The sequence below is a fragment of the Lactuca serriola genome, chromosome 7 (genome assembly GCF_051521515.1).
Source record: "Lactuca serriola cultivar US96UC23 chromosome 7, Lser_US96UC23_V15, whole genome shotgun sequence".
In the NCBI taxonomy this organism is placed as follows: Eukaryota; Viridiplantae; Streptophyta; class Magnoliopsida; order Asterales; family Asteraceae; genus Lactuca; species Lactuca serriola.
In genome coordinates, this window is record NC_136414.1 from 10,681,996 (window position 1) to 10,754,084 (window position 72,089).

General features: G+C 36.4%; 2 protein-coding genes and 1 long non-coding RNA gene across 4 annotated transcripts; 1 reads left to right on the forward strand and 2 right to left on the reverse strand.

The window, feature by feature from the left end:
• The first annotated feature begins 40,615 nt into the window (after nucleotides 1-40,615).
• Nucleotides 40,616-44,678, forward strand: AFO (Plant-specific transcription factor YABBY family protein). Of its 2 annotated transcripts, none has more exons than XM_079008773.1 (7): nucleotides 40,616-40,704; nucleotides 41,227-41,409; nucleotides 41,979-42,090; nucleotides 42,929-42,977; nucleotides 43,943-44,018; nucleotides 44,118-44,192; nucleotides 44,446-44,678. In XM_079008773.1, the coding sequence occupies exons 2-7, from the start codon at nucleotides 41,305-41,307 to the stop codon at nucleotides 44,512-44,514; spliced, it is 486 nt and encodes a 161-aa protein (XP_078864899.1). In that variant the 5' UTR covers nucleotides 40,616-40,704; nucleotides 41,227-41,304; the 3' UTR covers nucleotides 44,515-44,678. The 2 variants fall into 2 exon arrangements, with proteins under 2 accessions (XP_078864899.1, XP_078864900.1); XM_079008774.1 differs by having other exon boundaries at nucleotides 40,645-40,939.
• A 3,914-nt stretch (nucleotides 44,679-48,592) lies between these two features.
• On the reverse strand, nucleotides 48,593-49,681 carry LOC145063431 (uncharacterized). Its single transcript, XR_013687948.1, has 5 exons — nucleotides 49,558-49,681; nucleotides 49,388-49,454; nucleotides 49,112-49,307; nucleotides 48,879-49,043; nucleotides 48,593-48,794 (listed from the first exon to the last, which is right to left on the reverse strand). It is a non-coding gene; the product is annotated as an uncharacterized LOC145063431 (long non-coding RNA).
• An 85-nt stretch (nucleotides 49,682-49,766) lies between these two features.
• On the reverse strand, nucleotides 49,767-50,739 carry LOC145063595 (UTP--glucose-1-phosphate uridylyltransferase 3, chloroplastic-like). The gene is made up of 4 exons (XM_079011189.1): nucleotides 50,630-50,739; nucleotides 50,438-50,533; nucleotides 50,286-50,360; nucleotides 49,767-50,198 (listed from the first exon to the last, which is right to left on the reverse strand). Exons 1-4 carry the CDS (start codon nucleotides 50,717-50,719, stop codon nucleotides 50,121-50,123), a joined length of 339 nt encoding a protein of 112 aa, XP_078867315.1. The 5' UTR covers nucleotides 50,720-50,739; the 3' UTR covers nucleotides 49,767-50,120.
• Between the last annotated feature and the right edge of the window lie 21,350 nt (nucleotides 50,740-72,089).

Genomic DNA, 72,089 nt, shown 5'->3' on the forward strand with positions numbered 1-72,089 from the left:
ACAATGTTTATGTGATAAGTGCTTATTATTTTACATGTTTTAACAATTATCTATATATGATTGATAAGTGATTAGAAATACTTTATCAAAATCTTTTAATGAATTGAAATGCAAGAGCAATAAAGAATGCATCCACAGTAACATTATTGGAGAAAAAAATAGATTTAAGGGTCAAGAAGGCATCATTGATTTGTTAATTTGATAGTTTGGATATATATATATATATATATATATATATATATATATATATATATATATATATATATATATATAAGTGATTAGAAATGTTTTATCAAAATCCTCTAATGAATTGAAATGCAAGAGCAATAAAGAATGCATCCACAGTAACATTATTGGAGAAAAAAAAACAGATTTAAGGGTCATGAATGCATCATTGATTTGTTAATTTGATAGTTTGGATAAGTGATTAGAAATGTTTTATCAAAATCCCTTAATGAATTGAAATGCAAGAGCAATAAAGAATGCATCCACAGTAACATTATTGGAGAAAAAAAAACAGATTGAAGGGTCAGGAATGCATCATTGATTTGTTAATTTCATAGTTTGGATATATATATATATATATATATATATATATATATATATATATATATATATATATATATATATATATGAGGGCTGGTCCAAGACTATTTGAGGGGCGGGGCAAAATAAAAATGGGGCCTTTTAGATTATTTTTATGAAAGACGATTGAGCACCTCAAAAAAAAATTATTTATTAAAAAAAATTCAATACAATTGCACGCGGGGGATTCCCAGCCTAAAGTGAAAAAATGACTCTGGGACAGTCTCCGAGGGTCAAACAACCTAACAACTATTTATACAAAACAAAAAAATAAACTAACAACTATGTATACAAAACAAAAACAAATAAATAAACATGCACTGAACCCTAATACATAAACATATCACAGAAAAACTAAAAAATTTACATTTACTAGCTCTTTTGATTCAAAAATCAAAATCGTCAACTCCTGTATTTTTCGGCTTTTCACTTCTAAACATACATTTTCTGGGAAACATATCAAACAACAATAAGTAAAACCATATTAACAGTTGAAAATAAGATATTAACAACATATATATATATATATATATATATATATATATATATATATATATATATATATATATATATATGGAGACAAGGAGACTACCTGTAGTATGGATGATTCTGGTATTGACTGTTATAAAAAACTCTAAGCAGTTGTAAAAGGGCCTAATACAGCTGCACATCATGATTCATGAAGTATAGAAAACTCGAAATTAGGAAGATTAACAGTAATTGAATTTAAGAAAATAAAGTTCAAGAAATGTCTCTAATCTACTCAGATTAAAACAATAAAACACGATTTCTCCACTAACTTGCACAACTTCATAAAAAGTCGAATTTCACAAACAAAAGGAGATTTCAAAAAAGCTAGAACTTATACATATTCATAATCAGATTATCAGAAGTCGATTTTGTCTCTGGACCTCAATTTCGAATGACAGCAACTTGAAATTTCCATTAATTGGGAAAGAAATAAAAGTGACACTATGACTGTAACTCTCGATTCTAGTCTCTAAAAGGTTTGTGAATTAAAATATAAATCAAATAATTTCCCATTCATTCATAGATTCACTGGTGCTATTTCAGAAAAAGGAAACAAAAATAAGATGGAAAAGATCAAGTTTCACTTTTGTGAAATCGTGAAAATAAGGAGAAGTATGAGACTATCGATTAATTTAGATCTTTAATAAGATATAGAAGAAGATATAATCATTGGCTTCTAGAGAAGTGGACTATGTCATTTGCATTCTCCATGAAAATTGATTTTGAAGAGTTATGAAGCCTTGGAAATTGGAACTCGGATGCACGCTTGCTTGCACATGCTCCCGCTCCCAGATTACAACTGATTAGAGTATTGGACTTTAAAAAACCAATCCACCATGCTTAAATTTAATGGGCTATTTTATAATCCATATTCTAAGTCCAAAATAGGGGCCCTTTTGCTTTTGGGGGTCCGGGGCGGTCATCCAACTTTCCTAGGCCCTTGGGTCGGCCCTTATATATTGGTAATTGGTAGTTTGCTTATCATTTGTCAATTGTTATTTTAGTTTATGTTAATAGTTTAAATTAGAAGTTTATATGTTGTTAATTATTATGTAGTTGAAGAATCTTCGATCAATGTTCAACGATTCGACGTGTACAATGGAACTTCGAGGAGGGAACGAGGGTGGTGGGGATGATGACACAACGGATTAGATATTTTATTAGACATTGTAGAAGATAAATTTATAAGACTTTTGTTATTTAATTTATGTATGTATGGTATTATAAAACTTGGATGTTATGTAATCGTTTTTCTAAATTTAACGTATCGATTTTTCTGCATTTAACGTATCGGTTTTTTGCATTTAACGTTATTATGTATCGGTTTTTGGACACCTGGAAATTGCTCATTTAGAAACTACAAACAAAAATAAAAAAATAGCGATGACATCAAGCAATAGCGGTGAAATGAGCATTAGCGGCAACATTCAGCATTAACGGCGATTTTTTGAGCAATAGCCACAGAACAGCAGCGGCGACTAGGCCTGGCAATCGTGTCGTGTTTGGGTTGGCATGTCGTGGGTTTGCGGGTTCGCGGGTCAAAATATGTCAACCCAAGCACGACCCATTTAAATATACAGGTCACGGGTTGGCGAGTCACAGGTTGGCGGGTTTGGAACATAAACTCATATATGACCCGCCAACCCATTTATTTATACGGGTTCACAGGTTGGCAGGTTCGTGGGTCAGATTTGGGTTCGTGGGTCTGAATTTTAGACATTTAAGTCTTAAAAATCCAAATGAAAATTAAAAACATTCATAGAAACATGTTACATACTTAGCTTTATAGGTTACGACTTACGACCTTAGACCATCTACCACGAGTCAAAGGGTCAAAACAGTCAAATGGTCTATGAATCAATGGTATATATTATATAATACTTATTAAATATTAATACTTGATATATAAATACATTTAAAAATAAAATAATTTTTTTATTAAGAATATAAACGGGTTGGCGGGTCAACCCGTTTATTTTTTTAGAAACCCATATATGACACGTTTAATAAACGGGTTGACGGGTTGGCGGGTTAAAAAACTCAACCCAAACCCATTTATTTCGTGTCGTGCGTGTCGTGTCGAGAATTGTCAGGCCTAGCGGCGACCCAATAGTGGCGACTTGTTGTTGGTAAAGATATAAGCCGCGACATTGGTGAGCTATAGCATGGATTTTTGTCGCCGATAATACACTTATTTCTTGTAGTGGAAGGCAAAAGTGTGTTGTACACACATCAACAATTTATGATTTGAGATTTTGCGATGTTTTATTTATAACTCTGAGTTTGGATTTCGGTTTAATAACATATGGTATTATCTTGATTACAACATTATGAAATTGAGTATTTATCTATATTTAAAAAAATTATTATGAAAATTAGGAATTTACACTCCCTAATTTTCGGATAAATCCCGCTCCTCTAATCGAGATAAAGTAGATTCTAAATCATTCTTGTAGAAATTGGCACTACAAGAAATGTGGGCATTAGCGGCGACGCCTGTCGCCCCAAAAGATAGGGGATGTCACCGCTAAAGGTATTAGCGGCAACTTGCGCTGCAAATACGTCGTCACTAATGCTTTGTCGCTAATGCCCTCTTAGCCGTCGCTAATATAAACATGTCACCACTATTCACTTGTCGCCGCTAATACTTCACTTTGGCCGCTAAAAACTCATTGCCGCTAATACATATCTGTCACCGCTAAAGGCGTAGCCACAAAAATTGTTTTCATTTTTTTTATTTAATATTAAAGTTATAAAAAACAATATAAAATTTATAAAATCTGTTACAATTTTATAAAATATTAATCCATAATTTTATAAAAATCTATTACAAATTTATAAAATTTGTTACATTTAATCCATACACAACCAAAAACAATATAACTTTAATAAAATATTGATCCACAATCCAAAATATTAATCCATACAACTTAAAGTATTCTTCTAAACAAATATTTCATAAAATCCTAAATTCCTACACGTCGTCATCACTCTCATCATTTCCTTCATTATTTGATGGTGGCAATGAACGAAACCACTCTTCCAATACCGCAGAACATGTCGGGTCCTTCAGTACCGTTTGCAGCATTTCCAACTACAAAGAAAACAAAATATATTACCAGCATATCATAATAGTATTATACTTTTCAAAAATCACCAAAAAATACCAACATATCTATAACCAGCATAACATTATAGCATTCTACTTTCCAAAACCTACCAAACTACAAAATATCAACATATCAAACCATAACCAACATACCATTATAGCATTCTACTTTCCAAAAATTACCAAACTACAAAATATAAACATATCAAACCATAACCAACATATCATTACAGCGTTCTACTTTCCAAAACTTACCGAACTACAAAATATCAACATATCATTATAACATTCTACTTTCCAAAAATTACCAAACTACAAAATATCAACATATCAAATCATAACCAACATATCATTATAGCATTCTAATTTCCAAAAATTAACAAACTACAAAATATCAACATATCAAAAATAACCAACATATCATTATAGCATTCTACTTTCCATTATAGCATTGTACTATATACTAAACAAACAATTACCAACATATCATTATAGCATCCTACTTTTTTTCGTTTTTCCATTATAGCATTATACTTTTCAACTTAAACAAACAATTACATCTGATTGTGGCGGTTCTTGTGTCATTGGTTGTTCCTGATCGTTCATAGACACAACGGTAGGAGGTTTACGCCCAATGCCTCTGATATGTCCGCGTTGAACAACCAATATTTTTTAAAAACATTTCTTCTATCACTTGGCGTAGACCGCTTGCTGAAGAAGAAGCTTGGGTTTGGTAATTAATCTCCTGAAGTAAAAGCATTCTGTATTTTCAAAAAATGATAAACATCATAAAATTATATTACTAAATACCCTTGACGATATAAACAGTTATATGAAAATACAAATTAACCACTTATGTAGTGTTGCTCGACTGCAGGACTATAAAATACCCCTTAGCGATTGGAATTAGCCTTACAAAATCCTTCGATTCGAATGATATCGTATTTAACATTAAAAATTAGATTAATTATACTTTAAATAAGCATTTAAACACCAAACGCCTTGAAAATTCGGGAGATTGAAAATGTTCGACTGCCTTCGCTCAATTTTCAGGTGACATACCAAGGGGGGTGTGTTTAGTGCCATTGGGATATCTGTAGCCCCCCCCCCCCCCCCCCCCCGATTTGCTTAAAATAAGAATGGGCTTTACTTTTTCGGCCTCTGTAAACTTTTGCAAGACTCGAATCAATGCTCCACAACAATTGTGCACGCTCTGAATCAAAGTTAACCTTATCCAAATCAAACTTATTCTGCAAACACAAACAAGTTAGTTAATTAAATGACAATCTCAACTAAACTTAAAATATTATCCAAGTTACCTTTAGATGCACAACTGTCGCATTCCTTAATGCGGGGGAAACATTGTCCCAACTAGATACATTGAAAGGAACGTGGTTCCACAAATACCTCCCAATTTCATGTGTGAACCAATTGGTAGGCTTCCCGACAGGGGAATATGTGATCTCCCTGTCGAAATCCAAATCCACAGGCTTTCCCTTGTTTGCCTGTATCCACTTTCCTAGATCTATATTCTTTGACAAGCCCCTTCTTTTCTTTGGAAGCTCGACTGAAAAAATACAATTAAAAATATTAGTCATGATAACTTGTAATAAATTAATGAAAATAGCTAATAAATATATCATAATAAAACTTACCATCCTGTTCATGCTGCCCGCGACCATAGCCTCGAGGTGGTGGATCCCCAGCTCCATCACCTCCGTGACCAAGGCCCATAACATCGGCCATCATAATAAAGAATATTGCCCAAGGAAACCTCATTTGTAGCCTGTAAAATTATAAGAGGTACAATATAGAAATACAATATGAATAAAAGTTAGTTACCCTACAAAATTATAAGATATGCAATATAGACAAACAACATAAGTATAAGTTAAACAAAAAATATGAATAAAAGATCGACTTCAAATAAAGTTTCTATTACAAAAAAAAATGCATTATATTTTTTTAATCAGAATCTCCATCATATACTTCAATTTCTTCTTCATCAGTATCATAATCAGAATCGTCATCATCATAATCAGTCTCTTCATCGGAAACATTATCGACGCTACCAGTTGGCGGAGGTACTTCAGTATCGTCCTCATCATCATAATCAGCATTGTTTTGAGCTACATTAACATTGTTTTGAAAGTATTATGAGAAGTCGATAAAAAGTATAGCTTCAAATGAAGAGTTGTGTTGAACTACCTCATGTATTCGAGGTTCCTTCATCGATGTTGGTATCATTTTCTCTCGACTCCCACATAACATCGTCAATAAACATCAGCCATCTCGTTACTTGGCGACACGACATCTACAATCGGAGGAATTAAAGGTTCACCGTGATCTATCCACGTTTCGTATGACCGACTAAAACCATATATATGAATATGACGTCTCATTGCTTTCAGATCCATGAAGTAACGATTATCACACTGCTCACATGGACATCTGGTTTCACCTTTAAAATCTAGGTGTAACATGGATCTCTGGAACAAAGAGTCACGTCCTAGCTGGAATTGGGGAGATTAACGATGTGGATTAGTAGTCCAGCTTTTATCAATAGACATGATACAACTGAAACATAGTTTAGTGTTTAAGGGTTACTTTACGGGAAGCAAAAATCAAGTAGAGTATTCATGAAGTCGATGATTCAAAAAGTATTCAAACACTGGAGTTATTTATAGCATGATTTTTGTTAGTAGTCCAGCTTTTATTAATATTTTCTTTTTACTGATTTTTGTTAATTATAACATCATAATTTGATTTTACAATTAACTTAATATTTTCTTTTTATTGATTTTTTAAAAATTAATTTAATTTTATTCTATATTTACATTAAAATTACTAGAAGGACGTTGCTATTAATAACCTAATTAAGCTAAAGTTGTAATGACCAACATTATGTCACTAACAAAATTAATCACTTTGATTTTAAAATTAACTAAATTTTATTTTATAATTAATTTAATATTTTCTTTTTGTTACTAGTTTTTTTTTTAAATTAATTTAATTTGATTTTATAATTAATTTATTTTATTTTTATATTACTATTAATTTGATTTTATAATTAATTTAATTTGATTCTAAAGGAAATTTATTTTGATTTTCTAATTAATTTAATATTTTATTTTTTGTTATTAGTTTATTTTTAAACTAATTTTATTTTATTTTAATATTAATATTAATATTAACTTGATTTTAAAACTAGTTTAATTTGATTTTACAATTAATTTATTATTTTTTATTGATTTTTTTAAAACTAATTTTATTTTATTCTATAATTAAATTAAAATTACTAGAAGTGCGTTGCTATTAATAACCTAATTAAGTGAAAGTTGTAATGACCAACATTAAGTGACTAACAAAATTAAGCACTTTGATTTTAAAATTAATTTAATTTTATTTTATAATTAATTTAATATTTTATTTTTTGTTATTAGTTTTTTTAACATTAATTTAAATTCATTTTATAATAACAGCCGGTTAAAAGACAACGTTTTTATTTATATATTAATTATATATATTTATATATATAATAATTAATAATAATTAAAATTTTAGGCCAGCTTGACAAGCTACCCTTCCTCTTGATCTGAGGATTAATATTAATTTTATTTTATAATTAATTTAATATTTTGATTTTCTAATTAATTTAATATTTTATTTTCTGTTATTAGTTTAATTTATTAAACTAATTTTATTTTATTTTAATATTAATATTAACTTGATTTTAAAACTAAATTAGTTTGATTTTACAATTAATTTATTATCTTTTTATTGATTTTTTAAAATTAATTTAATTTTATTCTATAATTAAATTAAAATTACTAGAAGTATGTTGCTATTAATAATCTAATTAAGCAAAATTATAATGACCAACATTAAGGTGCTGTTTGTTTTTACTGAGGCAAAATGTCTGCAGTCTGCGGACCACATCTGTAGACCTCTGCAGTAGAAGAGGTAACCAAACGTCTGCAGTCTGAAAAAAAGAAGACTGTTTGTTTTTTTAACATCTGTGGGCTACTAAAATAAACTGAAATCTAAATAAACTGATTTTTTTAACTTCAAAGTGATTTTTTAATATTTTTATGACTTTGTTATAAATAATTAACGAATCCAGATCAACTTTTATGTATTATTGTATAAAAATAAAAATAAAAATGGTATGAATTAACGTATATATTTGATAAAAACCAACAACTTTGGTTGCAAAGTTATAACTAAATATTATAATTAGTGATCAAAGAATTTGATACATAAATGGATGAAAATAAACTTAGATTTTTTCAATTAAATCCATTAAAAACGTACCATAAATATTTTCTCGAGAAATTGGCGATATTGTATTAAATAATGTTTTACAAAATTTGGCAAAAAATATAAGAATATATTATGAATTTTTTTTTTCATATTTATATAAACAACTTCAACGACAATAATTTTAATAAATCTTTATTTATAAATTTGTCAAAAATATCATGTTTGTATCGTCAAATGTTTTTTTTAAGTTTTGTATTTTTTTTTTCAAATTGTTTATCATTAATAAAAGTTGGAAAAAATATAAATTAAAAAAAAATTAAAAAAAAAAAACAAAGATATATATGTTTTTTTAGGCTAGAAGATGTTTGAAGATGTTAGAAGACTCTGGTCCACATCTGCGCCAAGAAGAGGGCGCGCAGACATTTTTAGGTCTGCAGTATTCAAAAAAAAACAAACAGTCTACGAATGCTAATGTCTGCGCGTGGTCTGCGAGGCACAGACAGAAGAGGCCACGCAGATCTGCAGACAAAAAACTAACACTACCTAAGTCACTAACAAATAAGCACTTTAATTTTAAAATTAACTTAATTTTATTTTAAAATTAATTTAATATTTTATTTTTTGTTATTAGCTTTTTAACATTAATTTAATTTCATTTTATAATTAGTTTATTTTATTTTAATATTAATCTTAATTTGATTTTATAATTAATTTAATTTGATTTTATAATTAATTATATTTGATTCTAAAGGTAACTTATTTTGATTTTCTAATTAATTTAATATTTTCTTTTTTGTTATTATTTTAATTTTTTGAACTAATTTTATTTTATTTTAATATTAATATTAACTTGATTTTAAAACTAATTTAAATTGATTTTACAATTAATGTCTTATTTTTTATTGCTTTTTTTAAAATAAAAACTATTAATATCTTAATTAAGCTAAAGTTGTAATGACCAATATTAAGTCACTAACAAAATTAAGCACTTTAAAACCATATACAATACATTACTATAAGTAAGTTGCTATTAATAACCTAATTAAGCCAAAGGATTAATCCTAAATATCACATAATCATACATGTATACAATACATTCAATTCCAATTTTCATTTCATTTAGATATACAATATAACTTGCATATTTCAATTTCATACAATTAAACATACAATTTCAAAAAAAATATATACATCCAATTTCAATTTCATATAAATGTACACATCTAAATTTCAAAATCAAACAAATGTATATATACATCCAATTTCAATTTCATGCCAAATTTCATTTTTAAGCCAATGTGGTATAAACATAAATAAAAAAACATATACAAAATGCATAAACACTTCCCACAAATATGAAAAAATATATAATCCCACAAAATACATAAACACTTCCATATCCATCAATCCAAAGATAATCACACAACAAAATTGGAGAATACTACCAATTTACCACCCAAATTAGCACCAAAACAAAAAAATAATGGAAAATAGGGAGGAATTTGACCTTCAATGTCAAAAATTCAGAATTGGAGCTATGGGTCGCCGATAATGGAGGTGGTTGGCGGTGTGGCATTCTTGTAGTGGCAGGAGCGGTGGTGGTCGGTAGTTGCTTGCGTCGCCGGTCCTCAAAGTTCATCGCCGGTTTTATGTGAGAGATGCAGAAAGGAACGACACAGAATGAGAAAAGGAAGCTGATGGGGGGGTATCTGTAAAGGCCTTTAGCGGCGATGCCTTGGTATTAGCAGCGACAGAAGACTATTAGCGGCGACACCCTGGAGGGAAAAGTCAACACGTATTTTCGTTCCTCTACGACCCTTGGATTGAATAATAGGGGTACAACAGACTCCAAATACACTGCTTTAATGCACTAAAGAGTAGTACAAGGCAAGCAGGGTCGAACCACAGAGACACGGGATAAAAGTATATACCTCTTTGCGCAAGGTACTTTGGTCACAAAGGGGGACTTGTTTGCCAAAGTCAAATAATGAAAATAACAATCTATTTTCAAAACATGCACAAAATGAAATAGATTGGTAAACAAGTTGTAAAAGTGTTCCCAGTTCTAGTTCTTAATGTTGTTGTTCAACTTGATTTTGACTTGATGTAATTCAAGATTGTTATTCTAAGTTGGTACTGAAAGATATTAACACGCTCTAATACCTCTCGCTTGCCAAATTATCTAACCAAAACACGCTCTGTGACTAGACCTAGATTTACTAATTCAACCTAAACATGCTCTTAGATTGTATTGAAAAACTGCATTAAGTTTTGTACAAGCTTCCCAACAATGTTCATTTCTTCTCATACGCTTGGAAGTGTGAAAACATGTGATATATGTTTTACAAGAAGAAAACTTATTGCTTGTTACCAATTATTAACTTAATAGAACGATTAGGTGCCCTAAAAGTTAATTAACTGCATAAAAATTCAATTCATGAAAGTGGCCAATCAAACACAAATCAAATTTAAGGTTTTTAGTTTAAACAAAAACATAATCAATAGGATAGAATCACAAATAAAACACCAAATCATATGCTTCAAGTCAAGCAATCAACATGTTTTGAACAAGAACTAGAAACTAGGATTTCTTAGCCACGCATGGCTATGAACAAATCAAACAAGAATAAAGATGAAATTGAAATGTTTAATGCTTACTAAAATGAAATGAAAAGTGTTTGCAATGATTAGATCTTCTCAAAAGCTCCCAAAATTCTCCTAGAATCACCCAAGATCGCCCAAAACTGCTCCAAAAACCGTCTGCCTTCAAATTACGTCTTTTCCTGTTTTAATTAAAGTTCACGTGACTTGCCATAAGGCCATGCGATTTTAGCATGGTCATGCCTTTTGCCCATGCGTTTTTGGAATGGCCATTTATCTTGACCATGTGTTTTTGGCATGACCCATGCATTTTGCTAAAAATCAAACAAGTCTTCACCGTTGGCTCCATCTTCAGTCTAGCTTTACCACAAGTCAGGTTGCTCAAATATGAGATGATAAAGGACAAACACGACGTGTCGGTGTAACATGAGCCATGCTTCAAACATAGTCCTTTGCTATGATAATAATGCACAATGACTCGGGTTCCATCTTCTCTTCATGATCCAAAGCTTCAAGCATCCAAACTCCATGCTTTCATGCATCCATGCTCCACGTTCCAAGCTCCATAATGCCTGCAAAATAAATAAAAAATGGTGAAGTACCAGGCATTCTTAATGAAATATTCAATTGCCACATAATTAACTAAATTCCAGAAATATGAAATAAAATGCTATGAAATGACAGAAATAACATGCAAAATAGGTGCATAAAATGCACCTATCAGACCTCTCCAAGCTTAAACCTTTTTGTCCTCAAGAAAGAACAAAATCGAGAATCACCCTAGAGAAGACGATAGGTGACTAAAAAGAAACTAAGAAGAAAAATAATAGAAGGAACGAAAAGAACTAAATGAAATGAAGAGTGAATGCATGCAATAAAAGGAAAAAAAATAATGAAAAAAACATATGTACGAAAAATATGCTTAAGAAAAAATGAACCAAAGAAAAATTCAAAAGCACAAATAATATTTTATTGTGTGTGTGTGTGTGTGTATATATATATATATATATATATATATATATTACAATCAGACTTTACATCGATGGGGCTCCAATCACTAATAATTAGGCGACCATCCTGCTACCTTTCATGTATCACAGACTCCCAAAGTGAGGAAGACCACGAAACGATGTAACCCAATAATCCAACCATAGTTTTATTTAAACTTTATACCTTAATTAGCTTTGTGAGCAAAAATAACATAGTTCGGGATCTCATGTCCTTAAGACTAGATAGTCAAGAATCAAAATCGACGTATCCTTAAGAACCCGTCATGGCAAATCAGCTTTCGCTGAAATAGTGAGCCCACCCGAAGGGGCCCAGCTCCTACGCTTTCACTTTTTCGAGAGCCACAAGTATCATATCACACAGTTCTTCATTCGCCAGATTTGACTTTGATATGGCTTCTGGTTTGATTGAACTTGGATTTGTATCTTCGTTTTGAGCTTGAGTTCTTCAATCAACTTTTTTTTTCCGATTGAGCGCTTGAAATTCTGATTTGGGTACCGGATATGACGGTTGTACCCTTTCTTCATTCTTGACTGTGTGGATCTGATACTTAAGCTCTTTGTTACCGCGAGGGTAATGCGTGTCAGCAAATAGGTTCGTGTTCTGTGGGTCCAGATTTGTCGATAGAGATTCTTTTTAAACATTCAAAAGCAAATCATCCTAAAGTTGTTATTACTGCCCACAAAAATGTTTTAGTATGCCATTTTTTTATTATCTAAGGCTAGGGTCTCGAATTACGGTGTTTGGGTCCCCTAGTTATGAAAGCTAATTCTACAATTCCGGTAACTATCCGGTCGCTTCGGTATTTTTTTCATTTTGATTTCTCGTTTTTCCACTTCATGGAGCTATCGAATGTAAAGATTGTCCTCATCTCGTATTATTTGTTTTTTTTATTTTAACAATCCAAAATGCAAAGAAATTGAGAAAAAAGAAAAAAAATGAAAATAACTTTTTTTGAATGCTTTGAAATGAATGCATGGAAAAAAAAATAAGAAAAGTAAAAATCTTTTTGGATTTTTTTTTTGATGAAATGCATGTAGAAACTAGAACCTAGTGTACAAAAGACCCCTCCTCAAGCTTACAATTTAGCATCGTCCTCGATGCTCGGAGAGGTTAGGGCAACCTACTAATCTCGGGGGGGCCAACGCTTCATGAACTGCATAGCTTGTTGTACCGTTTGTGTCAATTGCTGAATAGAGGCGTTGGTTGCAGACAAATCAGTGCGAATGTCTGCAACGGCTCGATCAAGGTGATAAAAAAACCTCATGTATGTGTCATGGTACTGAGTCGCCCGCCGTGTGTAGAAGTGACGCGTGGTCTCTACCGAGGTGACAAAATTTGATCCCCCTATAGTGGGAGCAGTGGAGTGAGCGGGAGGAGTAGGGATGTCGTCTTCGTGGTCAACGACCGGCCGCTCAGGAGCTCTCGGGATGGGTATGGGAGCGCATGGAATGGAATCTGTAGAAGTATTCTTTGGTAAACACCACCGAGTCTTAGTGATGTCCTTCGGGAGCTAGAGGGAACTGAAATCCCCAGCAGGAACTCGAAAATGTGGCTCACCCTGTACCAATCATGTGATACTACCATCACCTTCTCTACGGAAGAAAGATGAGGCTACAAGGACATTGGATGTGATGGTATTAGATCCTTGTGTGATTTTCTCGAGATCCAAGCGCTTGCTCTTAAAAAGCTCGGCACAAGCAAGGCAGGTGGCAAGATAGGAGATAATCCTGCCACAAAGGATAGGGTTGGAATCACTGGTAGAGACCTTGAGAAGTTTGGAAGCAAGGAAGGTGCCAAAATGTGGTCTCTTCAAGCCGGTGACCATGCATCAAAGAATTTCTAACTCCATCTTACCGGCTCTGCTAACGTCTTCTTGGGGGAAGACAATGTTAGCAATAATTCGGAGAGCCACCCTTAAGACCGGATGGATGATATGGGATGCTTTGGCGGATCGAGCCTCATAGACATCAAGTCCCGTGATTTCCTTCCAAAAGGCTTTGGCCTGGGCTTTAAAAGGATTATTTTTCTCTCGCATGTAGCCTAATTTGGGACCATAAGTATTGAATTTAGAAGGGTTTAGGTCAATTTTGGTCACTTAACTTTTGGTTTTGTGCTCATTTGGTCACTTAACTCTTTTTAAGTTTTAAAATGTCATCAAACTTTTGGCTTTGTGCTCATTTAGTCACTTAACTTTTGTTTTGGTCACATTTAGTCACCTAACTTTTAAAATTATGCTCATTTAGTCACTAAACTTTTAAATCTTTTTAAAAGTTTAGTGACTAAATGAGCACAATTTTAAAAGTTAGGTGACTAAATGAGCACATATCTAAAAGTTAAGTGACCAAACCAAAAGTTAAGTGACTAAATGAGCACAAAGTCAAAAGTTTGATGACCTTTTAAAACTTAAAAATAATTAAGTGACCAAATGAGCACAAAACCAAAAGTTAAGTGACCAAAAATGACCTAAACCCAATTTAGAAATCTCAACAAACCCACTAAGATCGTCTAGACTCGGTTTAAATTGCAAACACATGAGACGGAATGAGAGACATTTGGCATTGTCATTGAGGTGAAGGAATCGCACACGGTGCTCAAGAGAATTGTGAATAATGGTGGTGACACCATATTTGGATTCCAATTTTTCTTTTGGTTGTGGGTTTTTACGTTTTGGCATGATGACAAACCGGATTTATGACATACAGGTGGTGCCCAAAGATGATAACACAACTAGACAAGAACGAATGAACAATTATATGAAGCACAAGAACGAATTCACAACTATTCTAACCAAACAAACTTAAATTCAATGCGTAAAACTTGAGATATGGAAGGAATGTACCATTCAAACGCTTGAATTTGTGGTGTTGGTTTGTATTGTTCACTTCATCTTCAACCTCAAGAAAGCTTGAACTCTTCAATGGTGGAATGCACAATTGGAGATAAAAGCTTCCAAATTTCTTCCAAGAGCACCCCCCCAAGCTTGTTCTTCAAACCCTATACAAGAATTTTGAAACCAATTACAAGAATTCATTCAAACTTTTCAAATCAAGAACTAGGGTTTATGAAGAAAAATCCAATTATTTTACCCTTGAATGATGAATTCGACCTAGATGATGAATGAAGTGAAGTTAGAAACCCATAATAACATACCTTTGTGCCTCGATCTAGGATTAATTGAAGAAAAATTCGAACCCTAGACTAGGGTTTGTGGTATCGGCCGAGAATGGTGAGGAGATGGGGGACGATCATGAGAAAAAAAACGAAAAGAAAAGAAAAACGCACGGTTGGATGAAGATTGTTAGGCAAACCCAAGTCGATCGATCGATCGTGCTTTCACCCATGAAGTGTGTCCATGAGTTAGAGTGCTTAGGGGTTGTGCGTGTTTTTGTGATTACCAGGAGTGAAGACTAAGCACGGGACATGCGTTTTTGGACCATGGCCGTGAGTTTTTTTTCTTTGACGATTGGATTGCGACATGGACGCACGGTCTAGCCTTAGGCCGTGCGTTTTATTCTGCCTCCCCGTGCGATTTGAAGCTAGCCTGTGCACAATTTTTTTTCCTTTGTAATACTCGATGACACGTACGGCTAGATCTTAGGCCGTGAGTTTTGGAGCTTTTACCCATGTGATTTTTCACAAAGCCCATGCCAAAGAATTTTTTCTCTTAAAAACCTCGATCCGGACGCATGGGCAAAAAATATGACCATGCGTTTTAGCATCAGCCCATGTGTTTTTGGCCAACCCAGTGCGTTTTCTTTCTGTTAAAATCAAATTCACAATTTTTTTTTTCAAAACCAAATTTTCTTTGACCATTAGATAGGAAAGTTATTTGTGCGAAACCCTTGAAAAGACGCAAAAACATTGCAACACGGATGAAATAAATCAAAATAAAGAAAATAGAAAGATATACTCTCGGGTTGCCTCTTGGTTAGCTGCCCTTATTTCAAGTCTTTGGCTCGACTTTGCCCTTTAGATTCACTCAATGTAGTCCGGGCGTTCCAAGAAACCTTCATAGAAGACCTTTAACCTGTGACCATTAACTTTGAATACTTTTCCAGTGTTGTTACTCTTAATCTCAACTGCACCATGATCAAATATATTAGTAACAATGAACGGTCCCACCTACCGGGACCGTAACTTACCGGAAAACCATTTAAGTCGAAAGTCATAAAGTAATACCTTTTGACCAATCTCAAAGGTCTTACGGGAGAGGTACTTATCATGGAATGATTTGGTTTTGTCTTTGTAGATGCGTGAACTCTCGAATGCTTCATTTCTTATCTCCTCCAACTCTTGGATCTCTAACTTTCGATGAACACCTGCTTCATCAATCTTCATGTTTAGCTTTTTGATAGCCCAGAAAGTTTTGTGTTCCAGTTCAACAGGGAGGTGACAAGCTTTGCCAAACACAAGTCTATAAGGTGACATCCCAATTGGAGTTTTATATGCAGTTCGGTATGCCCAAAGAGCATCTTCTAATCTCAAACTCCATTCTTTGCGGTTTGTGTTCACTGTTTTCTCAAGTATGGACTTAATTTCTCTGTTTGACACTTCAGCATGTCTATTTTTTTGCAGGTGATAAGCTATGGACACCCGATGTTGGACTCCATACTTCTTGAGAACTAATCCAAGAGTTTTGTAGCAGAAGTGTGTGCCTTTGTCACTGACCAAGGCTTTTGGAGTTCCAAACCTACATAAAATGTTAGCCTTGACAAAATCTACAACAACTTTAGCATCATCAGTTCTTGTTGCCTTTGCCTCTACCCATTTGGAAACATAGTCAACTGCCAAAAGGATGTATAAATTCCCAAAGGATGAAGGAAAAGGACCCATAAAATCAATACCCGATATGTCAAATATTTCACAAACCAAGATGGGGATCAAAGGCATTTGGTTTCGAGAACTCAAAGAACAGTCATTTGACATCTCTCACAACTTTTACAAAAAGTGTAAGAGTCATGAAAGAGTCGAGGCCAATAAAATCCACAGTCTAAAATTTTCCTGGCAGTTCTTTGAGGACCAAAATGCCCTCCATAAGCATAACTATGACAAAAGTTGAGGATAGATTGTACCTCATGTTCTTCAACACATCTTCCTATTACCTGATCTGCACAATGTTTCCAAAGGTACGGTTCATACCAAATGTACCTTCTCGCATCTTTCTTGATCTTATCTCTTTGTGACCTCATGAGATCGGGTGGGAACTTTCCCGTGACCATGAAGTTGCATATATCCGCATACCAAGGTGGTGTTTGGATAGCAAACAAGTGCTCGTCTGGGAATGTGTCATGGATGGGAGTCGCATCTTCGGGTTTGACTATTCAGCTCAAATGATCGGCGACTAGGTTCTCTTTCCCGCTTTTATCTTTGATCTCAATATCGAACTCTTGAAAAAGCAGCATCCACCATATTAACCTCGGCTTCGAATCTTTCTTTGTAAGTAAGTGCTTTATGGCTACATGGTCCGAATATATGATCACTTTAGTTCCAAGGAGGTATTGCCGAAACTTCTCTAGTGCAAACACAATAGCAAGCAACTCTTTTTCTGTTGTGGTGTAGCTGCTTTGTGCACTATCAAGGGTCTTTGATGCATAGTAGATGACATGATGTGCTCGATCCACCTTTTGACCCAATACCGCCCCAACAACCGTGTTGCTTGCGTCACACATAATCTCAAACAGGAGCTCCCAATTAGGTGGTTGGATGATTGGAGCGGAGGTGAGTAAATCCTTTAAACGATCAAAGGCATCCTTGTATGGCTAAGTAAACTCAAAATCAACATCTTTTTGGAGTAGTTGACACATCGGCACTGTGATATTTGAAAAATCTTTGATGAACCGCCGATAGAAACTTGCATGGCCAAGAAACGAACGAACTTCCCGAACATATGTCAGGTAAGGAAGACTCTTGATAACATCTACCTTGGCTTTCTCAACTTCCAACCCTTTTTGGGACACAATATGACCTAAAATCAATCCTTTGTCCACCATAACTTTGGCATTTTTCATAGTTAAGCATAAGGTCTATGTCAATGCACCTTTGCAAAAATTTTGTTAGATTGCTTAAACATTCATCAAAGGAGTTTCTATAGACTGTGAAATCATCCATGAAAACTTTAATGACGTTTTCAACATATTCGGAAAAAATGCTCACCATGCATCTCTGAAATGTCGCGGGTGCATTGCATAGACCAAAAGACATACGCCTATAAGCAAATGTGCCAAAGGGACAAGTGAAGGTGGTTTTCTCTTGGTCTTCCAGGGCTACCAGAATTTGATGGAAACCCGAGAAACCATCCAAGCAACAGTAATGAGATTTACCCGCCAATCTCTCTAGCATTTTGTCAATAAATGGAAATGGAAAATGGTATTTTCTCGTTGAGGCATTCAACTTTCTATAATCAATACAGACCCTCCACCCATTTTGCACACGGGTTGGCACCAAATCTCCCTCGGAACTCTTGACAACTGCGACGCCGGCTTTTTTCGGGACTACCTGAATGGGGCTCACCCATTTACTATCTGAGATAGGGTAGATCATACCTGCATCCAAAAGCTTCATGATTTCTTTCTTTACCACCTCCATCATGGGTGGATTCAATCTTCTCTGTGCCTCTCGAGTTGGTTTGAAGTCTTCCTCCATGAGAATCTTATGCATGCACAAGGAAGGGCTCAACCCTTTTATGTCAACAATTGTCCACCCAATAGCTTTCTTATACTTTTTCAGCAAAGTCACCAACTCATTTTCTTCTGCAATGGACAGCTTGTTGGAGATAATGATAGGCAAAGTCTTCTCTTCTCCAAGGTATGCATACTTCAAATGATTTGGAAGAGTCTTCAATTCTAGCTTAGGTGTCTGCACAACGGAAGGAAGAAGTTTTGTGTTAGAAATGGGCAAGTTCACATTGCTATTATTATACCTCATTTTCTTCCTTTCTTCTATGATCTCCACAACTTCCAGCAACTCTTCATCTAACTTGAAATTTTCTACAATCTCTTTGACTGGATTCTTATCAAAATTCCTGATCAAAACTAACTCCAACAAATCATGGTTAGTCAACTTAAAACACTTTTCAGTCAAACGTTGGATTATATCAACAATATTTATGCAATAAACAACACTTGGGTACCGCATTGCTTCATAGATATTAAAGTTGATGATTTCCCCATCAAATTTCATAGACAATGTACCATTGTAGACATCAATTTTTGTTCTTGCTGTTTTTTAAGAATGGTTTACCTAAAAGTATGGAACTCGAGGTTGGGTGGTCATCATCTCCCATATCAAGCACATAAAAATCTATAGGAAAGACAAGCTCATTAGCTTGCACTAAAACATCATGTAATACACCTTTTTGGCGTACTATAGAACGATCTGCAAGTTAGACGATCACCCCGGTTTTTGTTAAAGTGACTATGTCAATAGATTTATAAACAAAATATGGTAAAACATTAAATAAAGCTCCTAAATCTAGCATAGCACGGGGGACATATAGGTTTCCCAATTTGCAAGGTACAGTGAAAACACCCGGATCCTTGCACTTTGGGGGCATCCTTTTATGCAAAACTATAGAAACATTGTCACTTACTTTCACTGTCTCATTACCTCGCATCTTCTCTTTAGATGTGCAAAGTTTCTTAAGGAACTTAGCATATCTAGGTACCTGTTTGATCGCATCTAAGAGGGGAATGTTGACTTCAACTTTCAGGAACATTGCCATGATCGCACAATCTTCTCTCTCTTTTTGTTGCTTCTCAATCTTGATGGAAAAGGTGGTGGTGTGATCTTTGCTTCTTTCTATTTTGGCTTCTTTTTCTCCACCATTTTTTCTTTCTTTTCATCATTATTTGGTGGTTCTTCTATCATCAACTCCTTTTCTTCTTCAGGCATCTTCGGGCCATCATATTTCTTTCCACTCCTCAAGCTAATTGCACAAGCATTTTGTTTTGGGTTCTTTTCAATTTAAGGAGGTAGCTTTCCTTGATTCTCCATTTTGCTCACCGGTTGAGCAAGTTGTGCCATTTGTTGCTCAAGATTCTTGATGCTTGCCTTGGTCTCTTGCTGAAAACTTTGGGTGCTAGTGGCAAGGCTTTTGACTATGTCTTCTAAGGACATACTTGAGGACCTTTCTTGTTGAGGATGAGGTTGTGGTTGCTTTGGTTGGTAATTTTGTTGTGGGAATGGAGGCCTTTGTTGCTGTTGAGGAAATGGTGGTCTTTGTTGATAACCTCCATGTTGATTACCTCCTCAACCTTGATTGTTGTTCTATCTTTGATCACCCCTTGGCTGCTCAAATCCCCTTTGATTTGACCCCGAATACCCTCCTAAAGCATTGGCTTCCGCATAGTCCTCATCTTGAAGTTGAGGGCACATGTCGGTTGGGTGCCCTACTTGAGTGCAAATACCACAAGGGCGGGGTGTGAGTTGCACACCCTTTTCTTTAGCCATCATCATTACAACTTTCGTAAGCTCGAACAATTGAGCTTCAATTTGAGGAGTTTGGACCTCTTTTACATTTCGGGGTGCATGCGTGTACCATTCTTCATTATGGCTTGCATGCTTAGAATCTTCAGCCATATTCTTGATTAAGTTGCAGATTTCGGTTAGAGTCTTATCGGGTAAAGATCCGTCACTCGAAGCATTAAGAAGCCTTCTTTCCATTGGGGTCATTCATTCAATGAAATATTGAAGGAGTTGGTACTCGGTAATTCCATGCTTGTGACAACGAGCACAAAGCTTTTTAAACCTCTCCCAATATGTATGAAAGGCTTCTCTCTTGTGTTGTTTGATCCCAATTATCTCTCTTCTTAGGGATGACGCTTTCATTTCTGTGAAGTATTTGTCTAAGAATAGGCGTTCAAGATCTACCTATGTGTTGACCGTCCCCGGTGGGAGGTCATAAACCCAATCTTTTGTCGAGTCTTGCACTACAAAGGGGAATTCCCTAAGCTTAATTTGGTCCTCCGTGACATTGTGTGGTTTCATTCCAACACACAACATGAAACTCTGTGAGGAACTTGTACGGATCTTCATTTTCTAAGCCTATAAAGGTTGGGAGGAGGTGGATAAGACCGGATTTTAGTTTAAGGTTTGTGGCTGTTGGATAGGTGATACAAAGAGGTTGTTGAGTAACCTCTTGCCTCGCCCATTGGCAAAGGGTTTGTTCGGGTGGTGGGTTTGGAGGTGGATTCCCTCCATGTTTATCTCCTATGGTATGAGTAGGAGTTGAGGTTTTTGTGGGAGTAGTGTTTGGGATAGTGTGAGTAGGCGAAGAGAGTAGAGTGGTATTTATGGGTGAGGATGGTTGAGATGATGATGAGGGGTTTTCTGTTTCAATTTCTGACACACTTGATAGGGGTATATCCTCCCAAATGTTGGTGACCGGAGGGGTAGATGATGAAAAAGTTTCGGAAACCGGTTGCCTCTTACGAAGCTTGGCTTGCTTTCGTAGCTTCTTTGCAGTCTTCTCTATCTCCGAGTCAACTGGAAGTGGTGTACCTGTACGAAACGATCTAGGCATAAACAATTAGTAACATCGTGTCCCTGACAACGACGCCAATTTGTTAGGCGTGTCAAACCCAACAAATAATAAGTGTGACAACCTGAAATTTCCATTCTGAACAAACCATATCAAGCCAATAGAAGTTAGAATAGTTTCAGCAAAATTCCAAACTTTGGGTATAAGTTTGAGTTTTTCACGATTTACACTTAAGGAGATATCAGGAGAGTGGATGCACTAGGGTTTTGTGCAACACTATTATTCCAACACTTGGTTATATTAGAAATCATTTCGGGAATAAAAATATTTTCTACCCAAAATATCTCAAGACTATAAATAGAATTCTGAACCAAATTATGTCATTAGTTACATTTCCAACTAGAGAAAAGCCATTTTCTCTCTCACGGATCTTCGGGTTTTATCCCAAATCGTGAGTACACTTCTCTAGTTGTCTTATAATGCTTATAATGTGCTTAATAACGTAGATTACATAGCAAATCTGTGAGATTCGGGAGTTTACCGCCCAAGAACGTTCTTGGAGAGTAAACTCCTATATGTGGCTTAAATGCTACCTAGTCTTTTCCCCATGTTAGGTAACTACCTTAGGCTTGTATGCTAGTGTGTATATGACTAGAAAACATCAAAATCGGATCAAGACCCCAAGATTTGGGAGTTTACCGCCCAAGAACACGCGGAGAGTAAACTCCATTTTAAGGGCTAAAAGTGTCCCAAAGTCCCTCAAAGCCTTAGAACTCAAACTAGAAGCCTTCATTACATATTTAGAACACCAAAAACAATTAGAAACAAGGATGAAAAGTGAGTTCACGGCCAAGGGTTTTCTTGGGCCGTGAACTCCATGTTTAAATGCCAAAATGCCCTTAAAACCTTCCTTAAGCCAAGAGACTAATTTGGGCATGTACCTAAATGAGTTTGGGACTAGCTAACACACATAGAACACCAAGAGTAAGGTGTTCACGGCCCAAAAGGTTCTAGGGCCGTGAACACCATAAAATGGTGCCAAATGGTGTCATAAACTCTTCTTAAGCCTTATACAAAAGCCTAGTTTAGTTCCTACTTAATTTAGGGACTTGAAAACACCATAAACATCCTCCCAAGGGAGATTACGGCTATAATCTCGAAGGGAATATGGTCCCAGGGCCGTAAACTCCTAAAAGGAGTTATATTATGCCCTAAACTCTTCCATAGACCAAGCCATTAAGTAGAAATGCTTATTAGGGCCTTATAGAGCATCAAACTTCAAATAGACACATAGGTATGAGTTCACGGCCGTAAACTCATGAGTTTATGACCGTAAACTCATTTGGTAGTGTTATTAGGGCCGTGAACTTCATGGTGGAGTTTTCCTTGAGCCCTACACACAATGGCTTCCCCTACAGACACTTAGATGCAATCCTAGAGGCTAATAACACTTGATAAAGGTGTTTAGCATGTCCTAGGGTGTCTTGACTTGTTTGTTAGTTGTTTATAGACTAATTTGTTACATATATGTGAATTTATATGTTAACTAGGATCGTAAGTGTGTTCAAGACTTCACTTGACACCTAGCAGTCCTACCTCTTCAGTTCATCCGTATCACCCACAACAGGTGAGTTCATACCCCTAATCAATGTTTAAATGATTTTAAATGCTTTAATGGGGGGGGGGGGGGAATACAAGTAGAAAACAGCATGTTGTTAAGTCATCTATATGTATTTTATAACTGTGTTTTCATTCAACAGATTTCACATACTACAAAATGTGATGCATGAAATGGTTTTCTAGCTTTAAAATACTTTGTTATCAAATGTATTACTTTTGAAATTTTTATCAAAATGACATCAAGTCACTTTTATATTTGTTCAAAACCCTTAGATGTCTTACAAAACCATTTTACATTCTTGAACTAAACTATGCATATACACTTATATTCTTATATATGTATTGATGATATAGTTTACAGCTTTCATTTAGTTTCTCACACCCTTGAGTAGTAAGAGTGTATAAACCTACTTGAACAACCAATTACCTTTCAGTAAATTATCATAGGGATAATTTGAAGATATCAAACATTATTCCTATTACAAGGAATCACACAAGAGTCAGTTCATTCGTGAGTCTATACCAGTACATTACCTAATACATGAGTACGTTTACCTATGCTTACATGATACATGAATATGCTTACATGAACACATTACATGAGTACCTTGACGTAGATACACTTACCTGTGTATATTAACATGAATACTTGTATCTCGAATTGCGAGGATGATTTATTAGTACCTTTTGTGTAAATCTTCCTGCATATCCCTAGTACCTCGGGATATCTAGACAGGACCCTATCCCTAGTACCTCGGGATATCTAGACGGGACTCTATCCCTAGTACCTCGGGATATATGGACGGGACTAACCATTCTGGAACCCATCTATTAGCAACAGTGGGTGATGAACATCTACGGATGTCTAAGGTTATTACTTATATTAGGAGTCAATTACGGGACTAGCCCTTCCTCCGCCCTGCTGCTGCTACAGAGGACAATTGGACAATCTTCGGATGTTCATTAGGTTATATATGTCGTGTTAGCCCTAGTACCTCGGGATAACATTTATATACGTCGTGTTAGCCCTAGTACCTCGGGATAACATTTACATACGTCGTGTTAGCCCTAGTACCTCAGGATAACACTTACTCTAGTATATTTTCCTATTTACTTTATTTTGTGATAGGTTATACGTTTCGCTTTACGCGATGGTGTGTTAGCCCTAGTACCTCGGGATAACACTTACATTAGTACTTTTTCCTGTTTACTTTATTTTGTGATACTTTCACCTAAACAAAGAGTTACACTAAGTACTTTTAGTACTAGTCAATAGAAAGGAAAAACTATCATTTTACTTACAAAACATTCGGGTCTTGGTAGAAGACTACATTATCATAACAAAACATTTGGGTCTTGTTAGAAGACTACATTATCATAACAAAACATTCGGGTCTTGGTAGAAGACTACATTATCATAACAAAACATTCGGGTCTTGGTAGAAGACTACATTATCATAACAAAACATTCGGGTCTTGGTACAAGACTACATTGTCATAACAAAACATTCGGGTCTTGGTAAAAGACTACATTGTCATAACAAAACATTCGGGTCTTGGTAGAAGACTATATCTCAAACTAATAGAAAATAAGGGATTTTCTAGGGTTTTTCATACTTACATCAACATTTTCATTTAAAGGTTTACATTACTTTTAAAGCAGCTTTTAATAAGCAAGACAATGACACTTAAATACTTATGAATTCACCAGCTTTAAAGCTGATACTCGCTTTCAAAATAACTTGTATTCTCAGGTCATCAGTTAGACAGGTGCGATGGCCAGGGTTTTTAGAAGATGGAGCACAGACAAGACTCGCCTTATTTTGATTATTCATTTTATTGTTGTACATTATGAAAGAACACACATGTATTAAAACTTTACTTTTAATGCAATGGATGATGTTGTTGCTTGTTTACTACTTTACACTGTTATGATACTTCACATGACGTCCTCTACCCCGGAACGTTTCCACCGTTCTTGGTTTTGGGGTGTGACAGATTGGTATCAAAGCATTGTTTATAGTGAATTAAGTATATCAACCCATAAAAGATATACTAACTATAAACACATTGGGATTAGAACACTGTGTCTAAGAGTTTATACTTTTAAATAATAATACATTTAACAAAGTATACGTGCCTGCATTCATACTAAAATCAGTGTCACAATGACAAAAACAAAAGTATTACGATTGTTGAATATCACAAGTAAGCCTGGGGATGTATGGTCAGTCTTAGTAGTGGCATAGCCTGATCAACTATGCTGTTCCGAGGAGTGATTAGCACATGCCCAAGAATGGTTGTGATATGGCAACAAATCTAAAAACTTACCAACATTACCACAATGAGAACATTATAACAGAACCTAAGTCTAAAATACCATAGGGGTGTTTTGTGTTACTATAATTACTATATACTTGAGAACTAAAATGGAATCTTCATTCCTAAGTTGATAATTGATAAGTGGATACGCTAAAATTATATGTAACTATGATGTTATAGACTTAGAATCAGTGAAATTTTTGCTTTACCCATATTCCTTGTGAATTTGGAGTTGAGGTCACTTATTCGAAGGCCTATCCTGTGTTTATTACGTATAACTGGTATTCACTTTACAAATAGCGATGGAACTAATGAAGATTTCCTAAATAATTATCTAGATAATTCGTCTAATAATTATTTTCTTACCCCAAATTCTCGCGTAGATAACATGGCCTGGATTCCATCCCCACGAGAATCTGTTCCTTTCGAACGAGGTTATTGCTGGATGGTTTGGAGAAGAACCAGATAATGATCATCCAATCCCTCTGAATGATCACCATGCTGAAGACCTTTCAGACGATGCCATATCCGAACCCGAGGTTGAGGACCTACCCCAGGCAGCTCCCTTTCCAATTCCTAACCCTCGTCCGACTTTTCATGGCCCGACGCTTGAATGGGTGGAATGTTTGGAAACATGGAGCCAAGGACAAGATCAGCCCATGCCATTTAATGGTGACCGAAGCTTCTATGACCTGAGTAATGGGGGCTCAGCAGACAGAATCATGCCAATTCTGATCCGAAGAGTTGCCCAAAACGAAATTCAGGGCAAGACAGCTCTACAACGTATCGCAGAAGTTGATACAAATGGAGGAATGCATATGCTTCGCACCAGTGGCCTTGAACATTCTCGTGAAGGGTCTGAGAGAGACCATGCAACCCTGCTGCAAGCACTGGATGAATCACGAGCCGATGTCATAGAACTTTGAGTACGCCAGAGAGTGTACGAAAGGCACCTACTTGATGTGGAACGCCAACTGGCTGAACTGAGAGTTCACCAAAAGGATGACCATCGCTAGTAGTAGATACTTTACTTTATATTTCTTGTTAGAAAGGAATTGTGTTTTATCTATGCCCGATGTGGCATTTTCTATGAAACTATCTTGTACTGTAAGTACTTTTGGTTAGGTCTTTATGCTGTCAGGAACTATCTTCTCTGGATATGATGTAAGACCTTGTTACAAGGTCATTTTCCCGAACTTGTACGTCATGAATATCAAAGGTATTGACAGTAGGCTAACTTCTGTGTCATTCTTTATTCAAAAACTCTTATCATACTTTCATTAGAGTCTATTTGAAACATGCTCTAGTCAAGTCATTGGACTATAGCAATTTAACTCCAGACACATCTCCAAGTCTCTTTCAATGGTTGGATCACGTTATTCGCCAACCAATGATACCTCGGCTCGAACAACAAACATCTTGATACCATTGCATGAACTTACTTCCGATCTTTGCTAGGACTGCATCATAGGGATGTAGGTCAAACCTTCATGAACATACTTCCATTCTGTACTAGGACTGCATCATAGGGATGTAGGTCAAACCTTAGGGAACATACTTCTATTCTTTACATGAGCGATCGAACTACGTCTAGGTTCAACCATTCTCACTCACAAATTCATTTTCTTTCGGTGTAACAAAATCATGTCACCCAAGAAAAACGATCAGCCCATCAACCAAACACCAACTCTCCATATTGATGCAGCTACCTTTCAAGCTGCAGTCTCGGCTGTCGTGTCAGCTATTCTGACCCACCTAAACGCTAACAACGCAAGTGTTAGCGGGATTGTTAACAATCATTCTGTTAGATGCATTTTGTGCACCCTTTTTGCACAACTTTTAGCCCTTTTTATTTATGTTTTTAGCATAATTGTTCTTTACTTTTATTTCATTTCATCATATCTAGGTTAACTTCGTGAACAACCTTATTTGCACCATTTTCATGCCCTTTTCAGGTGAACCGGAGGTTGGAGCGCGCTTTGGGAAGTGTCGGGAAGCATTGGCGAAGATTTCAGGATGATCGGGCGAAGAACGAAAAAGTTGGAAAAATCAAGTTTGGAATTGGAGTCAGAGAGGTACACGGGGTGTGTTGAATTTACACTAAAAAGTGGGCACGGGGCGTGTTTGACCAAAATGGGAGCTGTTGACCATGCTGAACACGGGGCGTGTCAGTTTAGTGCAAATCAACACGGGGCGTGTTGCTGAACACGACCCATGTCAGTTTAGTGCAAATCAACACGGGGCGTGTTGCTGAACACGACCCGTGTCAGTTTAGCCTATTTTAACACGGGCCGTGTTCGACCCAAAAACCAACTTTTGACAGTTTTTCCTATCTTTCATATTACGGGTTAAGAGCCATTTTTACACACACAACATATCAGAGCACCATTGGAGAGGAGAATTCGAAGGTTTTTGCAAGGGTTTGCCCGTCAATCATTTGGAAACATTAATTCTTGTTTTTGTAAGCTGTAATTACACTTAATTTCATCTTTTAGACTTGTGATCTTGTTCTAGCCATGTGTGGCTAGAACCCTAATTTCTCCAACTCATGTTTTGACTTTCTAGTTGTGAATCTAATCATATGACTTGATGTTTGTTCTTAATTTCTATCTAATGAATTTGATTTTGCTTCAATCGAATGTTTGATTCTAATTGTGATTCTTATTGGCCATTTGAATTGGGGTTAGGTCATTCAAGTTATCTCTTTTACAAAATCCATAATTGTTTTGTGAAATTGAACAAGTAACAAGCATTAAATTGATCTCTATCGAATGAATTTAGTGTAAATCTTATTCATACACTTTTACACTCCCGAGCTTATGAGGAGTATTGCATGTTGTTGGGAACATTCACATAAAGCTTCATGCAATTTTATAATCTAATTCTAAGAGCTTGTTTAGATTAGGTTATTAAGGTCAGGGTTAATCAAAGAGCTTGTTTTGGTTAATTAATGTGGTGAATGGGAAGTGTTAGAGCTTGTTAACACTTTCAAGTACCAACTTAGATAGAATTAAACAAATATCATGTTATTTTGGAATCACATTGCTAAGTTGTCATACATGAGGTTGGAGTCCTTACCTTTTCTAGATTTAATTCACCTTTTTAGTTGATTACTTGTGTTTTTTAGTGTTTGTTTTAATTATTATATTCTAACCCCCCCCCCCCCCCCTCTTTACTGTTGCTGACCATAGTACCTTGCGCAAAGAGGTATAGACTAATTATCCCGTGTCTCTGTGGATCGACCCTGCTTGCCTTGTACTACCTTTTAGTGCAATATAGTGGGATTATTTTGGAGTATATCGTACCCCTTTATTTGTTGGGTTTGACACCCTTAACAAATTGGCGTCGTTGCCGGGGACACGGTGTTACTAATTGTTTGTGCCAAGCATTTTGTGAGCAGGTGCTTTCAAAAAAAATTAGGTAGAAGATAAGTTTTCAATTGAAGGAAGTGGCGAGAAGGTTAATGTGTTGTAAAGGCCCACCTACTTAGAACAAAGCACATTCAGTGGCCAAGTCGAGCCAACGACTTAAAACAAGGGCAGCTAACCAGGAGGCAACCCGGGGTTATTTGTTTCCTTTCTTTTAAAACTTTTTAGTCTTTGGTAAATTTCATTTTTTTATGTCCCAAATGGTTTTAACTTATTTTTATGCCTAGAAAATGAATCTCCGGCTCCAAAAATACTTCACGGATAGCTTGGGGAGGATGAAGAGGAGGTTCCCACCAACTACAAGGCTCCAAGAACGATTCGGTAAATTCTTTCCATATCTTTAATCGTTCATATTTTGCTTTAAAATTCAATGTGTGCACTTGTGACTGTTTTAGACTCTTACCCAACTCGACTACCATCCCTCACCACCTTCCAGTGATTAGATAGGTTGTTCCGCCCTCTCCAAGCATCGGGGACGATGCTTATATTCAAGCTTGGGGAGGGGTAGAGTTGTACACTAGGTTCATTCATGTTCATTCATGCATTTTCAAAAAAAAAAAGTTTATATTTCAAGTTTTTGCATTTTACCAATTTTTTCATTTCATATTCATGCATGCATTTTCAAAAAAAAAAAACAAAAAAACAAAAAAACAAAAAAATAAAAAAACAAAAAAAAACAAAAAAACAAACAAACAAAAAAATGTACGGGATGATGACACTCTTTACATACAAGTGCTCCTTAAAGTGGAAAAACGAAAAATCAAAATGAAAAAAAAAATACTGAAGCGACCAGATTGTTACCGGAAGCATAGAATCAGCTGTCATAACTAGGGGACCCAAACATCGTAATTCGAGACCCTAGCCTTAGATAATAAAAAGAATTTATATTGAAACGTTTTTTGGGCGGTAATAACAGCTTTAGGATGATTTGCTTTTGAATGTTTAAAAAAAATCTTTATCGGCAACTCTGAACCCACAGAACACGGACCTATTTGTTGACACGCGTTACCCTCGCCGTAACATAGAGCTTAAGTATCAGACCCACACAGTCAAGAAAGAAGGAAGGGTACAACTGTCATATCTAGTACCCTAAGCAGATTCTCAAATGTGAAAACGAAGAAATCTAAAGAAATTCCAAAAATGAAGATTGAAGAATCCAAGTTCAAAACGAAGTACAAATCAAAGTTCAATCAACTCAAAAGCCAATTCAAGTCAAATCCGGTGAATGAAGAACTGTGTGATATGATACTTGTGGCTCTCGAAAAAGTGAAAGCATAGGAGCTGGGCCTCTTCGGGTGGGCTCACTGTTTCAGCGAAAGCTGATTCGCCGTGACGGGTTCTTAAGGATGCGTCGATTCTGATTCTTGGCCATCTAGTCTTAAGGACATGAGATCCGAACTCTGTTATTTTCGCCCATAAAGCTTAGTAAGGTATAAAGATTAAATAAAACTTTGGTTGGATTATTGGGTTACACCGTTTCGGGTCTTCTTCACATTGAGAGTTTGTGATATGTGGAAGGAAACAGGATGGTTGCCAAGGTATCAATGATCGAAGCCTTATTCATGTAAAGTCTGATCGTACCTTTATTTAGTTACAAAAGTACATATTTTGTGTTTGTTCTTAATCTTCTTTTCTTTTGCTTCATTTTGTTTCTCAAGTGCATTTTGTACATACCTTAAATTTTCATGGCATTACATTGCATGCATTCATTCTTAACCTTTAGGATCCTTTCCGTCCCTTTTTGTTCTAAGTTTCTTTTTGTCATCTAGAAATCGTCCTGTTTTGTCTGTTTCTTGTTTTTTCTTGAGGACAAGAAAGGTCTAAGCTTGGGGAGATTTGTTAGATGCATTTTGTGCACCCTTTTTGCACAACTTTTAGCCCTTTTTATTTATGTTTTTAGCATAATTGTTCTTTACTTTTATTGCATTTCATCATATCTATGTTAACTTCGTGAACAACCTTATTTGCACCATTTTCATGCCCTTTTCAGGTGAACCGGAGGTTGGAGCGCGCTTTGGGAAGTGTCGAGAAGCATTGGCGAAGATTTCAGGATGATCGGGCGAAGAACGAAAAAGTTGGAAAAATCAAGTTTGGAATTGGATTTAGAGAGGTACACGGGGTGTGTTGAATTTACACTAAAAAGTGGGCACGGGGCGTGTTTGACCAAAATGGGAGCTGTTGACCATGCTGAACACGGGGCGTGTCAGTTTAGTGCAAATCAACACGGGGCGTGTTACTGAACACGACCCATGTCAGTTTAGTGCAAATCAACACGGGGCGTGTTGCTGAACACGACCCGTGTCAGTTTAGCCTATTTTAACACGGGCCGTGTTCGACCCAAAAACCAACTTTTGACAGTTTTTCCTATCTTTTGTATTACGGGTTAAGAGCCATTTTTACACACACACAACATATCAGAGCACCATTGGAGAGGAGAATTCGAAGGTTTTTGCAAGGGTTTGCCCGTCAATCATTTGGAAACATTAATTCTTGTTTTTGTAAGCTGTAATTACACTTAATTTCATCTTTTAGACTTGTGATCTTGTTCTAGCCATGTGTGGCTAGAACCCTAATTTCTCCAACTCATGTTTTGACTTTCTAGTTGTGAATCTAATCATATGACTTGATGTTTGTTCTTAATTTCTATCTAATGAATTTGATTTTGCTTCAATCGAATGTTTGATTCTAATTGTGATTCTTATTGGCCATTTGAATTAGGGTTAGGTCATTCAAGTTATCTCTTTTACAAAATCCATAATTGTTTTGTGAAATTGAACAAGTAACAAGCATTAAATTGATCTCTATTGAATGAATTTAGTGTAAATCTTATTCATACACTTTTACACTCCCGAGCTTATGAGGAGTATTGCATGTTGTTGGGAACATTCACATAAAGCTTCATGCAATTTTATAATCTAATTCTAAGAGCTTGTTTAGATTAGGTTATTAAGGTTAGGGTTAATCAAAGAGCTTGTTTTGGTTAATTAATGTGGTGAATGGGAAGTGTTAGAGCTTGTTAACACTTTCAAGTACCAACTTAGATAGAATTAAACAAATATCATGTTATTTTGGAATCACATTGCTAAGTTGTCATACATGAGGTTGGAGTCCTTACCTTTTCTAGATTTAATTCACCTTTTTAGTTGATTACTTGTGTTTTTTAGTGTTTGTTTTAATTATTTTATTCTAAACCCCCCCCCCCCTCTTTACTGTTGGTGACCATAGTACCTTGCGCAAAGAGGTATAGACTAATTATCCCATGTCTCTGTGGATCGACCCTGCTTGCCTTGTACTACCTTTTAGTGCAATATAATGGGATTATTTTGGAGTATATCGTACCCCTTTATTTGTTGGGTTTGACACCCCTAACACATTCCAATCCAAGTAACAAACGGAAGTCTTGGAATAAACCTAAGGACAAGTCGCTTCGAAGGGCGAACAGGAAACAACCACCAGTAACAACCTTCACAGCCACAACATCAGCACCTCCAACTACCATCCCTTCGGGCATCCCAATGGTCCCTAAACCAGCCAGGCTTTATGATGGAAATCTCCCAAAATGCATTAAATGCAGTTTTCACCACCATGGACCTTGTAGGGAGATGCAGTGCTCACACTGCAACAGGAAGGGGCATACAGCCCGTTACTGCAAGACTCCAACAGCTCAGCCTGCCCAAGTGCCAAACACCAGTGTGAACCAAACTTGCTACGGTTGTGGCAAGGTAGGTCATTACAAAAGGAACTGCCCAGAGGCAGCAAATGCTGGCACACACGGCAGTATGCTACCCGACCACCACCGCAGGAGAGTCTACTCCGGACCCACGTTAATGTAATTTAGGCATTTCGTTGTAACAGACTTATGAACCGTCCCCAAGACTAGTGCAACCAGAGTCTTATCTTTTGCGGGATCCCGTCCGTTTAGGGATGCTCGTGCTACGTATACTTGTCTTTTGTAGTATACCTTGTTCGCAGCAATAGTCTTGTAGTAAATCCTAAGTACAGTAACTCTGTTAATGGTTGCACTGTTGTGTTTTGTATGTAACACCTTATGTTCAAAAATCTAATGTCTTTAGTTTCCATACGATTCCGACTTTATCATGTGACTCGAGTAAATTCGATCCTCGCAATACCAGCTTCATAAGTACATCTCTTTCTCAGAAATCGTCTTTTAGCGAAGCCGTCATATCAGAACACGAAGTACTCATACAAGGAGTACCTTATAGTTCTTTTCCTTTCCGAAGGAATCCCCACAGTATTACTCGTGCAGTACGTCAAGTTCAATTCTAGGATTCATACGGTTGATCTATCACTGAAGCATGTATACATGAGAGTGATATATAATCAATGTTCTACAGGTTTAGAATTGATGATTCCACTTTAACTTCTTTTCCCTCGATGGGATGTGAGATTAAGGAAGAATCAGTTATTCGACTACCTTTTCAGTCTTAATTATATACGACTCGTATACACGAAATTGTGATCATTGAATCACGTATGAATTCTAATATGAACTTCAGGACGGAGACTGTCCAGGAGTACGAGTAATTGCATTGGCATAAGAACAAACTTAGAACCCGGTATGACTCTTATAACCAGATCGCCTTCAGTCTAAACACCTACGGAAGATACAAGAACAGCCCGGAAAACACAACGAACTACTCAAAAATAGAATTAGAAGACCAAGCTTCTCACCCTTGAGAGCTCCGGTCTTATTATTACCAGAAGTCGATGAAGTGCATCTTATGTACCTCGACGACCGGAGACTTCATTAAGATTTCCTTTAGAAATCGTTGTCTCTACCTCGCATAGACGAACTGATTGAGCAACCACAGGGAAAGTATTACTTTCAGAAATGGACCTGAGATCCGAATATCACCGGTTCGAGTGTTAGGGAAGGATGTCCTAAAGATTACCCTCCGAACTCGATACGGACACTTCGAGTCCGTAGTGATACCCCTCGGATAGGACCAATACGCCCATAGTATTCATGAGCTAAATGAGTGGAGCACGCCTTTCTTACTGGGATCAGTTCATCATTTCTCCATGTAATGACTTACTTATCTACCCTCGTAGTAAGAAAGAACCCATAGAAACATTACCCTCGGAGATACTTTTCGCAAAGTTCTCTAATCAAGAGTTTTGGAATTTAGAGTCAAATTTCCTAAGACACACTATTAGTGTTGTGGAAATTCTTGAGTACTCTGTCAAATTATCCAAAACCGTTGGGAATTTGTCGGCACCGTATTCACCGACGGAAAATTCGCCAAATTCTAGGTCTTACAGACCTACTATCATAGTCCATTCGGAACTCCCCACAAATTTCAGAAACCCTTTCGACTTTAACCCAGCAAGGGATGGCCCTTGACTGGGAAATAAGAGAGAGAAAGAACCTTTGGAATTCCAAGTGAGAGACCAAATTCTTTAGGAAATCTCACTCTGGGAACGGATTAATACGCTTCGTAAAGCGTGGAAAGCTAAAATCCAATACAGTTAGGACCTCCGAGATTCTTACCAGAATTGGTCCTACATTTCACAAACTAGACCTACTCCGCGAACTCAGTAACGTACATTTTCCCCTTCGCGTCTCGAACTTGAAACAGTATCTTTCCGTTAGGACTTTCGTAAGCCCTCTCAACGAGATCGAGATTTACGAGATCCTTGCCTTCGTATTAGAACTGTAGTGACCCTCGACCGAGTGGTCAAGCGGACGAAGCAACGTCGTCGCCCATTAGTGAAGGTTTGTTGGAATACCAACCGAGAACCCGATTTCACTTGGGAGCCCGAGAACCAATTGATTAGGAAGTTTTCACCTAACGACTCGATCACTTTTACCTACTTCCTTGCCTAAATTCTAATTTCGGGACGAAATTCCCTTTAACAGGGGGATGATGTGACAACCTGAAATTTCCATTCTGAACAAACCATATCAAGCCAATAGAAGTTAGAACAGTTTCAGCAAAATTCCAAACTTTGGGTATAAGCTTGAGTTTTTCACGATTTACACTTAAGGAGATATCAGGAGAGTGGATGCACTAGGGTTTTGTGCAACACTGTTATTCCAACACTCGGTCATATTAGAAATCATTTCGGGAATAAAAATATTTCCTGCCAAAAATATCTCAAGACTATAAATAGAATTCTGAACCAAATTATGTCATTAGTTACATTTCCAACTAGAGAAAAGTCATTTTCTCTCTCACGGATCTTCAGGTTTTTATCCCAAATCGTGAGTACACTTCTCTAATTGTCTTATAATGCTTATAATGTGCTTAATAACGTAGATTACATAGCAAATCTGTGAGATTCGGGAGTTTACCGCCCAAGAACGTTCTTGGAGAGTAAACTCCTATATGTGGCTTAAATGCTACCTAGTCTTTTCCCCATGTTAGGTAACTACCTTAGGCTTGTATGCTAGTGTGTATATAACTAGAAAACATCAAAATCAGATCAAGACCCCAAGATTTGGGAGTTTACCGCCCAAGAACACGCGGAGAGTAAACTCCATTTTAAGGGCTAAAAGTGTCCAAAGTCCCTCAAAGACTTAGAACTCAAACTAGAAGCCTTCATTACATATTTAGGACACCAAAATCAATTAGAAACAAGGGTGAAAAGTGAGTTCACGACCAAGGGTGTTCTTGGGCCGTGAACTCCATGTTTAAGTGCCAAAATGCCCTTAAAACCTTCCTTAAGCCAAGAGACTAATTTGGGCATGTACCTAAATGAGTTTGGGACTAGCTAACACACTTAGAACACCAACAGTAAAGTGTTCACGGCCCAAAAGGTTCTAGGGCCGTGAACACCATAAAATGGTGCCAAATGGTGCCATAAACTCTTCTTAAGCCTTGTACAAAAGCCTAGTTTAGTTCCTACTTAATTTAGGGACTTGAAAACACCATAAACATCCTCCCAAGGGAGATTACGGCTGTAATCTACAAGGGAATATGGTCCCAGGGCCGTAAACTCCTAAAAGGAGTTATATTATGCCCTAAACTCTTCCATAGACCAAGCCATTAAGTAGAAATGCTTATTAGGGCCTTATAGAGCATCAAACTTCAAATATACACATAGGTATGAGTTCACGGCTGTAAACTCATGAGTTTACAACCGTAAACTCATTTGGTAGTGTTATTAGGGCCGTAAACTTCATGGTGGAGTTTTCCTTGAGCCCTACACACAATTGCTTCCCCTACAAACACTTAGATGCAATCCTAGAGGCTAATAACACTTGATAAAGGTGTTTTAGCATGTCCTAGGGTGTCTTGACTTGTTTATTAGTTGTTTATAGACTAATTTGTTACATATATGTGAATTTATATGTTAACTAGGATCGTAAGTGTGTTCAAGACTTCACTTGACACCTAGCAGTCCTACCTCTTCAGTTCATCCGTATCACCCACAACAGGTGAGTTCATACCCCTAATCAATGTTTAAATGATTTTAAATGCTTTAATGGGGGGGGAATACAAGTAGAAAACAGCATGTTGTTAAGTCATCTATATGTATTTTATAACTGTGTTTTCATTCAACAGATTTCACATACTACGAAATGTGATGCATGAAATGGTTTTCTAGCTTTAAAATACTTTGTTATCAAATGTATTACTTTTGAAATGTTTATCAAAATGACATCAAGTCACTTTTGTATTTGTTCAAAACCCTTAGATGTCTTACAAAACCATTTTACATTCTTGAACTAAACTATGCATATACACTTATATTCTTATATATGTATTGATGATATAGTTTACAGCTTTCATTTAGTTTCTCACACCCTTGAGTAGTAAGAGTGTATAAACCTACTTGAACAACCAATTACCTTTTAGTAAATTATCATAGGGATAATTTGACGATATCAAACATTATTCCTATTACAAGGAATCACACAAGAGTCAGTTCATTCATGAGTCTATACCAGTACATTACCTGATACATGAGTACGCTTACCTATGCTTACATGATACATGAATACGCTTACATGAACACATTACATGAGTACCTTGACGTAGATACACTTACCTGTGTATATTAACATGAATACTTGTATCTCGAATTGCAAGGATGATTTATTAGTACCTTCTGTGTAAATCTTCCTGCATATCCCTAGTACCTCGGGATATCTAGACAGGACCCTATCCCTAGTACCTCGGGATATCTAGACGGGACTCTATCCCTAGTACCTCGGGATATATGGACGGGACTAACCATTCCGGAACCCATCTGTTAGCAACAGTGGGTGATGAACATCTACGGATGTCTAAGGTTATTACTTATATTAGGAGTCAATTACGGGACTAACCCTTCCTCCGCCCTGCTGCTGCTACAGAGGACAATTGGACAATCTTCGGATGTTCATTAGGTTATATATGTCGTGTTAGCCCTAGTACCTCGGGATAACATTTATATACGTCGTGTTAGCCCTAGTACCTCGGGATAACATTTACATACGTCGTGTTAGCCCTAGTACCTCGGGATAACACTTACTTTAGTATATTTTCCTATTTACTTTATTTTGTGATAGGTTATACGTTTCGCTTTACGCGATGGCGTGTTAGCCCTAGTACCTCGGGATAACACTTACATTAGTACTTTTTCCTATTTACTTTATTTTGTGATACTTTCACCTAAACAAAGAGTTACACTAAGTACTTTTAGTACTAGTCAATAGAAAGGAAAAACTATCATTTTACTTACAAAACATTCGGGTCTTGGTAGAAGACTACATTATCATAACAAAACATTCGGGTCTTGGTAGAAGAATACATTATCATAACAAAACATTCGGGTCTTGGTAGAAGACTACATTATCATAACAAAACATTCGGGTCTTGGTAGAAGACTACATTGTCATAAAAAAACATTCGGGTCTTGGTAAAAGACTACATTGTCATAACAAAGCATTCGGGTCTTGGTAGAAGACTACATCTAAAACTAATAGAAAATAAGGGATTTTCTAGGGTTTTTCATAATTACATCAACATTTTCATTTAAAGGTTTACATGACTTTTAAAACAGCTTTTAGTAAGCAAGACAATGAAACTTAAATACTTATGAATTCACCAGCTTTAAAGCTGATACTCGCTTTCAAAATAACTTGTATTCTCAGGTCATCAGTTAGACAGGTGTGATGGCCAGGTTTTTGAGAAGATGGAGCACAGACAAGACTCGCCTTATTTTGATTATTCATTTTATTGTTGTACATTATGAAAGAACACACATGTATTAAAACTTTAATTTTAATGCAATGGATGATGTTGTTGCTTGTTTACTACTTTACACTGTTATGATACTTCACATGACGTCCTCCACCCCGGAACGTTTCCGCCGTTCTTGGTTTTAGGGTGTGACAATAAGGGTACAACAGACTCCAAATACACTGCTTTAATGCACTAAAGAGTAGTCTAGGGCAAGCAGGGTCGAACCATAGAGACACGAGATAAAAGTCTATACCTCTTTACGCAAGGTACTTTGGTCATAAATGGGGATTTGTTTGCAAAAGTCAAATAATGAAAATAACAATCTACTTTAAAAACATGCACAAAATGAAATAGATTGGTAAACAAGTTGTAAAAGTGTTTCCAGTTCTAGTTCTCAATGTTGTTGTTCAACTTGATTATGACTTGATGTAATTCAAGATTGCTATTCTAAGTTGGTACTGAAAGATATTAACACACTCTAATACCTCTCGCTTGTCAAATTATCTAACTAAAACACGCTCTTTGACTAGACCTAGCTTTACTAATTCAACCTAAACATGCTCTTAGATTGTACTGAAAAACTGCATTAAGTTTTGTACAAGCTTCCCAACAATGTTCATTTCTTCCCATATGCCCGGAAGTGTGAAAACATGTAATATATGTTTTACAATAAGAAAACTTATTGCTTGTTACCAATTATTAACTGAATAGAACAATTAGGTGCCCTAAAAGTTAATTAACTGCACAAAAATTCAATTCATGAAAGTGGCCAATCAAATTTAAGGTTTCTAGTTTAAAAAAACATAATCACTAGAATAGAATCACAAATCAAACATCAAATCATATGCTTCAAGTCAAGCAATCAACATGTTTTTAAAAAGAACTAGAAACTAGGGTTTCTTAGCCATACATGGCTAAGAACAAATCAAACAAGAATAAAGATGAAATTAAAATGTTTAATGCTTACTAAAATGAAATCAAAAGTGTTTGCAATGATTAGGTCTTCTCAAAAGCTCCAAAAATTCTCTTAGAATCACCCAAGATCGCCTAAAACTGCTCCAGAAACCGTCTGCATTCAAATGACGTCTTCTCCTGTTTTAATTAAAGTTCACGTGACTTGCCATAAGGCCATGCGATTTTAGCATGGTCATGCCTTTTGCCCATGCATTTTTGGCATGGCCATTTATCTTGACCATGTGTTTTTGGCATGACCCATGCTTTTTGCTAAAAATCAAACAACTCTTCACCGTTGGCTCCATCTTCAGTCTAGGTTCACCACAAGTCAAGTTGCTCAAATATAAGATTATAAAGGACAAACACGACCCGTGTCAGTGTAACTTGAGCCGTGCTTCAAACATAGTCCTTTGCTATGATAATAATGCACAATAACTCGGGTTCCATCTTCTCTTCATGCTCCAAAGCTCCAAGCATCCAAACTCCATGCATCCATGCTCCATAATGCCTGCAAAATAAATAAAAAATGGTGAAGTACCAGGCATTCTTAATGAAATATTCAATTACTCAAATAATTAACTAAATGCTAGAATTATAAAGTAGAATGCTATGAAATGATAGAAATAACATGCAAAATAAGTCCATAAAATGCACCTATCAATTAGCGGCAACAGAAGACTATTAGCAGCGACACCCTGGAGGGAAAAGTCAGCACGTTTTTTCGTTCCTCTATGACCCTTGGATTGAAAACAAATCGGACAGATGGGGCTCTTTTGACGCGGATCGCTTTTATGTTGGCATTAGGGGCGACGCAGGGCATTAGTGGCGAAATATAACGCGTCAATTACATGTTGCCGCTAATGCCCTGCGTTACCGCTAAAAGCGTCGCCGCTGATGCCAACATTTCTTGTAGTGTGGGATGATGATCCACCAGTTGCAAAGCCTTGTTCAAACTTGAAGAAAAGTAGAGCACTCATGTAGGTTTCGGATTCATTATTGTTGTCGCACGGCGGGCATAAAGTGGAGTTGAGATCAATTCCATTTCTATTTCGATAAATACGGGTCGGAAAATTCGGAAGACGAGTATGTCACATTAAAATGTTGATTTTAGCTTGTACAAATTGTTTCCAACTTGTTTTGAAATGATTTTGCGTGAAAATAGTTTAAGCTCGTATAATTTTGTGTTGTTTGGGAATGCTATAAGTAATGAAAAACTTCTAATAATAGTACCTGAATGATATATGTATTGAAAAATTATTGACAAAAATACAAGGACAGTCAAAACGTTGTTTGTATGACTAGCTTGTTGCTAGTCCCTATATATATAGTGCTGTTGTGGTTTAAAAAGAGGCAAAATGAAAAACACTCTTAAGAAATATAAAAATAATTCAATCATTCTTGGGTCATAAATAACAAGAAAAACAATAATAATTTATTATGATAAAAACAAGGAAGAAACGATTGTGGGGTTTGATTAATCCAATTGCTATCCTATATAGTGGGTCTTTCTCTCTCATTCTCTTTTCTCTCACATTCTTATTTGTAGCTTCCTTCTCTCTTGTCTTTGAGAACGCACACACATAAACACAAGGAGGTCAGATCCCAAAGGTGGTTAATCTGTCCATCAATCAATCCATATACATTGTTCAGTCAATCTTATCAATCAATCAAATCAAACTGTGAGAGAGTATCAAACAGGAGAGAGAGAGTAGAAAGGGCAAAGGTGAGGAAAAACATGTCATCTTCAGCTGCTTTTTCACCGGACCACCACCACCACCACCTCTCTCCTCCCTCCGAACAGCTCTGCTATGTCCAATGCAACTTCTGTGATACTGTACTCGCGGTACAAAACATCATCATCATCGTTATCATCTGTATCACTGTATATATAGAGAGAGAGATATATATCTCTCCTGTTCAAGTCATCACAATCTTTGATTACTCTCGACTTTGTTATTTTCCAATTTCCTTGATGCATATATTCTTGAATCTCAGTAAATTATGACAAGAATACTCTCTGCTACGTTACCATATTAATCGATCTTTATGATGATCTTCAACTCAATTTTTCATGATTTTTATTACTTATGCTGAAAAAAATAATATTTTTATAACTTTTTGCTATTGTAGGTGAGCGTTCCTTGCAGCAGTTTGTTCACTACCGTTACTGTTCGATGTGGCCACTGCACTAATCTCTTGTCTGTCAACATGCGAGCTCTTCTCTTTCCTGCTTCCGCCGCAGCTGTTGCCGCCAACGCCGCAGCTAATCAACTCCATCTTGGCCATAATTTCTTCTCTCCTCAAAACCTTATGGTATAAATCAATGAACTTATAATTTTAGTGAAGACGATATTAACTTTATACGACTCCCAATAGATTTCAAAAGAGAGAAATCCCAGATTAGTTTTTCACCAGTAACTAAATCTTTCGTGTAAAAAATAGAACGTGTATTAAGTATTCCCACTTTGTTTATGTGTGTGTGTGTATAGCTTAATCGAGGTATGCAGTTAGCTAGCCATATATTGGACATCATTTCGAAATAAAATGTAATGAACATCTACCCCCCGATTTCTACCCAAGATGTTTTCTTGAAAAATGGAATCTAGGGTTAGGGTTTTGCATTTACTAATTCTTTTCTTTTTCTTGGTTTTTGGTTTCGATTCCCCCAAGTTCTCTACAGTTTTTTATTTTAACAATTTCCATTGTTGGGATCTGGGTTTACTTCCATTCTCCCCACTACTTCTTGGCATGTATGGTATAGAACATGGGTTTTCGAGAAAACCATATATGAGTTGCTTAAAAGTATAAACATTGATATTGTAAACACAATTCTCTACAATAATGTATATACATGTTCACTTAACATCTGAAAACATTTTCAGGATGAGATGAGAAACGCCCCATCCAATTTGTTCATCAACCATCCAAATCCAAATGAGCCGGTTACTCCTGTTCGAATTGATGAGCTTCCCAAACCTCCAGTGGCAAACAGACGTAAGAGATGTGTCCTTTTGATCTTTGATTTCTACGTTTTAATTCATCAACTTCATCACTTCAAATCTTTTAAGAAGATAAAACAGTAGATATTCATTAATTTAACTTGCATTACAATATATTATTTTCTAAACAAGAGTAGTTTTGAGAAAATACTTCAGTGTTCGTACTTCATAAAAGTTTATACTCAGTTAGGGTCTTTTTTTTAAGTTTGTCAATTGGGGTCTTAAATTATTATTTTTGGTAAGAAGAAAAACTCACTTTCTCTAGATTTTATTTCTTGCCTTTCCCTCTTCTTCTTTGTTATTTCTGAATATAATAGCTTTGTACAACCATAAAGGCAACTTTACTTCAGCAACTTTCCACTTACATTTCTGATCAGCAAGGAAACCCTAATATACTGGGTTAAAACAACAGTCATAGTTAATAAAAGGTTGACACATTCTCCACAGCACACTAACACAAACACAAGCAAATGATCTAGCTCAAAAAAGACCACTTATTAATTACTTTTTTCTTGTATTGTTTACAATATTTAGTGCCTTTTTATCTTCTTCCAGTTCAAAATGGTTAATTGACAAAATATCTGTCTTTTTTCTTTGTTTTTTCCGTTTGCATGTGTATCAAAATCAGAGAGTATATCTACCACATCATAAAAAATGGTTAGAATTCTATGATAGATAGAGATAATGATGATGTTATGATAGGAGAGAGAGAGAGAGAGAGAGAGAGAGAGAGAGAGAGAGAGAGAGAGAGAGAGTCTACAAAATAGTCAGCAGTGAAACGATTTTTATGTAATGTCTGTTTACTTGTCGCTATGTTTGTCTTCTATTTGCAGCTCCAGAGAAGCGCCAAAGAGTGCCTTCTGCTTACAACAGATTCATCAAGTAAGTAACTTTAACCTTTAACAAAAAATATATTTGTGATAAAATATTATTGTGCATAACAGTATACTGTATACCCTTGTACGAAAAATAGAGGAATATGTGGTACAGACTCCGACCAACATATTTTTATTAATATTATCTTGTTCCACAAAAAAGAGTTTGGAGGGACACATTTTTATTAGAAAAGGTAAAGAAAACAAAGATTTTAGCAAATGATATGATCTTCGATAGAAAAATATCTATATGTAGCAGCGACCTTAACGACATTGAATGTACATTTTTTTAGAATTTATAGATGAAGAAAAGTTGTTTGTAGGATGAAGAAATTTGAACATATTATAAACATTTCAAAATATAAAAAACAAAAACAAACGTCAAATCTGAAACTTCAAAGTACCATGATTTGAATTTTTTAGATGAAAATGTACCCTTTTAGACAGTGGAGTACAATTTATTGAATGAATTTTTTGTACTATATAAATAGTTACAAAAAGTTTTAGGTTCGATCAAAATGTACACTACCTCTGGAAAACATTGATTATTTAACGCTATAATTGATCAACTTTACTCTTTATATAGTAAATGAAAATTGCAGTAAATTATTTTAACAAAATAAAATCACCAACGAATTTAAATCCTATAAAAAAATATATCAAAGGAAAAAAAAGAAAAAAAAAACATATTTTTGGATTCACTAACTAAAATTAATTGAAGCAAAAAGTTCGTATATCGAACATCAACAATTAATTAATGTGGGTTTTAATTTTGTTATTATTTCAATTACTTTCTCCAAAACCATTATGATAATGTTTGTATTTATTCAAACACATTAAAGTGACTGTCTTTTGAAGTACACAACTTTTTCTTATGAAAATTTAAATAAAAGTTATTTGACTGCATATAGACCTGTAAAAAGCTTACTAAAAAAATAAAAAAGTTGTTAAAATTAAACGTGATAATTGCAGGGAAGAGATCCAACGTATCAAAGCAGGAAACCCTGATATCAGTCACAGAGAGGCCTTCAGTGCAGCTGCAAAGAATGTAATATTAATTAATCTTTATTTACTCCTGCCTAGGGTTTCGTTTAAACTAGGGTTTCCTTTTTTAATAATTTTTCAATTTATGTTTTTGTTTTTGAAGTGGGCCCATTTTCCTCACATCCACTTCGGACTTATGCCTGATCAACCCGTGAAGAAACCCAATGTGTGCCAACAGGTAATCCTCTTTTACCCTGGAATTTTCTATCTCACCATTTTCTCAAACATATCTATCTTGGTCCTACAGTAATCCTTTTTTTCTTATCCATCATGTGCTTATGTTTCTCTGTTCATCTTTATTAATGAGAAACTCTCAGGAAAGTGTAAACTTTTTTCTGCCATGGAGTTGCTAATTAAGCTTTTTGCTTTTATCGACATCATCTTTTTGTTTCACTGTGTGTATCTTTGTGTTTGATGTTATATATATGCAGGAAGGAGATGATCTGCTCATGAAAGATGGATTTCTGACCACTGCCAATGTGGGTGTTTCGCCTTACTGAGTGAATTAAAGCGCTAAGATCGGATTGATATAAATAGCTAGCTAGGGTTTCTAAGTTTCCACATGCACTTTGGCTTGTCTTTGCTTGAATGTCTAATTAAGACTTCAATAATTAGGTGTTCTTGTTTTTATGCTATCGTCTTGAAATGAAAGTCTCTTACGTTATGGTAATGATCAATAGGGGATTATATATAACTGGAAAAGTCTCATCAGTAAAGTCTAGTAGTCAATCACTCTCGAAGGCCATTTCATCTTGACTCGATCTAATTTGTATCATAATTGAGATTTCCTTGGTTTTGATCTTTTTTTTTTCTTATAGGATAAGCAAATAATCGGGAGCTATATATATATATGTGTTCTCTTTTAGGTGATTGAATTAATTAATAGAGAATGGAGAGGACATGTGCTACGATATCTTCTTATATCATTGAATACCTACAGTTTATGAGTACGGGGTCACTTGGATTTGCACCTTTCAAGTGATGTGTAACAATTGCTTGCATTTGATCAATCTCCACCGTTGAGTTGTAGAAACGACAGTGGTGTGGATCGAACTTGAGACCTACCACACCCTTCGCCACCATCATTGTTGTCCACTTCTGCTTTAATGTGTGAATAGTCTTTATGGTGCCTATAGCCACTACCAAATTAAGAGCCCTTCATCGATCCCTACCAATACCATGCCTTGACAAAATATCACTCCCTCCCTGACCCTGTTAGTAAAAAATTCCTATTCTAGAGGCTACATCTCTATCTTGCCAAACCTCTTTTATCAACACCGTTTAGCTGTCTTTTTTCTCTTTCCTTTAAAAAAGGCAATATATCTAAAATAGGTACTTTCATCGGGTACAAGAAAATAAAAAAGGAAGGGAGAGGTTGTTGAAATTTTAATTAATAATTAATTACTAATAAATAGGGTTAGTTAATGTATTTCACTAGTAAAACTTACTCAATTAGCTAGCCCACAAAATTCTAATATGGACCAATTAGCCACCAAACTCACACTACAACAATAATTAGGTCTAGATCAACCAATGGCGATTACATGTTGCAACATTGAACATTTAAAATTAGAAAGAATCAAATAGGAAAATATTATGACACCTAAGCAAATCGTTTTGAAATATTTTTTACTTTTCTATTGTTATTCTATAAAAATATATAAAACAAATGTTACCATTCAAAGCATAATAGCAACGAATCGTAGTGTAATATAATTCTTGTAAATTTAAATACAAAACTATTTAAAATTAAACAAAAATCATTCAAATTTTAATATTATAAAATAACTAAATATTGGTCAGAGGATTTCCCATCGTCGTCTTTCACCTTATGTGGTGGGCGACTCCTGCTAGTTAGCTAGCCATATACACATCACGGTCGAATGTAGATTGTTATGTCAGTATTAGTCGATGGAAGTGAATTAGGCGTGTTGTTCACTGTTGTATTATAGTACTATTTGTGTTGTTTTTTAAATAATTCCATCCAGTGATGTGACAATTTTGTAATATTTCTCTCATTGAAAATTCTAAATTAGCATGTGGTGAGTTTGGCAAATTTATGACAGAACTAATAACAAAGCTTAGCTTTTATCTCACTCCTCGGCAATGGCCACGAGATTCAATTTTACATCATTTTGATTTTTAAGCATTTCATCCACATACACTTAAAGATAATGGTCCTACATGTCGTCGTTAGAGTGGCAATCCCAACCCGAATCCGCCAAACCAATCCAAAACCCAGCCCAACAAATATATAATAGGTTGGGTTAAGATTTTGAACATATTTAGTTATACAAGTCAATCCATTTAACTCGTTTAATTAAATGAGTTGGATTAGGGTTGAAATTTCTAACCCTTTTACCACTCGCCAACCCATTTAATATTTTAAAATATTTTTAATTTACATTTATTTAGCATTATTATTTAATTGATCATTATATTTTTATTATTTTTTATTTATCAAAAACTATGGGTCAGTAACCATTATTAGAATTTGAGTTGGTAAAAATAATACGCAAATTGCGTGGAATTTATAAATTAAACATTTATAATGTTTTAAGTTTTATGGTTGTAAACACTTATTTGTGTTTGTGTTATGAACCTATAAAGTTATTGTTGTATAATTTTTAAAGTTAAAAAATTATTATAGCTTTTAAATTGTATGTATTTTTATTTGATTTTTAAGGGGCTTTTTTTGTGAAAATTCAAACAGGTCAATCCGAGTTTAACTTGTTTACTAAATAAGTTGGGTTGAAAAAACAATAAACATGTCAATCTAATTTCAACCCATTTATTAAAAATGTTGGGTTGGGTTAAGAATTTTCAACTCGTTTACTTAAACAAGTTGGATTGCCCATAGAGATTTTCACTTCATTTAAATAAGTAGTTCAACATGTTAATGATCCAACCTAACCTATTGGCACCCTTAGTGGTCATTATGCATCAAACAACTATGAATGCACTAATTCATCCAAACACAAATTATTGGTTGCATAATCAAATATGGAGATTCGTTAACAAATTCTTAGAAATATGATAGGGAGTGTGAAGTTTGTTGTTGTTTTTGCTCTCATTTGGGTCATTTGGTGCTATAGGAATAATCGTATCTTCAATAACAACAAGGTTAAGCATGCTAAAATTTTAGCAATGAAGTGCAATTTTATAATGTGAGAATTTCGTATATACCCTTTTTAAGCTTTAAAATATCGTATTTGTCCGGTCTAAAATTTAAATATCGTATTTACCCTTCTTAACTTTTAAAATATCATATTTACCAAAATTATTTTTTTGACTATTTTTTATAATCTTTTAATCAAATTTTTTTATCATATAATCCTTTTAATTTAACAAAAAAAAATGAATTTACCAAATTGCCCTTCAAAATTAAACCCCTTTTGCATAACCTAGATTGAGTGTATTGCCCCAAATATCCTTACCCTAAGGAGATCGACGCTTCCGATATACCAAAGTGCATCACTCCGTTTTCGTCAACATTCATCTTCTTCTGTACGCCTCAAGACATGCATCGACATAATCAGGTTGCGTTTAATACATTGGTTCAGGTAGTTCCTTTGATTATAATTTTTGTGGGTTTCAGTTAGGAGGTCTTTTCCATTTTTCTAGATTAGTGGTGGTGGTGGTGGTAAGGGTTTCGACATTAAATATTAGGGTGGTGGGCGTGATGCAGGGAAAGGTGGGCATGGTGGAGGGAGGAAAATTTAAATTCTAGTTATAACTTTGTGTCCTCTATTTGTTCCATGTCCAACTCTTATCAGAAAATTAATTAATGGTCTTTCATTCTGTAGGTTATTGTATATATGGAACATACATATAGAAAGATGATGATGTATAGCAATGGATGCATTTATTGGAAAAAAATTTAGATTCTAGTCATAACTTTGTGTCTTCTACATATGCTCAAACAAATGATTATGAAGAAGAGAAGCAACTTTTTTCATAGTTCTTTATCTTCTACGATCCATATTTCATTATGCCCTTATCTGATCCGGCTTCAATTTTCATCTTCCCTAGAATAGCTTCTTTTCACTACAAAAAAAAAAATGTCAATTAGTGACCAAAACAAAATGGTCACTAACAATAGAATGAATCGTCACTAAATGATTTAGTGACCAAAATTCCGGTCGTCACTTTTCGTCACTATAGGTCCGTCACAAAACCGATTTAGTGACCAAATATAAATATGGTCACTAAACAGTGACTAAAATATACTCGTCACTAAATTTGTGACGACCCACTTCGTCACTAAATTTTGTCACTAATCAATGAAAGTCGTCACTATTCTATCTACTTATTAGTGACCAATAAAAGTCGTCATTGATTTATCCAGTTAGTGACCATAGAAAGTGGTCACTGGTTTATCTAATTAGTGACTATAACAGGTCGTCATTGATTTTATCATTAGACACAAAAAGGGGTCAATAATTAAAAAATTATTGAAATATCAAATGTCATTTTTAATATGAAATATAACAATATCCAATTAGACAAAAGAAAAATCAATCCTATAAATTTTTACACTACAACAACAATAATATGAAAATTATATGTCATTTTTAAAAAAACAAAATCCATATATTTTATCCAATATTTCAAAAAACAAACATATAAGATCAATGTGGATTAAAATTAAATTCAATTGCTTCCAAGGGTAAACTTGTGTTCAACCAACCACACACACAGAGGTGAAAGTTGAAAGGGATGAGGTTCTTCTTTGAACGATGATTCTCAAAAGGTAAACATCTCTCTTTTTCTCCTCTCTCTGTTGCACACATTCTTCATCTAGTCAGTATCACTACCAAAATAAAAATAAAAAATAAAAAGAAATGTGTGTGTGTGAGGGTACCTTGATTAAAGCTTCTAGTAAGGTTTTGGCTTGATCAAGATTGTGTCTCACCCGATTGACAAATAAAATGTAAGATTAAGAAGTAGGATGACAACATATATGGGTGAAAAAGCTGACCTGGCGAAGCTTTTCAAATGATTGGACATTGTTTTCTCTTCTTTGCATCTGAAAATACATAAACATCTTTTAATACCTTTAGATTATGTAAAAATATGAAGAATTGACAGACCTACCCTTCTTGTATGAAGTCTGTGAGCTTTCTCTCTTGGTCTAAATACATTGTATGGGTTGGTGTCATTAACTGGAGGAGGTGGTTGTAATAACAACAAAAAGAAAAAAAATGTTTTTACCATTCAGGGGCAAAATGGTCATTTGAAAGAGGAAACTAACCTGCATGCGGCGTAGAACGGGTTTAAGCCATCTTTCACGCTGATAAAAAAAGAACAAATTTGTAAGCAAAAATTAAAAAGCATAAAACCAAGAGTACTCATTGTTAAAAAATGAGATACCTTTTCTTTCCAGTAACTGTAAAATTGACTGGAATACCCCATATTGTATGGAAAGAGCTTGAAGGGCCTACCAAATAGGTAAAATTCAAGATATAAATGCAAATTGAAAAAAATCCTAAGAGTTATATAGATTGAGATAATATCATAATAATACTAAAAATGAAGAATACCTCAACTGCAACATCAAATGTCAAAAGTATAGGTATAGGTGAGCCAAGTGTAAGAGTTATAACTCCTGCTCTTTCACGAGCCTTATGATCCAACACCTCTAACTTAAATATAATAGTCTCAAATCTGCCAAAAAAAAGGAAAAGAAAAGAAATTTGAAGTTAAACTATGTGTAAGAGAAGAAGAAGCATAAAAGGACTTGTACTTTTCAGTTGGAAGGATCAATCTTTCTTTGTTGAAATCTTGAAGCCAATCTTCAAGTTCAACTCCATTTGCACGTAGGTAAGATGTTGGTTGAGTGAATGTGGGAAAATAATCTCTTTCATATGTATCTATGGAGAGACCTGAACCAAATTTTTACACAGAAAGGTGTAAGTTGTAGGACATATAGAAGAAAGGTATTGATGACCCCACACAAACTTAAATTATTCCATATTTTCACATTCTCTAACTTGCACCGTGCACACCTACATTACATACATGAACAAGCATATCATATTTCATCACAAGTTTCATATTCTCTTACTTATTGCATATGCCACATAGTATACTACCTGTAGCCATATTATACTATAGACTCATGATTTTTGTCAATATGAGATCCCATGACATTTTCAGCCACGACTATCAAACTCCCATCAAGCTGAGATCAAAAGAGCAAGTTTACTAAAAAGAAAAAAAATGGTTATGAGTTGTATGTCTGAATAGGGTATAGGTAAACATGTTTGACCTCAATGTTTCTCCATAAGAATTCGAAAGCCTCAATTGGTAATTCAGAACCATTAGAAATTGAACCACCATGAAACTAGAAAAGTTAAAAAGAAAAAAGAATATTAGAAATAATAAAAGGCAACCAACCCTAATTCTTTCACCAAAGCTTACCTTTTGGCTAGTGACTTCCCAGAGAGGACCTAGAGCAGGATGAAGAAGGATGTGATATGGTGGTCCAGAATTAGCATATTTATCATTACTTTCAATCTGCACAACAAAAGTTATTTGGTCAACATTCTCCACACTCTGGAAACCACATAAGTTTCTCTATGTGTGAATGTTAATGTAAAGCAAAAATGATACCTCAGGGAGCTTGATATCACAGCATGAAAGAAGATCATATGCATTTCTTATTATGTCAAGTAGTGCACCATCTGGAGTCCGCAAACACATAGTTTAAACTAGATAATCACAAGAATCTGATGTCTTATAATAACAGAATTCTCATTCATATTCTTTGTAAATGACAACAGAGAATGAACCTGATGCAAGGACATGTCAGCAAACTTTCTTTTCTTCTTGGCAGATGAGATGTGACCTTCCTTCGATGATTATAGACTATGGAGGTATCTAGATTTTCAGCAATTAAGTTACATGAATATCATTGTTATTGAATACAAGAGGCTTGCAAAAAAGGATTAAAATTCGTGATGAGAAACTCATAATGCAAGTATGCAAGTACAACTACTAATTACAAAACAAATTGCATTATACCTTCTACACCTTTAAAGCATCGAGAGGGAAAACCATTGTTAAGATTATCAATTGAACAATTGATTTGCAGGAAAGTGTAAAAACTGTTATCGTTGTAATATTAGTATATATGACTTTTGTTCGTTTTGCAATGATGGGGCCGATTGATTAGCAATTGAACAATTGATTTGCAGGAAAGTGATGTATGTGATAAGAGAGCAATAGATTCAGCTACATTGATGGTTAGAGCGAAGAAAAGAGTATGCAGTACCTGTTTGAATTCGAGTGGAGAACAGAGGTGCGTCAATGGGAGGGTGTGGAGCAACGATGGACCGACGACGATGGACCGGCGACGATGGTCCGACGACAATGGGCCGGCGCGATGGTGTTGAACTGGAGATTGTTGGTGTATCGGTTTAGGGCAAAAGAGATGTGTTGATTGTTGAGTCGATTTAGGGCAAAGTACTCTTTATCAAAGAAGTCAAAATTAATCAACCTTATTTATAACAATAAACCAATTAATCGTGTTCACAAAAAATTATTTGGATAATTAATTTGGTAAAAATTAGTCGAGTCTCCTTATTTAGTCAAAATACAAATACAACCCATGACATTTTTTTCTAACGTGTTTCTTTTTTTTTTCCAAATATTATTATAGTAAATATGTTTGATAAGTACCGATCAATATAATGATTCTTTGCAAAATTATGTGTAAAAAGAAAACAAAGTTGTTGACATTTTTCAAAAATAAAAAATCTTAATTAAAAAAAATTTCGTTTTTATTAATTGAAAATTATAATATATATATTCAGTGACCACTATTTTATGGTCACTAATTTCTTTTTACTTGTAATTCATCAGTGACCACTATTAAGTACTCACTAATTGGTTTTCTTCACTTTAGTTTTCAATAACAAAAGAGTGGGCATGGGTTTCGAATAAGTAGTTTAGTGATGAATCTAGTTGCGTGAAAATAAACTTCTTGTTCATCCAAACCGGCACTTCGTGTTTGTTGTGGTAAGATCAAAAATAGATAAACTTTTTTTTCCGTTGTCTTCGTTCATGGGTTGGAATTCTTGGTATTGATGGGAATAAAAAAGAACCAAGTTTTGTGATGAATCTAGTTACATGAACGACTAGTGTTTTAACTTTTTTTTTCGTTGTCTTCATTCATGGGTTGGGATTCTTGGTATTGATGGGAATAAAAAAGAACCAAGTTTGGTGATGAATCTAGTTGCATGAACGACTAGTGTTTTGAATGTGAAGAATGGAGTTGTCGAACATAAAGATGAAGGTTAGTCGGATTGTTAGATCGTTAGGAGACATGTATAGAAGATTTGCAATGTTCTTGTTTTTCTTAGAATTTTCTAATTCTCATGAGAATGTTATCGTTACACTTGAAATTTATATTCATTTTCATAAGAATTTTATAATTGTACGTGTGTCTATGTTTTATTCTCAAGAAAATTTTAGTTTTATACCTGTATTTCATTCTTATAACAATGATAGATTTGGAATTGTCATTTTATTTTCATTCTAACCATATTGTCCATATTTAATCACCTACTTTTAAGGATTAGGACATCCCCTTCAGCCTCCACGCATGCATGTTTCAGAGTTTATTTTCTTGATTTTGAGCCTAGTCTTTGGATTTTGGTAAAGCTTGAGGAAGGAGGAAGTTCACTTTGGTGCAAGGAAGCAAGAAGTTGGTTTGGATCCATCATTTTCTTCGTATTTTTGAGCTATTTGAGGTATAAAGTTCATACCTTGGCATTTGTTCTTCTAGATTCAAGTTTGGGGTCATTTTGGGTGGTTTTTGTCCCAACCATGGATGCTATTGGAGTTTGAGGAACTTCAGAGCTTGTTATTGTCCTCTTGAGGTCTCTGAGCTTCTGGTAATTCAGAAAAGAGTCATGGTTGGAGTTACTTTGTGTCCATGTTTAAGATTTAGCCTCATTAAGGACTTATTGGATTTAGAAGTGTAGATCTTGTGTAACACTCCAATTCAAGTATTTACCTCTATTCCCTTTAAATGAAATTTCATTGCATAATTGGTCCCTTTCGTACATTGGGCGTACTTATAAGTACGCTTAGCGTACTGAGGAGGAATGATCACGGAGGAGAACGACATACGCAGGGCGTACGTGGCAGGTGGCCAAAACCCTAATTTTCGGACTTGTGACCTATTTAAGCAACTTTTCACTATTTGGACCAAACCTTAATCAGCGTCCATAGCCTCATTTCGTCTCTTAACCCCAAATTTTCATGAGAGTGTGATTCTTGAGCTTAAGGATTGTTTTTGGTGGCCATTTTAGAGAGCATTCAAGAAGGAGAAGGTGGTGAGCAAGTCTTGGGTGTCATTAAGCTTCTAGATCCTACATCTAGTTTATCTTGAGGAACTTCTGGAGGTATAAAGTCTTAAACTTGTTATCAATTTTGTTAGTTTGAGCTAGGGTTTTGTTATGCAGTCCCTTTTTGGTTCTTGGACCCTCTCTTGTGAGTTGAGCAACTCAAGAGGCTAGAATGGTTAGATCTAAGCTCTTTGAGCATGATAGATGCATAAAGGTGCCATTTTGCAGATTGTTTTGATTCCATGCATGAGATTGAAGTCTTAATGGGAATAATAGAGTTTTAGGGACCCTTATGGCATGCAAGGGCATAAAGTTGCCAACTTTATTCCCTAGGAGATCTTAATGGACTCAGATCTGAAGTTTAACATTGAAATCCCAAGTATTAAGCACTTAATGGTCATTGGTGCATGATCAGCTTGTATGTTAGGCGTAATAGTATGTACATTGCGCGTACAGCCAAAGGGCTCAGTACGCGAAGCGTATTGGAGTGGTACGTTGGGCGTACGCACCTCATAAGGGTTTGGGCTTCGTGTGGGCTTATGAGCTTATTGGGCCTGGTCTCATTTAGGGTAGTGGACTGTTATTATGTTCCAGGCCATATTTGTACTGGTTAGGCTTGTTGGGCCATGTGGCCCATTAACAGCTTTTATCTTGTATCCTAGGCCCATTAGTAAAGAGAAGACTTTTGGGTCATCATGGAAGGGCTTAGGCTTAAGTGTTTGGACTTTTTGTCTAGGTTAAATTATAATCTTAGTTTAGGGTTATTTGTATTATTATTCTGTGTGAGATTCAGACTATTAAGTGATCAACTATTGTGTTCAGCAGATTGAGGTGAGTCTTTTCATTACACCTGTGGGTCGAAGGCACTAAGGCTACCCATTATTTGTTATAATATTATAGTAATTGATTATGCTATGATTTGCATTGACTTATGTGTTGACTTATGTGAAGCCCATGGCACTTGGCAAGACCTTAGGGGGAGCCCATGGCACTGGGATACAAGACCATGGGGGTAGCCCACGACATTCCAAATGAAGACCATAGAGGGAGTCCATGGCAAACTTATGTTTAGGTGTGCATGACAATATATGGTTATGTGTTTATGTGTTTTTGGGAAACTCACTAAGCGTGTGCTTACAGTTTGTTGGATGTTTCAAGTACTTCGGGATCTAAGGGTAAGGGCCCTATCATGATGGCGCAGCATGCACTCTCCAGTATTTTTTCCCCACTAGTTGTTATGGGCACTCTGATCTTTTTGAATAATATGATTATGTATTGGAATCCTGATAACAAATGTGATTGGAATTTCTAAATATTAAATGGGAATTTTTAATTATTAAATGAAAATTTTTACATTAATTTTGGGCTGTTACAAGTTGGTATCAGAGCCTTGGTTGGAGAGATCCGGGCACACTCTTGGGTGTGTCAAAACTCAAACTAAGGAAATGGTAAACCCTTTTTCAAAAAGAAACCAACAGTTATAAATTTTCTTGAAAATGGTTTTATAAGTAAAAAGGGAGAGTACAATGTGCGTAATCGGCCGAGCTCAAGTAAGTGTTTCCAATGTAATAGCCATGCTATAGTTATATTTGGAAATTGATGTTGAATTGATTATTTTCTATATGCATGTCTTCCAAGTTGTATATGTTTAGGATTGTATAGCCATAGAATGATGAATTCTAACTTTTTCATATTCCTTGTTTGGTTGTGGCTTAGGGTAGAAGCTTATTTGACACTCTATGTGATTTTATCTAATGTATAACTTGCATGCATAGGGCAACCTGTTATGATTGGTTTGAGTTTCTGGTTCAGTAGGGATTAGGAAATCCTAGAATAGTCTAGGATATGAGTTGGTGTTGTGCTTTGTGGGTCATGATGTGTGGTCGGGTGAATTAGGGGTATCAGGTATGGCCTTGGGGAAGGTACACGTAGCTGTGGAAAGTAGTATTGACCCCGTACTACTGAAAGCATAGGACCTGTACCCAAAACAATGTCAGACCTGGAAGCTCTAAGGAGTCCAGTGAGGACGAATCCCTTTTGAATTCCTTATTTTTTATCATGTGGTATTTTGAAGTTGAGGATGGTGATGATCATGCGAGACTCGGGTTCAGGTTCAGGATCATGATCAAGTTCAGGCTCTGGTGCAAAGCCCATTGATGAAAGGTTGCACGATCTTATCGCGGTCGAGGTTACTCGTGGCATCCATGACGCTACGCCGATGATATTTGGTACCGTCAAGGAGTACATCATGTAGATCATGGAGGAGCGGCTCAGGTCTTTCCGAGTCGAGATTGTTGCAGGCCAGATTAGGTCCTGAGCTCCCTTGTTCAGGGAGTTTAAGGCGTGTGGTGGGCTTGAGTTCTTTGGGGTCAGGTATCCCATCACTATTTGACGTTGGGTGGCAAACATGGAGAATGCCCAGCGCACGAGCTTTTGCCCCGAGGCGGCAAAGGTGGGGTTCGCATCTTGTATGTTAAGGGATCGAGCACGAGACTGGTGGGAGGAGGTTACCCGCGAGGTGGGATCAGCGGGTGTGGCTGAGATGAATTGGGAGGAGTTTTTGAGGAGGTTTGATAACGATTTTGCACCGTCCATCGAGGTGTAGTGGTTTGTGAGAGAGTTTCAGGATCTACAACAGACTATAAAGACTATGGCGGAGATCACTGCCAAGTTTTGGGAGAGAGCACTTTTGGTTCCGCAATACATTGTGGATGAGGGGATGAAGAAGACGAGGTATCATTCCATGCTGAGGGATGATATCCGGGAGTTTGTAAGCTTTTCGGGGTGCAAAACCCTTAATGATATGGTGGAGAAGGCCCGGGGACGGGAAATTGAGTTGGAGCTCTGGACAAAGCGGGAGTTGGAGCAGATTTAGGCAGCAGTGGTTTAGGCCAACAGGCCTGAGACCTCCGATCCTCCCAGCAGGGTTGTGGCCGATGTAACATCCCAAAATTCAAGGCCAAAAATTTCGTTTTGATTAAGTTATAATATAAAACCATCAGTAATAAAACATACATATTCATATATCATGTCAAAACCAAAGTGTCAATAATCAAAGCATTTTATCATAAAACCATATCAGAGTGTAATCCCAAAGATCTCACGTGCGGAAAACATAGTGTGATGCGCTGCGATCCAGCCGACTCCTTTCCTTTGAAAACGAGTACCTGAAACCAAAACTGTAAACCGTAAGCACGAAGCTTAGTGAGTTCCCCCATCATACCACATACCATACAATCATATAATGAACAGCTAGAAGATACGGGCCTCGCCCACACTCGTGGAGATACAGGCCTCGCCCACACTCCGCTAGCTGGGAGATACAGGCCTCGCCCACACTCCACTATCTCTGAGATACGGGCCTCGCCCACACTCGGCTACTAAACCATAACATACAAGTATATACAATCATATAATGAACAGCTAGGAGATACGGGCCTCGCCCACACTCATGGAGATACGGGCCTCACCCACACTCCGCTACTAAACCATAACATACAAGTATCACACAGACAACGAGTATAAACAATTCTATCATACAATCATATATCATAATCAAACTCAACTATGAGATACATGCTCTGCCCACACTCCAATACTAACGTATCATCTATACGGGCCAACCTTGGTGCCTTAGACCCGTTCCTACTGGAAGGAAACTTACCTCACACTGCTGAAGTCCCGTAGACACAATCCCACATTGTTGAAGTCCCGCAGACTCAACCCCAGCTGCTGGCTGACAGATTCCCGACCTGTCAACACCAAAATAACACCCAATTAATAATTGGGTCCCAATACATAACCATAAGTACATTCTTTGGGTAATTACTACATTACCCCTAGCTTGGCTTATTCAAGCCCAAGTCCCAAACCATAGGCCCAAAGTCAATTAGGAATCAAAGCCCAACACATGGCCCAATTTTCCAAATTGGGCCTAGGCCTATACATGGTGTCATTCTAAGGCCCAACATCATATAATCATTAAGGCCCAAACTATGGCCCATCTATGGCCCAATTTTCCAAATTAGGCCCAATCCCCTTACATGGGCCTTACCCTAGGCCCATTAAATTACTCTAGACCATTTGCTTGATCTTGGATAGCCCATTTAATAACCTAGTCATCAAGGCCCAAAAATAAACCCAAATGAAATTAGGGTTTCACATAAAATGATGATTAGGGTTAAGTTTCCTACTTAACCCATTAAGGACTTAATCCATTAAGTCCAATATCGCTTAGATTAATTTCCGCCAATGATTATTATTTAATATTCCAAGTTATTAAATAATTCTCGTGTGTCTCGATTAATTCCCCAAAATTAGGGTTTTGATGGCATTAGGGTTTTCAACCCAAATACTAGCCCATTTATTAATTTGTTGGGCTTTTAGATCAATCAGGGCTTTATTGGGCCTATTAAGCCACTAAAATATTATTAAGCCCATTAAGGTTTTATTGGGTCCATTAGAGTCCATTAAGCTTCATTGGGCCCATTTGAGCTTCTTTGGGCCCATTAGGGTTTCAAGCACCCCAAACGAATCAACACCACGAGGCAAAGCACGCCGCCACCCGACACAGTGGCCGGTGACGGCAGCCACCACCCTAAGGTGGTGGTTTTCAATTTCTTTCATTATACTTTAGCTAATTATAGTTTACAATGCCCTAACCAAGAATAAACACACACACTAACTACATCAACACGCATCCATGGCGGTTTATGGTGGCAACGGCTTTTCCGGCCAACAAGCTACACACAACACATGCTATAGAAAGAACAAACACCCACACTCTTTTCTTTCTTGCAAACAGGTCCAGCCACCCTCCTGGTGGCGATTGGCGACGGCAACACCATAGAAAGGTGGCAGCGGTGGTCTTGACGGCATTAGGCAGCAGCACACATGAAGGGTGGTCTTCAGGAGCTCGCTCCCAGTGACAGCAAGCCAATAGTCACACGAATATCAAAGCAACATCACACATCCACCCAAACTCGCAGCCACCACCCATGGCGGCTGGTGGTGAAGAGATAAAGCAGCGACAGCCGGCAGAGTAAGAAGAAGGAGGCATGGAGGGACTATGGAATCTCAACGAACTGGGGGAGAAGAAAGAGTGGAGTGAAGTAGGTGCGACGGAGATGAACTGCTCCTCCATCACCGACTGACGCGACATCGGAAACAGTCATGGCCTCCACGATCCACACTCTCCCGCTCCTCCTGATTAACACGACGTTGATGCATTGATCTTCTCTTCGCCGGTACACTGATCGTTGACAGCGGAGGGGAGATGGCAGCTTTGGGTCGGAGATGAAGAAGGAAGTGAACGGCGGCTGGAGGGAGGCATAAGGGTGGGTGACGGTTGCCTCTCATATTAAGGTTAGGGTTGACGACTAAAGGAGTTATATACCCGATCCATATACATCTTTCCCATACTTACAATTCTGGTCCCTCCCCTTGGAATCTTTCAAGTCTAATCCAATAATTACCCTTTAGACCCCGACTTCTAGAATTCCTTTCATAATAAACCCCAAAATTACTAAACAGCCCCTCCTCCATAATTTATTCTTAAATTGAATCCGATACTTACACTTTAACCCCTTCCTTCATGATTTTATTTCAAATTAAACCCAGAATTACCAAATCACTCTCAACTTCCAACATTCTTTACAAACTAACCCGTGAATTACAATTCATCCTTCAACTTCTATAATTATAACTTTTAACTCCTCGAACTAACGCCTTGCTCATTTATTCTTGATTTTAGGGCTTCTATACATTTATTTATTTATTTTAGGCTACCATTCGTTCACTAATTTATTTATTTAACTAATAAATAAACGGGTGTTACAGTCAATGTGCCAAGTGCGGTAAGCCACATAGTGGAGCCTGTTGAGCGGCAGGCTTGACATGTTATGCACGTGGCCAACTGGGCCACATGAGCCGGGATTGCCCCAAGAAGGGCTTGATTTGTTTCCATTGCAACCAGACCGGTCATAAAAAGGCCGATTGTTCGAGGTTGGTTAGAGGAGGAGGAGGGCTTGATTATTGATGGCCGCCCGATCAAGGCACAAGCTCCTGCGGTGAAGAGTAGTGCATTTCAATTGATAAGAGAGGAAGCCCGAGCAGCGCTAGACGTCGTGACCGGTATGTAATCTATTTATGTTTTATTTATTTTATTGTTTATACTTATATGTTATGATCTTTTATAGGGACCTTTTTGGTCAATGGTTTTTCGGCTCATATTCTTTTTGATTCGGGGGCTACCCGATCATTTGTATCTCTTGCGCTCAGCAAGAAGTTTCGAGATGCTCCAGGGACTTTGGATTCCCTACTTGAGGTGGAAATTACGGATGATTGTACCGTGAGCGTTGCGAGGGTATTTCGGAGGAGTGTCCTGAATATGTTCGGGGAGAGGTTTATTATTGATCTGGTTCTGATTCCTTGATAGGATTGAAGGTGATCATCGTGATGGATTGGTTGGGGATCAATGGGTCCATTATAGATTGTGAGCGTTAGCTACTAAGGGTTCGAACCCCAAGTGGGAGAGAACTGGTTATCCATGGGGAGAGAGAGAGCCTTGCGTAGGCCAACTCTCTATTCAGCTGCGAGGGCTAAGAGATTTCTTCAGCTGGGTTATTTTGGGTTCTTGGCTTATGTCTCAGATACGAGGGTCAAGGTCATGTCAGAGATGAGCAGTGTACCTATTGTGCGGCATTTTCTGGATGTATTTCCAGAGTATTTTCCTAGGGTGCCTCTCGAAAGACAAGTGGAGTTTCATATTGATTTGGTGTCTGATGCGACTCCGGTAACCAAGGCACTGTATCGTCCAACTCCTCCTGAGATGTAGGAGTTGTCTACGCAGATTCAAGAGCTACTAGACCAGGGATTCATTCGTCTGAGCAGTTCCCCGTGGGGAGCACCGATCATGTTCATGAAAAAGAAGGATGGGTCACACATGATGTGTATTGGTTATTGGGAGCTGAACTCGTTATGTTTATTACGAGTTTGTGGTGATGCCATTTGGGCTTACCAATGCTCGAGCAGCATTCATGGATCTCATGAATCGGGTTTGCAGACCGATGTTGGATCGGTCTGTGATCGTTTTCATTGATGATATTTTGGTCTATTCTAAGACCAAAGAGCAGCACAAGCAGCATTTGAGGGAGGTGATGGAGACCTTGAGGAGGGAGAGGCTTTACGCCAAATTCTCCAAATATGAGTTTTGATTGCGTGAGGTGCAGTTTCTGGGGCACATCATCAACCAAGAGGGTATTTTGGTATATCTGGCCAAGATTGAGGCGGTAATGCGTTGGGAGGTTCTGAAGAACGCATCCGAGATCCTAAGTTTCTAGGGACTAGCAGGGTACTATCGGAGGTTCATCCAGGATTTCTCCAAAATTTCCGTACCTTTGACTCGTTTGAGCAAGAAGAGTGTGACCTTTCAGTGGGGTCCAGATCAGCAATCGGCTTTCGAGACCTTGAGGCAGAAATTATGTGAGGCCCTAATTCTAGCACTACCGGAGGGATTGGATGATTTTGTGGTGTATTGTGATGCTTCTATTTCAGGTTTAGGAGTTGTTCTGATGCATTAGGGGCATGTGATTGCTTATGCCTCGAGGAAACTGAAGCCTCACGAGGCAAATTACCCCACTCATGATTTGGAATTGGGGGCAGTGGTATTTGCCTTCAAGATTTGAAGGCATTATTTATATGGGGTCCGATGCACCATTTTCACCGATCACAAGAGTTTGAAATATTTGATGGATCAGCAGAATTTGAATATGAGACAGAGGAGATGGTTAGATATGGTAAAAGATTATGACTGCAAGATTTTGAACCATCCCGGGAAGGCCAATGTGATGGCCGATGCTTTAAGCCGTAAGACAGCAAGTGATCCAATTCGAGATGTCTGCTTGAGGATGAGAGTGATTTCACCTTTATTGGATATGATCAAGGAGGCACGGGTGGAGGGTTTGAAAAAGGAGAATTGGAAGATTGAGCGGATTTAGGGGCAGATTCCATTGTTTGTTCGAGATAGTCAAGGGTTATTAACTTAGCATGGCAGAGTTTGGGTTCCGACATTTAGGGGAGTGATGCAAAGGATCTTAGAGGAGGTGCACAAGTCCAAGTTTTCTATTAATCTGGGGGACACAAAGATGTACTGAGACCTGAGATTTAGTTATTGGTGGCCCTGCATGAAGCGGGAGGTTGTGTGGTTTGTTGAGTGATGTTTGACTTCCAGGAAGGTCAAAGCCGAACATCAGAGGCCTCGCGGCAAGGTTCATCCGCTACCCATTCCCATGTGGAAATAGGAAGAGATCGCCATGGATTTTATCAAGAAGTTACCTAGGACGACGCGGTATGTGGATTCCATTTGGGTTATTGTTGACAGGTTGACTAAGAGTACACATTTTATTCTGATTTCCGAGAGTATCTCCTGCGATAAATTAGCAGATATTTATATGACGGAGGTGGTGGTCAAGCATGGGGTGCCGGTATCTGTGGTCTCGGGCCGTGATGTTTGTTTCACATCTAGGTTCTGGAGGAAGTTTAATGAGGAGTTGGGTACTCAATTGCATTTCAGAACTGCTTACCACCCCAGACCGATGGTTAGAGTGAGCGGACGATTCAGACGCTCAAGCATATGCTTCGGGCATGTGTATTGGACTTCGGAGGGAGTTGGGATACTTACCTTCCACTAGTAGAATTCTTATACAACAAAAGTTATCATGCTAGTATTTACTGACCCCCATTTAAGATGAAGTATGGTCGGAGGTGTAGGACTCCAGTTTGTCAGGGTGAGGTGGGGCATAGAGTCATGGGAAGCACCGAAAGTGGTGCTTAAGACTACTGAGTTGATTCAGCAAGTGCGTGATAGACTGAGTGTTGTGCAGCTTCGTCAGAAGAGTAATGCAGACTAGCGTCGATCAGATCTCGAGTTCCAAGTGGATGATTTTGTGTTGCTAAAGGTGTCACCTTGGAAGGGTGTCATTCGGTTTTTGAAGAGGGGCAAGATAGGGCCCCAATTCATTGGTCCTTTCTGGATTTCTGCCCAAGTTGGCAGGGTTGCTTATCGGCTGGATCTTCCAGACGAGCTCAGTCAGATCCATAACACCTTCCACGTGTCTCAGCTTCGGAAGTGTGTTGTTGATGAGGCTGCACTCATTGCTTTGGATGATATTCAGGTAGATGGGAGCCTGAACTACGTTGAGAAGCCCATTGCAGTATTGGATAGAAAAACTAAAACCCTTCGGAACAAAGTGGTGGAGCTGGTTAAGGTGAAATGGCAACACCGGAAGGGCTCCGAATGGACGTGGGAGCCGGAGGACGAGATGCGAGAGCATTACCCGGAACTATTTGCGACTTCGGACTTCAAGGACGAAGTCTACTTCAAGTGGGGGAGAGTTGTAACACTTCAATTCAGATATTTACCTCTTTCCCTTTAAATGCAATTTCATTGCATAATTGGTCCCTTTCATACATTGGGCGTAATTATGAGTACGCTTAGTGTACTGAGGAGGAATGATCGTAGAGGAGAACCACGTACAGGTAGGTATGCAGGGAGTACATGGCAGATGACCAAAACCCTAATTCGCGGACTTGTGACCTATTTAAGCAACCTTTCACCATTTGGACCAAACCCTAATCAGCCTCCACAACCTCATTTCGTCTCTTAAACCCATATTTTCATGAGAGTGTGATTCTTGAGCTTAAGGAGTGTTCTGGTGGCCATTTTAGAGAGAATTCAAGAAAGAGAAGGTGCTAAGCATAATCAAATTATTAGTTGCATCAAACAACTATGAATGCACTAATTTATCCAAACACAAATTATTGGTTGCATAATCAAATATGGTGATTCGTTAACAAATTCTTAGAAATATGATAGGGAGTGTGAAGTTTGTTGTTGTTTTTGCTCTCATTTGGGTCATTTGGTGCTATAGGAATAATGGTATCTTCAACAACAACAAGGTTAAGTGAAGTGCAATTTTATAATGTAAGAATTTCGTATATACCCTTCTTAAGCTTTAAAATATCGTATTTGTCCGGTCTAAAATTTAAATATTGTATTTATCATTCTTAACTTTTAAAATATCATATTTACCCAAATTATTTGTTTAACTATTTTTTATAATCTTTTAATCAAATTTTTTATCATATAATCCTTTTAATTTAAAAAAAAAATGAATTTACCAAATTGCCCTTCAAAATTAAACCCCTTTTGCATAACCTAGATTGAGTGTACTGCCCCAAATATCCTTACCCTAAGGAGATCGACGCTTCCGAAATACCAAAGTTCATCACCCCATTTTCGTCAACATTCATCTTCTTCTGTACGCCTCAAGACATCCATCGACATTTTCAGGTTGCGTTTAATACACTGGTTCAGGTAGTTCCTTTGATTATAATTTTTATGGGTTTCACTCAATCCCAAAATAAACATATAAATATTAATTATACCTAAGAGTCGGTATGTTACATGAGTCTTCTCATTACACCCATGGGTCGAAGGCACCAAGGCCGACACATTATTTTTTATATGATTATAGTAATTGATTATGTTATGATTTGCATTGACTTATGTGAAGACCATGGGGGAAGCCCATGACACTTGGAAAGACCTTAAGGGGAGCCCATGACACTGGGATACAAGACCATGGGGGTAGCCCACGACATTTCAAATGAAGACCATGGAAGGAGTCCATGGAAAACTTATGTTTAGGTGTGCATGGAAATATATGGTTGTGTGTTTATGTGCTTTTGGGAAACTCACTAAGCGTGTGCTTACAGTTTGTTGGATGTTTCAGGTACTTCGGGATCTAAGGGCAAGGGTCCGACATGATGGTGCAGCATGCATTCTCTAATATTTTTCCCCACAAGTTATTATGAACACTCTGATTTTTCTGAATTATATGATTATGTATTGGAATCGTGGAAACAAATGTGATTAGAATCTATAAATATTAAATGGGAATTTTTAATTATTAAATGAAAATTTTTACTTGAATTTTGGGTTGTTACATCTTGCCTTGTGGAGGAGTCATAATGGATAAAATTGGAAACTTTATCCATTAAGTCATTGCAAAGGAGTAGATATGAAGTTATGGGTTTAGATCTGTAAGGATTAAGCTCATAATGAAGAATATCGCTTTCTTCCAAGAACCATGATGTGGCCAAGGGATTGCCACGTCGTGGAAGATTCCTGCATGTCGATTGTTTTGTCCTGACATACCCATGGCATGCCTAAGTGGTTTCCATATCATGATGAGTGTTCCTCCACGACGTGGTGAGTATTCCTACATGACGTGGTGAGTGTTTCTACATGTCGTAGTGAGTGTTGCTTGGTTGACCATTGACATTTGTTGACCGTTGAATTTTGATGCGTTTGACTTTGGGTCAAACTTGAAGGACTTGGAATATTGATTAAGAATTTATTTGTATTTTGTGCCAGTCAGTTCACGGGAGTGATCAGATTAGGAATTGAGGGTGTTGTTGTTTTTCCTTGAGTCTTTGATTCAAGTGAGTTTCCTCATTATACTATATCTTACAATATATATCCTTACATGTTAGGATATAGGATTAGTGTCACGGGTTATAGTACCAGGGGTGAGTGATTGTCTAGTTGAGTGCTCTAAGGATTGTATGCAGTCTTGTATGATAGCCTAAGAACTCTTAATTTAGGATTTCTTGCATGTTCTTTATTTTTGTTGTGGCTCTAGAGTGGGATCATTTGTTCGACAGTCTATCTCACATCCGGTTACATATAGGTATGCATTCATTAGTGATATACAGTAGTGATGTAGAGTATTATATGAGACTCGATATACGATAGTGAGCTGTTAGACAGGTAGACCAGTGTAGATAGTCGTATGTGTTTATGTTCATGTCAGATTGCCTTTTTGATTTATATGTCGACATATCGAGTGGTGGGTTGAGGCGGTCATACTTTGTATGGTAGACCAAGCTACCCAAACAGGCCAGTGGTGTGTTGTAGGGAAGGTGTGGACCAACTGTATGTTGTAGTCATGGACTAGAGGCCCAGGTGAGAAGTCTAGGTGTAATGTGGGCCTCGCAAGGAGGTCCAGTCAAACTAAAGGCTCGTATGTGTGTGTGTATCTGCACTATATGTGTATTGTGGGGTGTGGTATTTTGGGGGAACTCACTAAGCTTTGGCTTACAGTTATACATTAAATGTTTTTCAGGTACCTTTAGTTATCGTGGGAAGGCGAAAGCGTGATTGTACACACTCATCAGCAACATTGGAGATTTTGTATTTATTATATTACTCTGATTTTCAAACAATTGTGTTTTGAAATAAATAAGATATATTAACTTGGGTTTTTATGAAAATGGTGTTTTACCTTAATTTAAAAGGAAAGATTTGTTTGTTAAAATGGGATAGTATATAAACTAGTTGAAATTAATTAGAATTAATTGTGGATTAATTTGAGGTACACGGACTAAACGTTAATTGTTCAATAGTTGAATAAAGAGGACATTTTAGAACCCCCTTAGAATGGACGGTTTTGGGAGCCTCCTTGGAAGGTTCTAGACTTGTTTCATTCATCAGATAAGGTGGTGATTTGAATCATGATTAAATCTAATAATAATTTATTCAAATCAGGGTTACCCTATCACCAACTCAACTATATAAATGGGCCTAAGGTAGTTTGAATTTTCGTCCAACCTACTCCTTCTGGAAGGCTAAAGAAATTGTTCTTTCTCTCTCTTTCTCTTTCTCTCTCTCTCTCTCTCGCCTTTCTTTTTAGTTTTAGGGTTTTTGGCTTTTGGGTGTGAAACATTAGAGTTACTCTCCTTTGGGTACTAGTCTTCCAACAAGCAACAAGAGATTAAAGAATCAAGTAGACAAATTGATTTTTCTAAAGATACGTATTTGAATCCCTCTCTTATAGGTTGATTTGCTAGGTTTGAAAGTATGTTGCTATAATAGTAAAACTTAGAATCCTAGGGTGCATGTAGACTTAGCTTTATTATTAAATGCTTTCGTTGTCATAACTAGTGTAGAGATTCATAGAAAACCCAACATGTACATCTAGGATATGAGTCTGTGAGCGTCCCACATTATATCCATGGCGGATTTAACAAACTAGGGGACGTGTAGTCAATGAGTAGGTAGATTTCTAAATAACCTTCATGATTGCACATGTGGGATCAATACCCCTTGTGTGGCTTAAGGTGGATGGTTCCATGATGTCTAGTGTTTTATGTATTGGACAATAGGGGTGGCAGTTTCCTTTATGGAACCAACCATGAGTCATAGTGTAGCCATCAAACTTTTTTGTGAGTTGAGTTTATGATATGGACAAGGGTGGAAATAGTTGCAAATTCATGCTATGTTGTGGTGTAATTCCTCATTTACTCTTTTTGTGTTTTGAGATGAAATGTTGAGTTTTTCTAACCTAATGCTTAGCTTGAATTGTTTTTGGAAACTGTGAGAATTATATCCTACTTTATTAAAAATGTTTTAAATTTTGTTAGGTGTGGCTTGAGTAAGTTGATTTCCATCTTCCTACTCTAATAAGTCGACATCCGTCATCTCACTAGGAAAATCCATTGCCTAACTTATTTTGATGTGTTTTCAGATCGAAGACTATGAGGCTAGGATTCAACAAGGACGTTTAGAAGGCTTCGACTTGTGAGGTACTTGAACCTTGTTATGATACCCATAATTGACACCTTGCATTTAGATTAACTTAATTTTTGAAATACTTTTTGGGATCGTTTGTTATCTGCAAAACTTTTAATCTCTGAAATTTTTATTTTAGAACTAAACTAGTTTTAGATGTATCTTTTCATGCGAGGGTTGTTACGGAATGTGTGTCTTAGTGCATGGTTATGGGTTATAGGTTATAATGGTTTAATGCTAATGTTAAAGACGTGGAAGATAAATTAATAAGTTTAACTTCAAACTTTTTTGTTTTTTGTTTATTTACTATATTAAATGTTTAATTTGTTACAAAAACAATTATGCTTTCATTTGAAATCTTTTATGTGAATCGACCATGAAACGCATGTCAATAATGGAGCCTTAAAGCTTGATCTGGACGTAGATGCCCTTACACTTGTGTTTAAAAAGGAAAATGTGGGCTTTTAAAATGTGTGGCATTGGAATGACTTCCAGCAGATATTGGCATGTTTCTCGAACTAAAAATCATCGAAAGACCGAATTATAGAACTTGAGCTTCAACTGCAGAATGAGTGACGTGAGCATGAGAAAAAAAAAGAACTTAAAGACCTATCCACATAGATGACAAAAACAAATAACACACTAAATAAAGTATTAGCTCATCTTGCTTCACAAGGAAGGGCGTTACAAAAGTGTCCATCTTATACAAATAAAATATCACCAACATAGGTAAGTGAATTATTCTATTGACAAATTAATCCATTAATATTTAGAAAATGTTACCTATTATTCCTAAGGTCATATTGTTTTTTTATATATTTTGGAGAATTAAATATATGGTACTTGTGTAATAATATGCTTATAGAAAGTGTCCCTATGTGGTACAATTTTAAAATTGTCCTTGTTTCAGCAAAATGAAATTATTACATACAGAATTTTTCCACTTGTCCTTACATTTTGCAAGTAATTTCTATGGAAAATAATGTTGGATCTAAGAAGACACTCCTAATGTTACCATGTCTAAAGTAGTGTAAAAAGAAGTCATAATACTAGTAAGTAATTTATAAATTTCATTATTTTTAATATAGCAAGTTGCAATAACAAAACGTAATGCAAGCACCATCGATTCACTTCAAACTTTGCCTCTTTGTTTTCGATTAATTTTCCATTATTGTTTCCCTGGCATAGCCACCCTAGCTCATCCCACCTCCAAATAAAAATAGAAAGAAAACATGCACATGATTTCTACATATTAATTAGATAATAGCGTCGACTTTGACATTATCAAGTCTATATATACGGTCTATTTTATGTTCTAACATAACTCATTTTTTTATAGCTACTATAGTGACTGAATATGTTTCCGCAAATAGCTGTTAAGTCGTTTAGATAAAGAACCAATTATTTGAATATGACTTAGAGTTCACAAAGATCCGATATTATATGACTCCACAAGTGCTTTCATTTCTGTAGAAACATATCTCAAATGGACAACAACAATACAATCCCTCAAAAAATAAAATAAAATCACAAATTTTGTCATGCTCATGGCCACGACGTGGGTTATTTGGAAATACATAAATGAGCACACATTCAACAATGTCGCGAGCAACAATCAAGATCTTGCGAGTGAAATGAAACTTTTTGTTTTCGGTTGGATCAAAATTAGATGTAAAAAAGAAAATTGTTGAATTGGTAGACTTGCAAAGGTGGATCTTTATTAGGGCCAAGGGGCTGTGGCCCCCTTGAATTTTTTGTTACAATTAACCTCTATATTTTAATTTTATACATATTTGACCCAAAAATATAAAATTTTGGTTGTGGCCCTTCCTGCTCATCGATTTTTATACATGTTATATTTCCGGCCTCCAAATCAATTGTCGAAGCTCCGCCCCTGTAGACTTGATACAATTGTCTCCCTACAGAATGTTTGAACTTATTGTAATTGTAACATCTCGCTAACCTAGTTTCTAATTAAATCATCTGGATGTTCAAAAAAAAAAAAAAACAAGTGCATATCTACCAACTCTATCTTACATCCCAAAGATCTAATTGATGCTACACGTCATTTCATAAATCATCATAAGGCAAAATATAGAAAGACCAACTTGTTTAGATAGTAATATAAAAAAAAAAAAAAAAAAAAACGCTTATCTTAATTTTTATAGTAAAAAAAAGTAAATATTTGTCCGTTTACCATTTAAATATGTTGCATTAGCCGATTTACCTATCACTATTACAGAAAAGCACAAAATGTTTTCATACAAGTATAGAAAAAGCCTTTGTCTTTATTTATTTCTTTTAGCAAAACGGATTACTTTTTTTACCGTTTGAATTCAACTTATTTGTAGAGCTTGTAGTTATTCACTACTTCATGTGGGGTTTTATCCAACGTATGAACTATGAAATCATCTAATGCTTATGCAACTTACAAATGTAGCATACCCAATCTTTTGCGGTAATCCACCATACGCAACTTGGTTCTCAGGTTATGCGACTAGTGCATGCTACCCGTATAGACTTGGTTGCAGCCTGAAAATTGTCTAAATGTTGCATAGTCTGGAATTTGACTTATGAGCTAGACCACTGGCCACGGCAGTAGCAACGAACTAGCCACTAGCCACTCACTAGCCGGTAGGCTACAACAGTTTGGTCGGACTTATTGCCTTGCCAGGCCAATGCCTAATTCTGGTAGCCCAAATGCTTGTTTATTAGTTTTGTCTTGATAGATTTAATTTATAGTTGTTTGGGAATAATTAAGTTTTGATTATTTTATTAAATTTACATTACCCGGAACATTTTGTAAAATGTATTACCATGAAAAACAAAGTAAATCAAAGGTATTTGCTTTTGTAAAATCTAATAGTTTTACGAAAAAATAGTTAAGGAAATAAATTTTATTTGTTTAATACATTTCATGTTCTAGCTAAATAGAACTTAGCTTACGTTTTTTAGTGATTAGTTATCTAGCTTATCATGGATAGTTTATGAAAACGTCAAATAATTAGAGTGTGTTGGTTGTAGAAAATTCTCTAATTTTCCAAGAAAATTTTCATAGAAAATGAAAATTTTAAAAACGTGTTTGGTTTGTTGAATTTTCACAAAATTTCCAGGAAAATGAAATTTTCCAGTTTTCTAAATTGTATTTAAATTAGAAAATGAGTTTTATCACTTTTCCAAGGTTTTCATTTTCTAAAAAAATTTCATGACGTCTTTAGAAAATCGGGTCCATCAACTTCATTCAAACATTATTCTTTGTAAGGTTGGGCCTAGACACACTCAGCAAATAAATAACTTGAATCGATATCTCCATCGTGCAATTCAAGCATAATGTATTCTCCTCTCGCATGTGATTCATCGTCGGAGCATCGATGCTAGAGCTCCAACTGTTGGACGCCTCATCCCAGCTTCTAATTCGAAGATTACTTCCGATTCATCGCCAGGGCATTGAGGTTTGAAAATTCTTCTAATTTTCTTCTTATTCTCTTCTAGCTTTGACAGTAATTTTGAATAGAACGGAGTATTATTACTTGGGTATTTGTATCATTTGCTTCTTATTCACTTCAACATAGAATGTGGAGGTGTTTGAAGCAAAATTCTAATTAGTAGTTATTTCTCTGTAAAGTCCCCTTTGAACATCCACTTATCGAAACCCAACATTACATTTATCATAATAATGGAACAGAAATAGTGCAACCCAAATGGACCATGCCGGGTCGGGTCGAGTACATCTCAAATATAGTTATTGACTTAGACGCCTTATCCAACAGTTATATGGTAGGACAACGATCGTTGTGATTGATGTGAAAGATTCTTTAATGTCCAAGGAACTAAAAAGAAAAGTTTTAGTTGAAGAAGAAGTTTCCAGTTCCAGTTTGTTCGCAGGCAGAGGAGGAACATCGGATAGATGTGGAGGTAACAAAGGGATGTCAAGTTCCAAATCTAAAGCTAACATCAAATGTTATAACTGCAAGGAAAAGGGACACTTCAAAAGAGATTGTCCATTGTTAAAGAAAGGGAACAATGATGTTGGACCAAGCAACAACAATGCTAATGTGGTCCAAGGAAATTCTGATGAAGGGGACGATGGTGAAATTTGGACAATTTGTACATCTAATTCTATTGATGCTTGGGTATTGGACTCTGGAGCATCCTATCATAAGACATGCAATCGTGACTAGTTCAACTCCTTCAAAGAGTGGAATGGCACAATCAAGATGGGTGATGACTGGGTGAGCAATATCAAAGGCAGCGGCATGGTGCATATCAAGATGCATAATTGTATGGTCAAAAAACTAGATTGTTGGTTCGTCCCAGAGCTTTAGAAGAATTTGATTTCTCTTGGCACTTTGGCGAAGGATGGATTGAAGTATTCTGGAGAGGGTGATTGGTTAAGAGTCTCCAAGGGTGCTCTTGTAGTTATGAAGGGAAGGATGAATACTTATGGGATTTATATTCTGGATGGGTTGTACAATTTGGGGAACGGTGACTGTAACCCCATCCTTGGATCAATATGATGATGAAAGAAAGTTGTGGCACCATAAGTTGGAACAGGTGAGCAAGAAAGGGTTGTTTAGTGGAGATGCAACTGGAAAAGCTGAACCTGGTGAAGCTTGTGTTCAAGAGATAAAAATCAGGGTCAAGTTCAGTTTGGTTCAACACTCAAGAAAGGAGATTCTCGAGTGTGTTCACTCAGATCTATGGGGTCCTTTTCATGTGAAGTCTCATGGTGGATGTCAATACTTTGTGACTTTTATCGACGATTACACAAGGAAGACCTGGGTATATTTTCTAAAGACAAGGGATGAAGATGAAGTGTTTGGATGGTTAAAGGAGTGGAAGATGATGGTTGAGAAACAGATCGGGAACCATGTCAGGTGACTCTGAATAGAAAATGGGTTGAATTTATGCAACGCTTTGTTTGACAACTTCAACAAAACAGAAGGTACAGTGAGGCATCACATTGTACGGTTAACACCATAGCAAAGCAGAGTGGAATAACAAATGAACTAAACACTGGTGGAGCATGCTCAGTGCATGCGATTATCTGCTGATTTATCGGAGCAATTCTAGGCGGAAGCAGTTA

Excerpts from the sequence above, each read along its gene's own strand:
- LOC145063595 (XM_079011189.1), bottom strand. The coding sequence starts at position 50,719 with ATGTGTTTGCGGACTCCAGATGGTGCACTACTTGACATAATAAGAAAT. Across the intron at positions 50,534-50,629 it reads GTGATATCAAGCTCCCTGAG|ATTGAAAGTAATGATAAATA; the intron begins GTATCATTTTTG and ends TTTGTTGTGCAG. Across the intron at positions 50,361-50,437 it reads GGGAAGTCACTAGCCAAAAG|TTTCATGGTGGTTCAATTTC; the intron begins GTAAGCTTTGGT and ends TAACTTTTCTAG.
- AFO (XM_079008774.1), top strand. The coding sequence starts at position 40,832 with ATGTCATCTTCAGCTGCTTTTTCACCGGACCACCACCACCACCACCTC. Across the intron at positions 42,091-42,928 it reads ACCTCCAGTGGCAAACAGAC|CTCCAGAGAAGCGCCAAAGA; the intron begins GTAAGAGATGTG and ends TTCTATTTGCAG. Across the intron at positions 44,193-44,445 it reads AACCCAATGTGTGCCAACAG|GAAGGAGATGATCTGCTCAT; the intron begins GTAATCCTCTTT and ends ATATATATGCAG.